Genomic DNA, 72,089 nt, shown 5'->3' with positions numbered 1-72,089 from the left:
TCACCAGTATGGGAAGGAATCACATCATGCATGGCTGACAGAGCAGACTTCCATAAATAAGAGGTCCTTTGCAGTCTGAAAGAGGGGACAGATGCTACTTTTCTACTCTTAGCCCACTCAGTGGTTATACAATTTAAAGTTTTAGCAGGATTGGATGAACTTCCTGAGTTTAGGAGATCACTACAGAAACAAAATCTAATTCTTGGATATATTTGAGTTTGAGGCAAAAATGCTATCTGTACTTAGCTGGTGGTTCTTCTGAACATAAGTGGCACTCATTTTTGCATAAATATCTGAAGGATTAGGATGAGCTCTTAACAAACCACCAAAAGGATGACATACATCACACAAAAGAGAATAAAAACATTAAAAATCCAAATATTAATTTGTATGGGTACATACAGATTTATTGCTGTAATTTTAATGTAAACACAATGCATCTCAGCATGGGTGGGGAGAGACTACCACTGGGTGATATGAGTGCTATTCAAATGCAAAACCAGGAGTGGGTATTGAGGAAGAGCAAAGTTGTCCCAGTTTTTGATCTCTCAGGGCCCTTCCACATAACCCACAAAATCTGCTTTGAACTGAAATGTATGGCAGTGTGGACTCAGATAACCCAGTTCAAAACAGATATTGTGGGATTTTTCTGCCTTGATATTCTGGGAAATAGGGCTGTATGGAAGGGTCCTAAGGTCCTTTCTACACTGCCATATAAAATCCAGATTATCTGATTTGAACTGGATTATATGGCAGTGTAGACTTCGGAAAAAATTGGGATTCAAATCCTTGCTAGGTCATGGAAACCTAATTGATGACCTTGGGCAAGTCACAATCATCCTCCTTTCTCAGATCATGTCAATGTCCAGTTCAAAGCAGATAATGAGGATTATCCGATTTGATAATCTAGAGTATATGGCAATGTAGAAAGGGCCTCAGACTCCTACAGGTCAAATCCAACTGTCTGGGATGTTCTTGGGCCTGTCCAGACAGCCCCTTTGTTGAGGCTATCCAGATGACATTCTGGGCAGTCCCACATTAATTCACTACAAACCAGGAAAACCCTAGCAAATTAATTTGTTAGATTAATTTGTTAGTGCACTTATTTCATGCCTTCTTGGAAGGCACGGGATAAATGCACTATTTCTGGTGTCTGGACTACATCCACTTTTAAAAAACATGGATGCTTTTGGGATAAAGGGGTGTCTAGATCTGCCCCTTGTCTATAATTTTGGTTTTGCCTCTTCCCAGGTCAAGGGATAGTGGTGGTAGCGAAGGAGCAATTAAATAGGGAATCAAACCGCCTTGTGACTTCTGTAGTGGTGATGTTCCATAAAAAAGTAGTGGGAGGTTCCTGAGTCTGGATCTACACTGCCATATAGTCCAGATTATCAGTTTTGAACTAGATTATATGAGTCTTCATTGCCATAGAATTCAGGTCAAAGCAAATAATCTGGATTTTACATGGCAGTGTAGATGGGGCCTGAGCTCTGGCCACGCAGCTTCCACCTCCATGCTAACCACATTGCAAAGTCTTTTTTCTTGCAAGAAATCTATAAGACTTTTCTAGGATTTGAGAAATGTTTCTGCTGACCTTTTCCTTCTCAATCTAGTCAATTTGCCATTTTTTGTTAAATCAACCAGTTTTATCAACCGTTTCTCCAAAGTAGGTAGTGCTAAATTCTTCCATCTTTGATCATACAACAGTCTTGCTACCATAGCAATATACTGAAGTAATTTTCCATTATTCTTTTCGAGCTACACAACCTTCAGTTTTATGGTTCCCAAGGGAGCATCCCTTCTTTATCCCTGCTTGGAGAAATGCTCACCAAGAATTTGATTTGCTGCACTCAGAGAATTAGATTGTTCAGGAATCATACATAAAATAAATAAACAAACAAATAAACACCATGGATAAGTAAAATATAAAATAATGTATGAGGGATTCTGAACACACTCTGAAGATCACCACACCCATTATATTAATGGTGGTCAAGTCTGAAAGACCATTTCCGCAAATCTCACTATTCCTCTTAGTCTACATATCCCATGCCAAAACTATAAGCTTGGGAACATTGGAGCTTGTCTCTTGAAAGCAACTTTTCCAAGTTCTGTAAAAAAGTATGTTGTTATTGGATTTGGAGTATTTCAACATGTTGCACAAATAATCAGTTGTTGTTAAGTGTTTTCCCTTGATACTTTTATGTATGGAGGAAATAATAATCATAATAATAATAATAATAATAATAATAATAATAATAATAATAACAACAACAACAACGTGCAGACAGACTACAAGCAGAGGCATAACTCCGTTGCTCAGATGATTCATTGGAACTTCTGCTACAAATACCATCTGCCTGTGACAAAGAACTGGTGGGACCACAAGCCAGAAAAAGTTACAGAAAATGAGCACGTCAAACTCCTCTGGAATTTCCAAATTCAGACAGAGAGAGTTCTGGAGCACAATACTCCTGATCTCACAATTGTGTTAAAAACAAAGTATGGATTGTTGATGTCACAATCCTGGGTGACAGCAGGATTGAAGAGAAACAACTGGAAAAACTGGCATGATATGAGGATTTAAAGATCGAATTGCAAAGACTCTGGCACAAGCCAGTAAAGGTGGTCCCAGTGGTGATCGGCACACTGGGTGCAGTGCCTAAAGACCTTGGCTTGCACTTAAACAAAATTGACGCTAACAAAATTACCATCTGCCAGCTGCACAAGGCCACCTTACTGGGATCTGCACACATCATTCGCGGATACATCACACGGTCCTAGACACTTGGGAAGTGTCCGACGTGTGATCCAATACAACAGCCAGCAGAGTGATCTGGTCTGCTGTGGACTCATCTTGTTGTGTTTCAAATAATAATATAGTTTTCTTTTTATACCCTGCCTCCATCTCCCTTAGGGGACTTGGAGCGGCTTGCAAAGGGACAAGCCCAAAACAAAACATATCACAATAAACCATAACATCATAAAAATAGTACCATGCTGAGCAATAAAGTACAGAGTTCAGAGGGCTCTGAGTTTGTGCAAAATTCCTAGATAGAGCTATGAGAAAGTGCAAAATTCAAAAAGGCAGGGCTGGGTGAATAATGTTCTTGGGCATTAAAATGTTAGAATTATAGACCGGAGGGCCATGCTAAAGTGCAGGAAACTTAGATAACATTGGCCAATTCATTGGAAATGCCTAATCAAAGGCACAGCGGAACATCCATGTTTTAAGTTCTTCATAAAATAGAGGGCATTTTTTTTGTTTGTGCATGCTGTTGTATCGGGTGGTAAGACCCTAAGGTAAGAGGCACAATGGCACCGTTAACAGAAGCAAATTTGTGAGGAAGCGGAGGCTGCATATGCACTAAGCACAGGAAAAATCATGCTGAGTTGGCAAAGGACACAATGGAGTAAAAAAAGGAGGGGGAGAATAGAGTGGGAGTATTCTGTGAGTAAGTCATTGAGATATTTTAATAATGAAACACAAGACAGTTCCAGGTTTGTGCTTCTTTGTAGTACGTGTGCTGTAGATGGGATATCTCTAGCATTTTTTTTTACAAAAAAAATGTTAACAAGAAGGTCTAACTGTAATAGTTTGCCTGGGTCTTTCTGATGTGACCTCAAAAGAGGTCAGTAGAGTCATGTTTGTGAAAGAACTATTGTTCTGGAGATAAAAACGTGACCAAATAATTAACCTCTAATGATTAAACCATTGTGCATTATTTGAACTTCTGTTTGACTTTGACCTGTGGGGCTGTTTTCATTGCTACTATAAATTTAAACAACCCTTTAGATTCTGGATATACTTTCTTCATGGTCAGCAAATTAAATGTCCGCCAATAATTTCAACACTTATCTCAATATCATAAAGAATCTATTAGTTTGGAATTAAAAATCAAACCTACAGATCATGGCAATTTGAGTTTGCAACAGAGTTTGGAAAACTATAACTCCTAGAATTCTACAGTACCAGGAGACCATGGTAGCTGAAGGAATTTGGGACTAAATTTCTAAAAATTCTAAAAGAAAGGATTTCTGCTTTGCAGTTGTTCAGTAGAAGATTAACTGGCTTTGAAAAGAAATTATCCACAGCAAAACTGAATGGGTTTATGAAGACATGGAAAGTATATGTATATACATATACACATATTAGGCCTGGGTAACAACGGAAAAATTTGTTTCTAAAATCGATTTGTATTTGGGTTTTTTTTTTGTTTCGATATTTAAAATAATTACAAAATTTTCCTTTTAAAAAGTTTGATATTTACGAAATTTCGTAAATGATAAAAATTTAACGAATCGATTTCCGAAACAATAACGAATCGATTCGTTAATGGCGGACGCGACCGCGAAATACGCTAAAAAACCTCCAAAACCTTCTGAAGCTTCCCTCTCCCTCTGTTGTTGACTGTTGGTGTGATATTATAATTTTTTTTCACTAATTAAACCATAAAACTGGCCCAGACATGCGGAAATAATAACGAAACGACCTCAAAACAATAACGAAACAAATACAATATTGAAATACCAAGCATTTACAAAAAGTTTTTGAAAATTCGTTTTTTTAATAATTGCTCCAGAATGGTTCGTTATCGTTTTGTAATTGAAAAAATTAACGAATTATTAACGAATTACAAATTAACGAAACGAAACCGCCCAGCCCTAACACATATATATGGTTTGGATTCAGAATCCCTCCTTGCCATGCACAAGAAAAATCACAATTCTTGAGTACATGGCAGTAAGAAAACTAAAACATTTTGGTCAAACCTCCCAGTAGTAGAAAGAACAGAATACAATGTGGGTCCTTCCAGACAGGCTCATATCCTGGGACCTGTCTCGGTTTTATCTGAGACATTCAAATGACACGTCAGGTAAAACTGAATTAATCTAGTGAAAATTGTGAATTCCCCATTTGTTTCAGGTTAATAAAACACCTGAAAGATCTGGACCTTAAGTTAAAGTCCAGATCTTTCCAGGTGAGGGCCCTTCCACAGTCCTGGGGGGTCAATCCCCACACCTATCCTGGTGCTTTGGGCTCCTGGAACCTGAAGAAGTGGGATGGGGCCCACCCCCCCATCCCCATTCCCCCCAAAAACCTTACCTGGAGGTCCTGCTGGCAGCACAGGCCCTTTTGCAGAATATTTTTGTCATGTGAAAATGATGCATCAGGAGGTTGGAGGACAAGGAGGGAATTCCCCCCCCCCCCACACACACACCTCCTGATGCAAAATTTTCATGCATTAAGAGTACTCTGTAGAGGGGCCTGCCAGCAGCACAGGCCCCTCTACAGAGTACTCCTAATACATTAAAATGATGCATCAATAGGTGGAGGGCTGGGTGGGATGGCATCTAGCCCTCCTCCCTTAGGAAAAGCTTGAGGTTTGGGTTGGAGTGGGGACAGAAACCCGGGAGGAACTGTGTTAAAATAATCCAGTTCCTCCAGGATTTCTGGCCTGTCTGGAAGGGCTCTGAGATGTCCAGAATTCTTCTAGGGTTGCCTGATAGAAAACTGGGGCATCTGCACTTTTAATGGTTATGATCTGAGAAGGTACTGTTTGTTACCTGGCTTCTTGAAAAGCAATAGTATCTACTGAAGCCCCCTCTTCAACACTATCATTAAAGGCATACAAGTCCCATCCAGTTTTCAGTCTGGCTAGAGTCCTCACTCAAGTTTCACCTTAGATTTTGAAATTGCTAGTTTCTGAAGCTTGTTTGCAAAGTAGATTCAATGTCTACTTAGATTCAATGTCTACTACTGAAATGCCTCTAGAACATGGCCATATAGCCCGAAAAAACCCACAAGAACTGGGTAGATTCAATGTATTAGAAATTGAATATCCATCTCTTTATCTATCTTGAGCACATACTCCAGCAGAGCTGTTCTGATTAGTAAAGAAACTTTTAGGACCAGGATTAGAATTATTGGTTGCCTACTGTGATGAATGTGCCAGGCATTTTAAGCAGAAAGTCATTTGTATTTGTTCAGAACATGATGCTACAGTTATTGCAGGTGTATAGTCTGATGGAGCAGGTGCATAGTCTGGGAACACTCCTAGATCCATCTTTGTCACTGGAGACCCAGATACTTGGTAACTCTCAAAACCTGCAGCCAGCCTTGACTGGTCCACCAGCTATGGCCTTTCCTGAATAGGGATAACTAGGGATGGACACTTCAGAATGAATTTAGTTTGACACCACTATAGACATGGACTCCAGGGACCTGTAGTTTGGTGAGGCTCTAACACTCTTTGGCAAAGAAGGCTAAAGAACTTGTAAGACTACAGCACACATGATTCTATAGAATTAAGTCATGACACTGAAAGTGGTGTTGATGCACCCTTAACCACAGTAATCTATCCACTGGTACCTTCCCAATTAGACTACTCTAATATTCAATATTATTTTAACAGTTTTTAAACTGTTAAACAAATAAACAGTTAAAAATAGAGAAACTATTTAATGTATTTTTAATCTTTTAAAACATTTGTAATTATGTATTGCTTTAAGTTGAATATACTGTAATCTGTCCTAAGATTGCAATAATAAAGACCAATATGTAACTATAAAATAATAAATAAACAAATAAATAAATATTCTAGTTCTAATGTTTTGTAAATCAGGGGAAGAGAACTGTGGCATCTTTATTCAGAACCTTACTTGGAATAGTCACTGGAGTATAACTGGAATTGGAAGTGTCAGATGTAGACAAGGAAGCAGACAAGGAACCTACAGCTTCTGGTAACAGTAGTCTCTCCAAATCCAAGGAGCTGGTAGCTGAGGCAGTAGAGGTCCTGCTCCTCTGCAGGGGATTGTAGACACTGTAGATATGTTGCCACTTTTTGTAGGGTTGTAGAGAAGGGACAAGGAGAGATTATGCCAATCCCAGCAGAAGGCGCAATCATAACAAGCACCCGGGTCATGAGGCAGCTGCCTATAAATCCCCCAGCAGGCTCTCTGGCAGCTTTGTTTCTCTTATTTCTTGAATACTCTTAAGCTCTTTTTTTTTTTTTTACCTTTATGGCTCTTGTTTTACACCTTGCCCATTGCTTTGTTTATCTGGACTACTGATTTGCTGTATGGTTTCTGGACAGGATGATGACCACACTCTTGCTTCTCTCTTCATCCTGTTGGATACCTTGTGACTGACATGGGATGAATAACTATTCAACAGCTCTTGCATTCCAACTACCTGCTTCCTAAAACAATTTCTGAGACTTGCATAGCACAGGGAGAGTAAGAGCAGCAGCAGATGTGACCGGGATGTAATCTACAGGACCCATAGGGGTGTGATTAGGACATGATCAATGGAGGACTTCCAAGATCCTGATGGCTGCTTGTTCCAATGTAACCAGAAAATAGCCAGACACATCTCGGTTGATCTTCTTTGTTGATTCTGCTGGAAGTTGACCTTAGAATTGCACTGGAGGAGCTAGAGGTTCCTAGAGAGGTGTTCTATTAGGCTGAAAAGCATTTTAGTTAGTTGTCCCACTTTTGTTGAAGTCCTGGGTCGCTAATCCCCATGAAAATGGAGTGCCTACTGTACAATAGATCAGAAGACAGGCCTCAATCTAATTGTTAATCTTAATTCATTTAATAAATGAGATTTATTTATTATGTATTTATTTCCAACATTTCTACCCTGTCCTTCTCAACCCCTGAAGGGGGACTCAGAGCGGCTTACAATGGCAGCAATTCAATGCCGACAACATACAAACACATTACAACAACATTATACAAGAGAAAAAGCATTAGATTAAACTACATTAAAATACATTGGATTAAAATATGTTAAAACATTATTATTCATCTTATAGCCGAGTCCAAATCTAATTTAGTGACTGACGACTCAGTATACAAATATATACAAATATTGAGATGTATACAAATATTGAGGTCTGCTTCTGGTACCTGAATTTAGGCCAACAGCTGATTTATATATGGGATGAAGACTAAATATGAGGAAGAGGCAGGGAGTAAGTAAACTCCAACGGGCAAAAATGAATGGGCTAGGGGTGGGAGCTATGTTTTATTTTATATGATAAGCACATAACCTATGAAATTATCTAGAGTCAGATTAGTACTGTATATTGCATTGTTGACAATTCTTCAAGGAAACAGGGGAACATAATCTTGATGGCTTTCCCGTTCTGAAATTGATGCCCTGTTCATTGCTTTCTAATATTTGAATCACCCAATTCTTTTGCAGACTTATTGCTGCCAAAATGTTTCTGAAATACTTATGGAAGGACTAATTGATTGCTTCTTTAGCTAAGATAGGACGATTTAACATGTTACAAGCATTTGCTCTGATACTTCTTCCTCTACAATATTCCCCCAGGGACTTCATGAGCAATGTGCAGACTAAACACATGCATGTCTTCCTTGCATAACAACAAGATAATTATGTATGGCTGGGAAATCTTTTAATTTCTTGAATTTCAACTCTAAACATTGTAATGGAGGTTTTGCACCAGCAAAAAAGAGAACTGAAGAAAATTACCATTTTAAATTATTAACAAAAATAATGAATTAATATTTAATGAATTTCTTGTGATAATCAAAAATTGTGAAGGTTGTAATTGCTTTTAATAAACAAGGTCTTTACATAAACATGATACAAAGGAAGCATTAATCCCATTTTCTCTCCAGTTTAGTCTTACGTGTTTGTGTAAAGAAGTACTGGTAGATGCATGGTGCTTTATGTGCAAAAACCTACAGCACTTCCGGTTGTTTTGATTTAAATCCAGTTGCTTCATGTTGATGAATATTTTAGTAATTCACTAAAACATACATAGAGAGGGAGGGAGGAAAGAAGAGAGAGGCAAAGAAAGAATGAGAGAGAAAGAGAAAGGGAGAGAACTAAGGGAAAAAGAACTGGTGTGTGTGTCACTATCAAATGCAGAAAGCTTTATATAGACCAAGAAATAAAATTGAAGAAAACTGTACCATAAGTATGAAACTATGCAGGTTTTTCATGACCGTATGCTTGGCGGATATGCGGATCAGTGATTTTTCCCTTCCCTGCCCCCTTCCTTAGTATAATATCTACAAACCACCTGCAATGGCAGCGTCTTCTGTGGGCTGAAAGTCTATCAGGTTGCTATGGCAATGTGGGAGCAGGGAAAAGCAAGAGTAAAATGGAATGAAAAGCACTGAATGCTTGAGCTTTACCAGTCACATAGCTCTTTGAAGGGAAGGGGGGCTTCATTTACATGCTTGTGCATAAATCAGCCCGCAATGCTTCCTCTGTCATTCTGGCTTCTCTGGATCATCACCTCCTTGGGTTTTATAAGTGTTCCCTGCCTGGTTTGCTTGTATATAAATTTTATGGGCCAAAGGAAGAAAGAAGACGAATGCAGAGACAAACAAAGAAATTAGCTACATCAAAACACACAAACCAGAGACCAAATAGAGGTTGTGTTTGTTTACTGCATTCTAGCAGATGGGCAGGTTTACGAAGATGTGTTTAGCTATGCAGTTCAAAATACATAATGATGGGAAGCGTCAATTAGGTGAACAAAGAGTTCCCCCACCTGCTTGGGTGCTTAAAAGAGAACCTTGAAGCAATGAAAAAGATATATTTCCATACTTTATTTTTTTTAATCAGGTTTAAATACACATATAATTAAACACACTCTGCATAATGCCATCACTAGGATTAACTGTTTGTTTGGGACTAACAACTGCATTTAAATAATCAAAGATACAATTCACCCAAGTGATGGCATGATGCAGACTGTGCTTAATTATATGTGTGCTTAAATCACATTTTTTTTTCAAAAAACAAATTTGGAAAGGAAACAGGACAGATTCACTGAATCAATGGGAATTTTGTTTGAAGTCAACATTTATGTAGCTTTCATTGATTCAATGGCCTCCTTTAATGAAGAATGAGCATTTGAGTTTGGCCATTATATTTGGTAACTCGATTACTTTTTTTAGCTTCTAACTTGAGCAGATTAATTGAATCAATGGAATTAATGGAATTAACCTGTATGTTGATTCACCATTCAACCCTCGATTCAGTGGATTCTGTTGTGGCTGAAATTACCAACAGAAATCAGGTCGTTATGTTTACATAACATATTGGCATATGGGACATTGCTTAATATTATCGATATTTGTGTGAGTCTGATAATATATATGCTAGTATATATTATTGGAAGTGTCTAGGCGTATGACAGCTATTTAGAGGCTTGTCTACACTGGCACCAAACCCCATACTGACTGCAAATGGAGCACTGGCAGTCTTCATAATGCATAGCATCTTCCAGTGAGTACTGAAGCTTTCCCCTCTTTATATTAACTCTGCTTTGGGCAAAGTTGGGGATTACTGTAGAGTTTGCTGGAAACTCTGATTTGGCTGAGCTGCTGTCCAGACAAACACTATTGCCATCATCCCTTCCCTGCACTGAGGGAGATGGATTCATCTGAGATCATGGCTGTGAGACCCCAAAACCCTACCAGCCAGACAGCTTGCTGTCACCTCCTCCATGTTGCCACTTCCACCACTCCTAGCCGGCCTCAGAGCTCTATACCAGTTCCTGACAACCACGGGCACCTTTGCTGATGACAGAACAGGGTACCCACACAACCAGCAACAGGGAGGAGGCAAGAAGAAGTGTGACAATACTGGGAAGTTTCTGCTAACCCTGATTACGGGACTGCCATGGGATAACAGCTTCATATGGTAAGGTCCTACATTCATGAATAGAAAAGTGGTATCAGGACTGTGGAAGGACAATTTCCCCTTGATAATTCACATAATAGGTCATGTCTTGAAAAGGGTAATGGTGACTGACCAGACAGCTTTTCAAATGCTGCATCTGATGGTTCTCTGTATTTTGCTAACATAGGTGCAAAGTACATGCTGCTTTAAGTTCGTTAGCTTCAGTAGCGGCTGAAGGTCACTTGCTACAGGTATTAGACAAAGATACACTTTGTCATACTTTAGCCTCAAGTCACAGCATAAGACCTTGCTTCCTACATTCTTTTAAATGTCAGGTTTTACCATATGATTTTCAGCAGTGCTATTTTTACTTTTTTGGAAAAAAGAAAAGAAATTAAAGAGCATTTCTTACTTGAGTGTTTATTACTTACAGAAAAGACAACTAATTTTTCTTCTTTCTTGATGGTGGGTGGTTGAAATTTTCCTACTTTTCTATCCTCTTCAAATTATTCCCCCTCTTTCGTTGTAGTTTTATGATATTTTAATAAAAAAATTATTTGCAAAAAAAAAAAAAAGACAACTAAGTTATACTATATAATTAATCTCAGAAATCAATTTCCCAACTTTACACCAAGAAAAAAACCACGAGATGGTGTAAAAATAATATGTTGTTCATTCGTTCAGTTGTCTCCGACTCTTCGTGACCTCATGGACCAGCCCACGCCAGAGCTCCCTGTCGGCCGTTACCACCCCCAGCTCCCTCAAGGTCAGTCCAGTCACTTCAAGGATGCCATCCATCCATCTTGCCCTTGGTCGGCCCCTCTTCCTTTTGCCTTCCACTTTCCCCAGCATAATTGTCTTCTCTAGGCTTTCCTGTCTCCTCATGATGTGGCCAAAGTACTTCAACTTTGTCTCTAGTATCTTTCCCTCCAGTGAGCAGTCGGGCTTTATTTCCTGGAGGATGGACTGGTTGGATCTTCTCGCAGTCCAAGGTACTCTCAGCACTTTCCTCCAACACCACAGCTCAAAAGCATCGATCTTCCTTCGCTCAGCCTTCCCTAAGGTCCAGCTCTCACATCCGTAGGTTACTACAGGGAATACCATGGCTTTGACTAGGCGGATCTTTGTTGCCAGTCTGATGTCTCTACTCTTCACTATTTTATCGAGACTGGACATTGCTCTCCTCCCAAGAAGTAAGCGTCTTCTGATTTCCTGGCTACAGTCTGCATCTGCAGTAATCTTTGCCCCTAGAAATACAAAGTCTGTCACAGCCTCCAAGGTTTCTCCCTCTATTTTCCAGTTGTCAATCATTCTTGTTGCCATAATCTTGGTTTTTTTGACGTTTAGCTGCAACCCGGCTTTTGCGCTTTCTTCTTTCACCTTGATTAGAAGGCTCCTCAGATCCTCCTCGCTTTCGGCCATCAGGGTGGTGTCATCTGCATATCTGAGGTTGTTAATGTTTCTTCCAGCAATTTTCACCCCAGCCCTGCATTCATCCAGCCCCGCACATCGCATGATGTGTTCTGCATACAAGTTAAAAAGGTTGGGTGAGAGGATGCAGCCTTGCCGTAAAATAATATAATGCCCAAAAATTATAAACAGAAAAAAATCTACATGATGCAAATGGCAATACTAAAAAACCACACAAACACCAAATGAAGCAGAAAAATGACTGCTCTTGTCCAAATGCTTTCTGAAACAGTTGTAGTTTTATGATATTTTAATAAAAAAATTATTTGCAAAAAAAAAAAGACAACTAAGTTATACTATTTAATTAATCTCAGAAATCAATTTCCCAACTTTACACCAAGAAAAAAACCACGAGATGGTGTAAAAATAATATAATGCCCAAAAATTATAAACAGAAAAAAATCTACATGATGCAAATGGCAATACTAAAAAACCACACAAACACCAAATGAAGCAGAAAAATGACTGCTCTTGTCCAAATGCTTTCTGAAACAGCATCCTAGCAATTTTCTGTCAATAACATGCCTATATTTAAGAAAAGACTGTGGTTTTTCTTATGATATCCAAGAATCAAAATGAAAAAAAAAAACATTTCATGCCATTCCTAGTTCAACTAACATATTTGGAGCCTTCAGAACTATCAATCCAAAATTGGGCACATATTAAAATCAAGATATGGGTAAAACTTGCTTGCCATTATTAAATGTAATGTGTAGAATTGAACATACATTATTATAAGTGCATGAATTTATGCTATGGCAACATATAGTTAGGGATATTAAAAAAGTTATGTCAGGAAAACAAAACATGAATGCATGGGTTCTCCTGCTTAAATTAATAGACCAAATCAAAACAATGTATTTCAAAATAATTTGAAACAAAATCCCAAAATAATTGCGGTTAATACAAACAATGCCCATAGAAAATTGTCCTCAACATAATCTTAAATTATGCCCTTGTGATCTATGCTGGGAATGCTGTGATTGTGTATTCCTGCATGTTAGATGGTTGGGTGGCCCTTGTGATCTCTTCCAACTCTACGATCATGGTCATCTTCCCAAATCTTCATTGTAGGCAAATACTTTCCAAAGTTGCTGGAGTTGGGAAATCAAAATAGAATAATAGGAAATTAATTTCTCATAGTTCTCAATATGCATAAGAGCCACTGGAAGGAAAACATCTTCAGAAGGTTCTACGGCTCAATATAAGACACTATAAGTTAATTTCTTTCTTCTGTCACTTTGGGACATAAATTGAACCGTTTAGGGAGTCATGTTTGTGGGAAAGGCTCAGAAAATAAAATCAAAACAAACCTAATATGAACCAGATTCAAACTTGTCGTAGGCTTAGGAATCAAATTCTCCAGACTCACATTTCAAAATCCCTCAAACAAAAATGCTGTCACTACAAATAACTATAACTATCTGACTGCTTTTATAGATGGCTTTAAAGGCTTATTAGACAATTTCATGGAGTATATATAGTTACCAATAGCATTTAGATACCATGTTTCTAAATATAAGTTGCTGGGGAATAATAATGGATAGAACGTTATCTGGTGGTACATTATGTGTTTTACAATTGAATGATGGCCCTGACACTTTCCTTCTTAATTATGTAGTTTAAAGATATGCATACATATATTGTGTCAGAGGCGACTTGAGAAACTGCAAGTCACTTCTGGTGTGAGAGAATTGGCTATCTGTAGAGATGTTGCCCAGAGGTTGTCTGGATATGTTACCATCCTGTGGGAGGCTTCTCTCAGGTCCCCACATGGGAAGCTGGAGCTGACAGACAGGAGCCCACCTCGTCTTGCAGATTCAAACCACCGACCTACAGGTCAGCAGTTCAGCTGGCACAAGGGTTTAACCCCTTGCATCACCTTAGCTCCATTTTAGTGTGTATAACTATGAAGATACATTGATAAAGTATGCAGTTTATGATTTTATAATAGTATAAGGTGTATATCCTTAGGGTCACTATATGTTGGAAATAACTTGAAGGTACATAACAACAACAATCCCTCCTATTTCCTGTGGTGAGGAGAATTCAAATGCACCTAACAATATTTCAGGTACAAACTGATGTATCTATGTGTATCTGGATATATATTACAAAACATTCATTTGCACAAAAAATGTTTTGATATAGAAAATGATGTATTTTTGTGCAAATTTATGCACAAGCTATACAGCTTTTTTTTTGCACAAAATTGAGTTTTATGCAAAATAATTTTTACACATTTTTCCTCAAATAAGTCCCAGTATGAGAAAATGCTTAAAAATGTAGAATCTTTGTCAGCATGGAGAAAAAAAATGAAATTGTTCACATTTATATGCAGGAATGAAAGAAGTGACAATTTATATCCCCAATATCTATAGTGACTGTGGAGGTAAATGTCTGATACAATATAATCACCCTCAAATAATTGTAATTTCAAATTATTAAAATAGTGTAAAAGAACAAGCATTGTGACCCTTTGGTTATTAAAAGAGTTAAGCTAGAGGATTTTAAAACAACAGAAATTCTGCTGTGAGGAAGTGAGATGGAGAATCTTTTTATCACACTAATAATTGGCATCTATACACATTGCAAAGGAGAAAACATATTAGTGGAGCCAGATGAGATGGCTCTTTAAAAAATAAACGAAAAAAAAAGAGAAAATTATTTTGTAAAAGGAGCTGTTAAACACACTGTATTGCCAAATGATCCCATGGCTTGCAATTTCTATGTTCTGTGCAAAATAACACCACTGCAATTAATTATATTAGTGGTTTTTGTGAAGTGATGGAACACTTGTGGTTTCACTCCACACTGCTGAGGTATAACATGATTCCATTTGAAAAGATGCTTGCAGTAGAACATTTCCATCAAGAAGCTGAAAACTCAGACAGGCAGACTGTTAGGCTGTAACGTTCTTTGCCTGGCATTGCTAAAGGGACACCAAAGGCTGGGTGGTCAAATAAATCAGACAAATAGCATTACAATAGATATTGCCAAGTTTGGTTGCCAATTGACAGGAAGGGGGTATCTTTTTGGCCTGACCAGATCAAATGTATCCATTTTATGAGTGTCTGTACTGTCTCTTGAAATAACTGATAAGTATGGGTCAGGCCCTATCAGAGGTATTCAGCTGAAGCTGCAGTTTCTGTGGGAAGGTTTTTATTGCCAAAACAACATAATGTCTATAGTCAGATAGATTAAACAAATTTGTGGAAATTAAAGGTATAGTGGGGCACTGTACGGTCACATTAATCAAAATGCTGAAAACACTAATTGTATCATTTTAATGCATTTATTTTATCATTCAATAGTCTTCCTTTGGTCGTTCATTCAGCTATGATTTAACATTAAGAAGTGTTGCCTACATATTCTGTTTCCTTCTTCTTTCTCTTATTGTCAAACCTAAGAGCAGGTCCTGTCTTTTATAGTTACCATATCTAAACCCTATGAGAGTCTTCAGCCAGAAAGCTCAAGAATCTTTTCAAGCTACAAATCCCAGGATTCCACAGGATCGTACCATGGCAGTTCAAGGGGAATCAAACTGCTTTAATTGTGTAGTGTGGAAAGGTCCTGAATCTCAGCTGATGGTGTTGGAGAGTATTCTGTGCAGCCTATTTACTGTAATATCCTGAGCTCATACAATCTTCGGACCAATTTGAAAGCCTGGACTTAAGATCTAAGACTACAAATAATTTTATAAGTTCATTTTTACATCTGGTAGATTCTGGATAAAAAGAATGGAAGCATATTGAATTCAGTAAAACTGACACCTGCGGAGACATTATAGCGTTTTGTCTAACAGCTTGGCTTGCTATTACTTTCATTGTCTTTTCTTTATCATAAGATGTTTGAGAGATGTGCACATCTTGGGCAGGATGAAAAAGTATTAATGAGTCAGCCCTTCAATGGGCAGAAATTGACAGACCTCCATTGACTCCTTAACCGCACAGCTACTCAAGGGGGATTACATCAGTCAAATGGAAGATTGCAGACACATATATGAGTATCTTATTGAGTACAAGCAAATCTCCCAGGTTTAAGCTTGCAGCTTTATTAATGGCTTACTTACATTATGAGAGATGGAACATTTTTGAGGAAAACACTTCAAAAGCAGATTTATTTGGGTACAACGTTTTATGTTTTATTTCATGATGAAGACAGTACAAATCAAGCCAGTGCCATTGGATTAGTGTCTTTCAAACTGCAGACTAAATGACACAAACACTACATACTCCTCTGATAAATGTCTATCATGCTGTCTGTTATTGCCATCTTTGCCTTGGTTGAGCTCCCATGCCTTTAACAAGTGCATCTGAAATAAAAATGCATTGTTAAGTATCTCCTTAGCATGGAGATGAATAGATGGAGAATGCATAGCCTATTGAATTTCTCTTTTTTGGCACTGAGATAAAATCTGCTGCACAGGGCCGCAGAGAAAACTGTCACTTTGTGCTCTACATTGGCCCCTTCCCCATCACAAGGGAAAGTCATTGCTGCCTGGTTTCTCCCCACACGGTCCCTAATCAGAACACCAACAGTCATCTATGTTCTGAATTCTTCCTGCCAGCACACTTTCAATACAGAGGCAGCATGGAGCTCTGCTGGAAGTAGCCTTACATCATGTGATGGGCTCCATGTTACATTCCAAATAACTTATCTCACATACATCACTTCTAGAGCCTCCTTCAGACATCTTGAATGTCTGCTCTTGGATGGCTAAGGTAGCCAGATTTTCCTCTGTGCTTTTGCCACACAGGAAGCTGAAAGTGAACTCAAGTTCTTATGTAGTGATAAAATTCATAGTGGAGAAAACATAAGGGATCCGATGCTCACTTGAAACAAATTAACTTTGTCATTTTCCTGATTTTTTCCAGTTCCGGTATAATTGTTAAAAAACAAACAGTTGATTCAGTGGGATCTCAGTGAGCAAAGAAAACTGCTCCGAAAAGTTGCCAGAGCACTGTATAGATCGAACCCCAGAAGGAACATACGCAAGTATCCGCATGTTGGCCAACTTGTAAACAGCCATTCCTCCATGGATATTAACCAAGCCTTATCAAAAACAGAAAACACAACTTCTTGTTACATGGCAACAAATCAGAACAAATCACAAATTGTTCAGGGCTCATTTGTGCTCCTTTCTTTTAGAAGGTGTGAAAAGTAATGATTTATATAACTAAGACATGAATAACATAAATAGCCTTAGGCAGGTCTTCAGTTGCCTCATGTGGTAGCTAAGAATGAAGATGGGCCATGCATATGCATGCAACAAAGTGCCCAGCCCTCAGTCCATGACTTTCTTCTGAACCTGACAGTCTGAAGAGAATTCTAAGCCTTTTCCAAAAGAGCAGAGTTCTCAATTTCTCAGACAAATTTGACATTCAAGTAAATTTGACTTTTGTTAGGTGTAGATAAATTAAACTGTGATACTGGTTCCACAGATACTAGAGCTGTCCTGTACTTACTTACACCCCATCCTGGGTTTTAGTATTTAACAAAGGTAAAAATAGTTTAGGTTATACTTTAGATGGAGTTAACTTTGTCTTTCCCACCAAAGGAGTGATAGGCAAATAATGCCATGGAAGATGTTGTTTCCATCAGTCCCTGCAACTGATAAAGAATGATGAGAGCTGAAGCTCAATAACATCTGAAAGCTTTTGTATTACATAATTATATCACTATTATTCCACTTAAACTATCATGGCGCCATTCTATAGAATAATAGAATTTATGATTTACGGAAGCGATTTAGGATTCTCAGCCAGAAAGTTGTAATGCATCCATAAAGTGGAAATCCTAGGATTGCCATAGATATTGCCATGGCAGTTAGGATGGAATAATAATGCTATAATTGTTTTAATGGATGTATGTTTTTTACCATGTTTTTATTTTTGTTTACACATTTTAACGGTTAGAATTTGTATGTTTTATGTTGTAAGCCGTATTGAGTCCGCATGTGGAGAAAGGCGGGGTACAAATATTCTAAATAAATAAATAGATAAATAGATAAATAGATAAATAGATAAATAGATAAATAGATAGATAGATAGATAGATAAATAAATAAATAAATAAATAAATAAATAAATAAATAAATAAATAAATAAATAAAATTGTGTTGTGTGAAATGGCCTCTGGAAGACAAAAAATGGCCTACACTATAAATAATGGCTCAGCTTGCTGGGCAAAAACAGGATTGTGAATTTGATTTAACACTTTAAGTTTGAGAATCTTGTCCTCAATGCAGAGATACCAGAGGTCTCTAGAGAAATGTGTTTGTTTTTTGCATATATTTTATCTAATGTCCATTTAAAAAAACCCTTGCATTTGATTGGTGGGGGAAAGCCTCTCCCAGGAATAAATTTATATACTAGTGCTCAGAAACATTAATGAATAAAGGACTTAGTGGCTGCTTGAAGTTATTATACAAGATAAAATGAATCCTAATAGGTATTCGGCTTGCTGCCATCCTGAATTGTGATTTAATCTGATTTATGTGGGTGGGATTTACCTGAGAGTCTTATTCTGAATGTATTGATCCTCACCACTTCAGAACTGGATTGCTGCAAGCTTTTGGAATTTAGATGTAATCCCAAAGGTACACGAGCAGTTTAATCTCTTGACAGGTTTGTAATGACAGCCTATTTACATTTTTTATGATATAGGCTCTGTGACCCATTATTTCAATACCCATCCAAAGTTAAGGCTGATGAATTAATCTGTGTCAGATCTATTCAAGCTTATATGGCAGAGATTCATTGCCCATGAATCACACAGTCCATATCAAGAAATCAATAAAGCAAGCGGCAGCTTGGCTCTCATTCAGTACAGTAAACCCACCTAAGTTTAAGAGACCCTTTGTCTGGTTGAACATTTCTTTGAGACAAATCATTTAATGAGTGAAATTACTTAAAGATGGGCATTTATTTTTCTAAAGTAATTAAACTTGCTATTTGGATGGAACTTTGTTTTAGAGACTATATTCCAAAGTATTCATGAAACTTGTACAAACTGGACAAGTGTGTTGTATACAAATATTTTCAGAGTGATTATCCATCTGATAGCAATTCAGTGAACATATATATTGGTTTAGCAGGAATGTACCAGTAATTGTTCTGGGTCAGTCCTTTGCGCCTGCTGGAGACTGAAATTTGAAACAAATTCATCTGTTGCTCCCTTTTCTCCCTCCTACAATTCTGGTATATTGCCTTACAATAAAACCAATTAGACATAGGCTGTGTAGTAGCACAGCATATTAAACTGCCAGCTGCAGGACACATTGCCAACCAGAAGGTTCAAAGCCCTGGGTCGGGGTGAGCTCCTACGGTTAGCCCTAGCTTCTGCTTACCTAGCAGTTCAAAAACAGTAATGTGAGGAGATCAATAGGTACCACTTTGATGGGGGGAGAAAAGGTGCCCAGGAAGACATGCCGGTAATTTGATCAGGAAGGTGTCCATGGACAACAGGCTTCTCAGTATGGAAAAAGGAACAACAGCACCTATCCATGGCCAGAGTTGAGCGCAGCCTCCAGATGCAAAAAGAGGGAAGCCTTTGCCTCTGCCTATGTAGTGTCTGTCTTTGTTATTAATTGTATAACAGCATTGAATGTTTGTTACATATGTGTTTTGTAATCTGCTCTAAGTCCCCTTGGGGAGATAGAGTGGAATATAAATCAAGTATATTATTATTATTATTTCAACAGATCTTGGGGGTAGATAGTTCTTCACAGAATGATCATTCATGGTAAATATCAACTTCTCATTCTCATGAAGCTCCGCAACCAGTGGGATATACCCAAGTTGTGTTACCTAAGGGTTGGAGTGAATGCCTGCATCTTGAACTACTGCTTGCAAAACAGTTTGTTGAAAAGCCTCCTGACCTGACTTAAATGTATCCACTTCATAAAGCCTTACAAATGTTGATGGCTCTTTCCATCCAATGCATCTTCCAAGGCAGATGTCACCCTGTATGTTACTATTGTTCTAGTCAAGTGCACCCACACTCAGAGCATGGACATAATTATAACACAAATGAATGCAACCTTTCTACCACTTTTAAATCGTTGACTTAGACATCTTATGTCCGAATGTCCTTGGATACAAAGAAGAGAACAATGCCTCTGTACACATAAAGGCTCTTGTTCTGTCAATATAGATTTGCTTTGGTAGATCAAACCGGGCAATTTAGAAGGAAAAACCGGAGAAATCAGCCATAGATACCTGTTTACTTGAAAAAAAAGCAACAGAAACTTTCTTTCCTTCTTTCTGCAAGTATTTGGTTCATAGTGTTTTTTCCCTTTCCAGTCTCTCCTCAGGTCATGGTCTAGTCCCTCCAGTATCCAAATCAATGAAAATGGAGAATATAAATTGGAAAATGGTCCCCAGTTCACTTTTAAGCACAACATTTAAAGGATGTAGAAGTTTCAAGAAGAATCTTTGGGGATGATAAATGTTATCTGGGAGACATACCTAGATAACAACAACATGGAAAGGAAAAAGCTTTGAACCACAGCATTGTTATCTACAATGTCTAGAGTGCTTAAAAATAAAAGATACAGGCTATGTTTCAGGCTTACAATCTAACAGAATAGACATTCAAGGGAAGAGGAGGAAGCAAAGGAGTATGTAAAAGATGGAAATCAGTTTGAGAATGCCAGAGGGAAAGGAAGTTCAGAGGTACTGTTGGCTATATGATAGAAGATCACTGCAGAGACCAATTGGCAGAATTTAAACAGTTGGTGTCAAAAAGACTAAGGACCTTCTTGGTTATAGAATGCTATTTTTCTGCATACTTTTTTTGTTTATTTTTGTGTAGAGTTCACTTTTGCAATTCTGTACTTGGGGAGGTAGGAAACTAGCATAAGATCTGTAATGACATTTGAATCAGGAGCATGTATATTGTTCTCATTTTTAGATACAGAACCCAAATGTTTTATGTTATGTTTTAATGAAGTGTTAATATTAATAACATCAATTGACAGGACAACATATAATTTGCAAATTTCCAGGATGAAGAGGAACCATTGGTGAGCACTCTTTGGGTTTGGTTGCTTAACCAATTACAGATCCACCTAACAGTAACATTGCCTAGTCCAGATTTGACTAGTTTGTTTGCAAGAATATCATGGAGGACCTTGTCAAAGGCCTTACTGAAATCAAGATATAATACATCCACAGCATTCACTGAAAGATGACATGTTGTTGTCATTTGCTTTCAAGTCATTTCTGACTTATGGTGACCCTAAAGCAAACCCATTACAGGGTATTCTTGACAAGATTGATTCAGAGAAGGTTTGCCTTTGCTTTCCTCTGAGGCTTTTTTTTTGTCGTGTCAGGAGCAACTTGAGAAACTGCAAGTCGCTTCTGGTATGAGAGAATTGGCCATCTGCAAGGACGTTGCCCAGGGGACGCCCAGATGATTTGATGTCCTCTGAGGCTGAGAAAAGGGATTTCCAGGAAGGATAAAAAAACCTGCTCCCCAGTTTGTTCTTCAGTCTTCTAAATAATAATTTGCAGGGGTTGACAAGCATTTGGACCAGCCAGGTATGTGTCCAAGTAGTCTGGCAGTGCAATGAAGACATCTTACACACAATTTGCTGTTAGGCATCTCTTTTTCTTACTGTTATTCCAAGGTCCTAAAGAGGGAATGACCCAGATCTGGGAGCTTTGTAGCAAATACTGGTATGGTATGGGCTCTGAGATTAGCTGGCCTCTGGGGCTGTGAAGATTCCTTGATGGTCCTGGACCAGACTGCCTCTAGTTCACTTTTCAAAGCAGTAATGCCATCCTTTCTTTAATAATTGTGCTGGTGAAGGAATCTGGAAACTAATGGCAGGACTCTGGGTTCAAGTCCTATTGACAATATGAACTAAAGTTCTGAAGTAATTTCAGTAGATCCAAGAAGATTGCAGAATTTTACAGAAACCCGTTATTTCTCCCTTGTGAGAAAAGATGAAATGCTTGAGTTTACAGTGCAAAAGGGCAGACTTCTCATTAATAGCTTATTATTATGTCTTTTACAGAAATAGAATTACTAATTTAATCTCATTAGTGATGGACATATTTAGATGGAGATTTGGTGAAAGCATGAACATTCATTTTACTGTGTGTTAGCATTATTAACAGAGTTTCCCCTTTGCTGGAAATTGTGAACATCTTAATTTGAGAATATCAGATTATCAATTTGGTGTTTCCACTCAACAGAGCAAAATCCATCAACCAATTAAGTGGATGAATTGAATTTAACAGTCCATTTCAATACAAGAGAACATGTCTTTATTTTCTGAATAGGACACAGAATATAAACACCTTAATTATGCATTTCTCCAGCAAAGGATCACCGCCTTGTTGTGGCGCTGGAGCTTGAGCACCTCAATGATGTCATGAGCGAAACCGTGAAGGGCCACCCAAGACGGGACGGTTGTGGCAGAGAGGTCAGACCAAGCGTGATCCCTGGGGAAGGCAACGGCAAACCACCCCAGTATCCTTGCCAAGAAAACTAAATGGACCAGTACAACCAGAGATATGTCGGTATGCCATTGGAAGATGGGACTCCCAAGTCAGAAGATGGCCAAAATGCTACTGGGGAGGAGCAGAGGATAAGTTCAACTAGCCCCAGATGTGATGACGCAGCTAGCTCAAAGCCGAAAGGAAGGCTAGCGGCCAACGGTACTGGAGGTGAACGACGAATCCGATGCTCTAAAGATCAACACACCATAGGAACCTGGAATGTAAGATCTATGAGCCAGGGCAAATTGGATGTTGTTATTGGTGAGATGTCAAGACTAAAAATAGACATTCTGGGAGTCAGCGAACTGAAATGGACTGGAATGGGCCACTTCACATCAGATGACCACCAGATCTACTACTGCGGACAAGAGGAACATCGAAGAAATGGAGTAGCCTTCATAATTAATAAGAAATTCGCTAAAGCAGTGCTTGGATACAACCCAAAAAATGACAGAATGATCTCAATTCGAGTGCAAGGAAAGCCTTTCAACATCACAGTGATCCAAATACACGCCCCAACCACAGCTGCTGAAGAAGCAGAAGTAGATCAGTTCTATGAGGATCTGCAGGACCTATTGGATAATACACCAAAAAGAGACATTATTTTCATTACAGGAGACTGGAATGCCAAGGTGGGAAGTCAAATGACAACTGGGATCACAGGCAAGCATGGTCTGGGAGAACAAAATGAAGCGGGATGCAGGCTGATAGAATTTTGCCAGGAAAACTCGCTGTGTATAACAAACACTCTCTTCCAACAACCTAAAAGATGGCTTTACACATGGACTTCACCAGATGGTCAACACCGAAATCAAATTGACTACATCCTTTGTAGCCAAAGGTGGCGGACATCCATCCAGTCGGTGAAAACAAGACCTGGGGCTGACTGTAGCTCAGATCACGAACTTCTTATTGCTCAATCTATATCTATATCTATCTATCTATACATATAATAAAAGTCAAAACTTGTATGTGGCGGATGTGTGGCGGTGTGGCGGGAGGAGTATGTGCCAGCGTTTTGATTGGCCAGCCTGAAAGTTCCAACATTCGGATTGGCTGCCGCAGTGGTGCTATTTGCATATGGTCTCTGATTGGCCAGCTTCAAGAGGAGCCCCTGGTGGAGAAAAGAGTTCATGGAAGAAACGGGGACATGAGAAGGAAATTTGCATATGGTCTCTGATTGGCCAGCCTCAAACCCAACATTCCGAGATGACAAAGAGAGGAAAGGAAAGGCCGGGGGCTGGGTCAGAACAGTCCCAATACAGACCGAAATAGGCACACAGAGCCCCCATCACCCACTCTACATCCTACTGCAGTTTGGAGGAGGATGAACCATGGATGATGGGACTTGCGGTACCATCACTCACATTCTGAGACCGCTGTTAACCTCATCCAATGACTGATCAGGACCAAACTTGGCACATAGACCTCTCATGACCCACTTTACGTCCTGGTGTGGTTGGGGATGGACCATGGATTATGGGACTTGCAGTACCTTTGCTCAATTATTGAGACCATTGCAACCCTCATCCAATTAGCGATAAAGATCAAACTTGGCACACTGAGTCTCCATGATGCACTCTACATACTGGTGCAGTTTGGAGGAGGATGCACCATGGACGATGGGGCTTGCAATACCTGCACTCCCTTCCTACGACCATTACAACTGCCAACAATGATGGATCAGGACCACAATTTACACAGAGAGCCTGCATGACCCATTCAACATCCTGGTGCGGTTTGGAAGAATTTGTCAATGCATGATGGGACTTGCAGTCACTGCACTCACTTCCTGGGACCACTGAGACCCTCGCCAATGACTGATCAAGACCAAACTTGGCACACAGAGTCTCCATGACCCCACTCTACATCCTGGTGCACTTTCTAGGAGGACAGACCATGGATGATGGGACATCAAGTACCTCCACTCCCTTCCCAAGATTGTTGCAACCCTCATTAATGACCAATCTAGACCAAACTTGGCACACAGAGCCCCCCATGACCCACTCTACATCCTGCTGCAGTTTTGGAGGAGGATTGACCATGGATTATGGGACTTGTAATACGTTTACTCACTTACTGAAACCACTTCCCTAATCCAATGACTGATCAAGACCAAACTTAGCACACAGAGCCCCCATGACCCACTCTACATCTTGGTGCAGTTTGGAGGAGGACAGACTGTGGATGATGGGACTTCAAGTACCTCCACTCCCTTCCCAAGATTGCTGCAACCCTCATCCAATGACCAATCTAGACCAAACTTAGCACACAGAGCCCCCATGACCCACTCTACATCCTGCTGCAGTTTGAAGGAGGATGGACTTTGGATGATGGGACTTGCATTACCTTCACTCACTTACTGAAACCACTACCACCCTCATCCAATGGCTGATAAAGACCAAACTTGGCACACAGAGCCCCCATGACCCACTCTATATCCTGCTGCTGTTTGGAGAAGGGTGGACCATGGATGATGGCACTTCAAGTACCTTCACTCACTTCCTGAAAACAATGCAGCCGTTATCCAATGACCAATAAAGACCAAACTTGGCATACAGAACCGCCATTACCCACTTTCTCTAATAACCCGGGCAGCGCCGGGTCCCCAAGCTAGTATATAATAAAGAAGAGTGTTTGTATCGGACAGAGGAATTGTGGAGGGCGGAAGGGCGGTGTATGTGCCAGCGTTCTGATTGGCCAGCCTGAAAGTTCCAACATTCGGATTGGCTGCCGCAGTGGTGCTATTTGCATATGGTCTCTGATTGGCCAGCTTCAATAGGAGCCCCTGGTGGAGAAAACAGTTCATGGCAGAAACGGGGACATGAGAAGGAAATTTGCATATGGTCTCTGATTGACCAGCTTCAATAGGAGCCCCTGGTGGAGAAAACAGTTCATGGCAGAAAGGGGGACATGAGAAGGAAATTTGCATATGGGCTCTGATTGGCCAGCTTCAGTAGGAGCCCCTGGTGGAGAAAACAGTTCATGGCAGAAACAGGGACATGAGAAGGAAATTTGCATATGGTCTCTGATTGGCCAGCCTCAATTCCAACATTCCGAGATGACAAAGAGAGGAAAGGAAAAGGCCAGAGGGGGATGCGTCAGACAATTACCAATACAGACCAGACTTGGCATACAGAGCACCCATGACCCACTTGACATCCTACTGCAGTTTGGAGGAGGATGAACCATGGATGATGGGACTTGCAGTACCATCACTCACATTCTGAGACCGCTGATAACCTCATTCAATGACTGATCATGACCAAACTTGGCACATAGACCTCTCATGACCCACTTTACGTCCTGGTGTGGTTTGGCCGGGGATGGACCATGGATTATGGGACTTGCAGTACCTTCACTCAATTCTTGAGACCACTGCAATCCTAATCCAATTACCAATAAAGACCAAACTTGGCACACTGAGTCTCCATGACACACTCTACATCCTGGTGCAGTTTGGAGGAGGATGCACCATGGACGATGGAACTTGCAATACCTGCACTCCCTTCCTATGAACATTACAACTGCCAACAATGATGGATCAGGACCACAATTTACACAGTGAGCCCACATGACCCACTCTACATCCTGGTGCGGATTGGAAGAATTTGTCAATGGATGATGGGACTTGCAGTCACTTCATTCACTTCCTGAGACCACTGAGACCCTCACCAATGACTGATCAAGAGCAAACTTGGCACACAGGGTCCCCATGACCCACTCTACATCCTGGTGCACTTTCGAGGAGGACAGACCATGGATGATGGGACTTCAAGTACCTCCACTCCCTTCCCAAGACTGCTGCATCCCTTACTAATGTCCGATCAAGACCAAACTTGGCACACAGAGCCACCTTGACCCACTCTACATCCCGATGCTGTTTGGAGAAGGACGGACGATGGATGATGGGACTTCCAGTGCAGTTCAGGGCAGGATGGGCCACTAATGATGGGATTTGCAGTACCTTCACCCGATTCACTTCCCACAGAACATTGTAGCCCCTACAAATCACAGACCAGGCCCAAACTTGGCACACAAAGTACTCATGGCCCACTCTACATCCTGATACAGTTCTAAGGGGGATGGACCATGGATGATGGGATTTGCAGTATCTTTACTCACTTACTGAAACCACTGCGACCCTCACCCAATGACCAATCCAGGCCAAATTGGCACACAAAGCCTCCATAACCCACTCTACATCCTGGTGCACTTTTGAGGAGGATGGACCATGGATGATGGGACTTCAAGTACCTCCACTCACTTCCCAAGACTGCTGCAACCCTCATCTAATGACCAATCAAGACCAAACTTGGCACACAGAGCCCCCATGACCTACTCTACATATTGCTGCAGTTTTGGAGGAGGGTGGACCATGGATGATGGGACATCAAGTTCCTTCACTCACTTCCTGAAAACAATCCAGCCGTTATCCAATGACCAATAAAGACCAAACTTGCATGATGGGACTTGCAGTCACTGCACTCACTTCCTGGGACCACTGAGACCCTTGCCAATGACTGATCAAGACCAAACTTGGCACACAGAGTCTCCATGACCCCACTCTACATCCTGGTGCACTTTCTAGGAGGACAGACCATGGATGATGGGACATCAAGTACCTCCACTCCCTTCCCAAGATTGTTGCAACCCTCATTAATGACCAATCTAGACCAAACTTGGCACACAGAGCCCCCCATGACCCACTCTACATCCTGCTGCAGTTTTGGAGGAGGATTGACCATGGATTGTGGGACTTGTAGTACTCACTTCCCAAGACTGCTGCAACCCTCATCTAATGACCAATCAAGACCACACTTGGCACACAGAGCCCCCATGACCTACTCTACATATTGCTGCAGTTTTGGAGGAGGGTGGACCATGGATGATGGGACTTCAAGTTCCTTCACTTACTTCCTGAAAACAATCCAGCCGTTATCCAATGACCAATAAAGAACAAACTTGGCATACAGAACCGCCATTAGCCACTTTCTCTAATAACCCGTGCAGCGCCGGGTCCCCAAGCTAGTTTAAAATAAAACTAAAGAGATCGGGGAAAATACACAGACCAGTTAGATATGATCTCACTAACATTCCTAGCGAATATACAGTGGAAGTGAAGAACAGATTTGAAGGGCTAGATTTAGTAAACAGAGTCCCAGAAGAACTATGGACAGAAGTCCGCAACATTGTTCAGGAGGCGGCAACAAAGTACGTCCCAAAGAAAAAGAAAACCAAGAAGGCAAAATGGTTGTCTGCTGAGACACTGGAGGTAGCCCAAGAAAGGAGGAAAGCAAAAGGAAACAGTGATAAGGGGAGATATGCCCAGTTAAATACGCAATTCCAGAGGTTAGCCAGAAGAGATAAGGAACTATTTTTAAATAAGCAATGCATGGAAGCGGAAGAAGACAACAGAATAGGAAGGACAAGAGACCTCTTCCAGAAAATTAGAAACATTGGAGGTAAATTTCAGGCAAAAATTGGTATGATAAGAAACAAAGATGGCAGGGACCTAACAGAAGCTGAAGAGATCAAAAGAAGGTGGCGAGACTATACAGAACATCTGTATAGGAAGGATAATAATATCGAGGATAGTTTTGACAGTGTGGTGAATGAATTAGAACCAGACATCCTGAGGAGTGAGGTTGAATGGGCCTTAAGAAGCATTGCTAACAACAAGGCAGCAGGAGACGACGGGATCCCAGCTGAACTGTTTAAAATCTTAAAAGATGATGCTGTCAAAGTGATGGATGCCATATGCCAGCAAATATGGAAAACACAAGAATGGCCATCAGACTGGAAAAAATCAACTTATATCCCCATACCAAAAAAGGGAAATGCGAAAGACTGCGCCAACTTCCGTACAGTGGCCCTTATTTCTCATGCCAGTAAGGTAATGCTCAAGATCCTGCAAGGAAGACTCCAGCAATACATGGAGTGAGAGTTGCCAGATGTTCAAGCTGGGTTTAGAAAAGGCAGAGGAACGAGAGACCAGATTGCCAATATCCGCTGGATAATGGAGAAAGGCAGGGAGTTTCAGAAAAACATCTACTTCTGCTTCATTGACTATTCTAAAGCCTTTGACTGTGTGGATCATAATAAATTGTGGCAAGTTCTTGGTGGGATGGGCATCCCAAGCCACCTTGTCTCTCTCCTGAGGAATCTGTACAAGGACCAAGAAGCAACAGTCAGAACTAACCACGGAACAACAGACTGGTTCAAGATTGGGAAAGGCGTACGGCAGGGTTGTCTACTCTCACCCAACCTTTTTAACTTGTATGCAGAACACATCATGCGATGTGCGGGGCTTGATGAATGCAAGACTGGGGTGAAAATTGCTGGAAGAAACATTAACAACCTCAGATATGCAGATGACACCACTCTGATGGCCGAAAGCGAGGAGGAGCTGAGGAGCCTTCTAATCAAGGTGAAAGAAGAAAGTGCAAAAGCCGGGTTGCAGCTAAACATAAAAAAAACCAAGATTATGGCAACAAGAATGACTGACAACGGGAAAATAGAGGGAGAAAATGTGGAGGCCGTGACAGACTTTGTATTTCTAGGCACAAAGATTACTGCAGATGCAGACTGTAGCCAGGAAATCAGAAGACGCTTACTTCTTGGGAGGAGAGCAATGTCCAGTCTCGATAAAATAGTAAAGAGTAGAGACATCAGACTGGCAACAAAGATCCGCCTAGTCAAAGCCATGGTATTCCCTGTAGTAACCTACGGATGTGAGAGCTGGACCTTAGGGAAGGCTGAGCGAAGGAAGATAGATGCCTTTGAACTGTGGTGCTGGAGGAAAGTGCTGAGAGTGCCTTGGACTGCGAGGAGATCCAACCAGTCCATCCTCCAGGAAATAAAGCCCGACTGCTCATTGGAGGGAAGGATACTAGAGACAAAGTTGAAGTACTTTGGCCACATCATGAGGAGACAGCAAAGCCTAGAGAAGACAATGATGCTGGGGAAAGTGGAAGGCAAAAGGAAGAGGGGCCGACCAAGGGCAAGATGGATGGATGGCATCCTTGAAGTGACTGGACTGACCTTGAAGGAGCTGGGGGTGGTGACGGCCGACAGGGAGCTCTGGCGTGGGCTGGTCCATGAGGTCACGAAGAGTCAGAGACGACTGAACGAATGAACAACAACAAAATTATGCATTTACATTCTACGGAGTTGCTTCTAGTGCATTTAATAACATGTTTGAAAAGTGGGAGGATGTTTATATAATAACTTGAATTCATAGTTTCTTATGAATTAGATAAGAACAATTGCTATGTTAGAGATAGCAACTTCAATAAGCCTATAAAGGTTGATGATCCATTCTTCAAAATGCTTGGAGACCAGAAGTGTTTTGGATTTTGGAATACCTATATTTGCGTATATGTACATAATTAGATATTTTGGAAATGGGATCCAAGTTTAAACACAAAGTTCATTTGAGTTTCATGCACATCTTATACCCTGGAGGCAATTTTCTACAATATTTTAATATTTTTGTGCCTGAAACAAAAGATGTCATCAGACGGAGCTGGGGAAAGTGGAGGAAATCATCTTCTTTGTCTGTAAAATAATATTCTTTGTGTGGGACTCCATCCTTTAAAAAGATGGAGAATTTACTTACCCCTATCACACAGGATCACCTCCTATCGCTTCTAACTCAACAATCCATAGAGAAGACAGGATACATAGTTCTATATCATTTCTCTTCATGAGCTCCTCTACTTCCCCCTCCAATCCCCTGACTATTGAGGAGACAGAAGGTATCAGTCTTAAGGCAGACCCCCCTTCTCTGGGCTCTTTTCATTTCCCTACCAATTATTCTCAGTCATGGAAGTCCAAACCCTGCTAGTCCCTAGAACGTATTGTAGTTGGCCAAAAAGGTGGTGGAGGAGGAGTGGGAGGGGGAGGAGAAGAAGGAGAAGAAGGGAAAACAAAGTTAAAAAGCTACAAGTAGCACATTTTCAAAAGCCAAGATTACTACGAAGGAGGAATGACAGGAAAAACAAAGTGGTGATATATTGAAATTTTGGCACTTCTAATGATTACATTAACTAAAAAGTGTTACTATACTAGGCTCATGAAGCAAGATTTTGGGATAGAAATGCCCATGTTTGGTAGGATACCACCCATAAGAATGCCCATTACACCATGCCATTGAAGCAATTCAACATGGGCATCATGGAGGACAGGTAGAAGTCTGTCTGTGACGTGTGATGGGCTCTGTGATGATTTGTTAGGGAAATGTTTTAGAAGTGTTGCCAAAGGCTTTCAAGGCCAGAATCACTGACTTTGCAGCTGCAAGGCTACTCAATGCTAGTCAAGCTTGCTAATTGCATCATTCACACTTGCTACAAACAGACAAGGGTTATTTCTCCCACCCTTGACATTCCACATACACACTTCATTTGCCTTATCTCCAACAGACCTCTGAACAAACCTCTGAAGATGCAGGCGAAATGTCAGGAGAGAATGCTACTGGAACATTGCCATACAGCCTGAAAAACTCACAGCAATCCTGTTTCAGAAGTGTTTAGAAATGAGGGGAGGGGTGATTGCATAAGATTGCATGCAATGCGTTACTGAACCAAGAGAATGATAAGATGTCACTATCACTGTTATCCATGTGGATAATTTTGGATTTTGGAATATTTCAGGTTTTAGAATTCTAGATAAGGAATGTTCAATCTGTACTCAGAAGCAGCTAGTTTGCATGTTTCTCTGAGAGTTTAGTCAAAAGATTATGATCTTTTTCTGCATCTATTAGTCTGCAGATAATTTGAATTTATTTGTCCTCCATTTTGAAGCCTACACCTGTCTATCTCTCCACCACATTTAATTGTACATTTTACAGGGCCTGACATCAGAAACCTGTAGCAGTTGTAACCAAAGCATCTTTCCCCAGAGTTTTTACCACAGAAGATGAATCCTGTTTTATTTCTCTGCAAAAGACCTCATGGATATTCAGTTGTTAGTCTTGAACTACCTGTTGCACACCATAAAACTGAATATTAATTAATCTGATTGTGAGACACTACTGCTATCTCACACATTCTCTGGTAGGTTGGGAGCTGGAATTTCCATAAGAAGAACTCCAGTGATGAGTGTTCTTATTTGATAAATAAGAATATTACTTTTCCTTTCCCTTGGACTCCTATGAAAGATCTTCTACGTATTGTTAGGGTATCCTTTGTCAAAATATAGTTGATATGGTGTGTGTGTGTGTGTGGGGGGGGGGGGGGCTATGGGAAACGGGGAGAATAACTAAATATCACCGCTTCCTCTTTTCATAGTGCTTTCTTCCAAAATACTACAATATTATTTTAGTTATCTTGGTTTTCAGGGAGAGCTCAGATCTAATTTACCGTATATTCCGGTATATAAGACGACTGGGTGTATAAGATGACCCCCAACTTTTCCAGTTAAAATATAGAGTTAAGACGACTCCCATGCATAAGACTACACCCGCGTATAAGACGATCCCTGACTTTTGAGAGGATTTTCTTGGGTTAAAAAGTAGTCTTATACGCCAGAATATACTGTACTCTAGTACCAATTTATTAGTTCTTTTGATAGTTCAGGGAATCTCAGAACATTTTTCCAGTACCACATCTCAAATGAGTTGATTTTCTTCCTATTAGCTTTCTTCACTGTCCAGCTTTCACAACCATACATAGAAATCTGATAAACCTGACTTTGGTATTCAGTTATATATATGTACACTTGAGGATCCTGTCTAATTCCTTTATAGCTGTCATTCCAAGTTCTAGTATCCTTCTGATTTATTGACTGCAATCTTCATTCTGATTAATGAGTGAGACAAACTATAAGAAAATAATAATAGTAATAATAATAATAATAATAATAATAATAATAATCTTTATCTGTATCCCACCTTTCTCCCCCATAGGGACTCAGTGTCTCCACTGTCTACTTTAAAGTCATTATTTTCTTAGTGTTCAATTATAAACCTGTCTTTACATTTTCTTTCTTGACTTTACTCATTCCAAGTCTTTGTTATTGTCAGTTAGTAATATGGTTTTATTTGCATATCTTATATTATTGTGGTTCCTTTCTCCAATTTTCACATCTCCTTTACACAGCCTAATTCAGTTTTGTATATAATATGTTCAATGTACAAGTTAAACAAATGAGGGCTTAGAGTTGCTCAATATGTAAAAACAAAGACAAACATTAGAAGTTACTGGAAGTCAACTTGTTTTTTGGGTTTTTGTTTTGAAAAATTGTATATCCTAAAGATATCAGATCCTGTCTGTTCTTGGAGCAGGATTAAGATCGGTCATTACTTGAACAGGAGACTGCAAATAAAGGATAGGTGCTTTAGGCTATATTTCAGAGTAAGGAATTGGCAAGGGCATCTTGGAGTATTCTTCACCTAAGAAAACCCTATGGAATCCCTGGGGTTGCCACGAGTTGACAGGTGACTTGGAGGCACAGACAAATATTTTAATGTTAATCAGTGAAGTGCATCCTCTGATGAAATGAAAACATGAGCTGTCACTCCTAGAAGCTTACAGAGGAGGTAATTCACACTTTTCTTTCATCAGAAAAAAAGCACAGATTGTGAAACTGTGGAAGCCACAAAATCAACTTTGGAGGCTCAATTTTTTTTATCACCGCCACTGTAATGTGCATATATAACTTTTGCATAAAAAGATTTATCATACCATTTGATTTTTATGCTATTTTGAATCTGTACTTTCAAGTGCCACTGAATTAGAAAAAAAGGTGCTACTTTCAGACCTGCTCTAGGAAAAAGGTGGCATATAATTCTGTGCTGGGAGAAAAGCAGGATATAAATAAAATATAAATAAATAAATAACATATTTGGGCTGGAATCCTGTATATTAATCCCAACTGGAGAAGGCCCATTGAAATAATAACTGGTGAGTCAATATATAGGTCAGTTCTATCAATTCAATGAACTTACTCCAACCAGACCTAAGAACCAGAACTAAGATTTCTGCCAAGATAAATAAATAATAATGCTCACACCTAACATGAATTTAATCCAGTAATGATATCATCTTCTGCGACCTCTGGTTAGACCTCAGCCTGTACGGGGCCCAGGAGGCTGCCTCTTAACTGTATGCTCAGATGCAGAAACACAGCTGGATGCTTTTGCACCTTTCTAAGGAAGGGGTGGCCATAGTACAGCCTGTGGTATCGCATGAGTCCCTGAAAGTGGACCACAAAGGTTATGAAGATTCTGTGTTGGTCTTGGGCCAACTTGTTTCCAGCTTCCTTCTCATTTTTTTAAAATGTGACTGTCACAGCACTATGAGAAATATCACAGCATTGAAATATTTTTTTTAAAAAATGCAGAATTTTAAAATGATTTTACTCAAATTTAGCATGCATTTGCATGTTCATTTGAAAAATGTGGTGACATTTTAAGGTTTTTCCTTAAATATTTGAATACACCAACATAAATGTTCAGTGCTAAGTGAAGCACTTCCTTAAATATATTTGTTTCACATTTTCTCATGCATGATGATTTACATGGATGAGAAAAATCAAGGTCTCCAATGCAAATGGAAACAAATGAAGAATAGATGGGGAAAAAGCTGCTAGGCTAAATAGAAACATTGTGAGTTAATTACTGGGTGATTACACAGAATTTTTTATTTTCATATTTGGATGGGGAATACCACTGTTTCATCACTCTCTTGGCAAGAAACCATATACATATATGTACTTGGTGTAATGTGACTAGCATAAAGGCATGCATTCTGTACTGGATGGGAAATGGCACGTACAAAGTGTGCTGTTGAGAATTCTTTGTAAATATTTGCATCCAGAATTTCATGTTTATTTATTTAACTCATTTATAACATGTTCTCCCAAGATAGGATTAATCTTGACCTTCCAAATGTGCTTATGGTTCCCAACACTATCTGGGAAAATGCATATAAGGACTGAGGGGGGCTCTTTCAAAAGCTCTTTCCTATCTATCTACCTCCCCATTTACTCATGATATTTATTTATTTATTTATTTATTTACAGTATTTATATTTCACCCTTCTCACCCCGAAGGGGACTCAGGGCGGATCACAATGTACATATATACGGCAAGCATTCAATGCTGTTTTTTGACATACAAGACATACAGACAGATAGAGGCCATTCAGCAGTTCTTCCACTTTGGATCCTCCTGGAGGTTGCTCGATTCGGCCACAGTGGGAGCTGTCGCTTCGTCCACTATGACATCGAGCCTTCTTGATCGTAGTATTTCCTGCTTGCTCTCTGGCATTTTTATGGTGTCATAAGTTAGCCTCCCCGCTTTAAGTGGCCCCTAATTTCTCTAATCATAGCTCACAGCTGTTTTTGTACGACAGTGAGCTGAGCATTTTTTAACATTTCCTCATTATGTTTCTTCCCACAAATTGATATTTGCGTGTATGGGAAATATTACAAGAAGATGAGAAATAGGTTAGCAGAGAGACAGAAGATGGCACAAGGAGAAATCATGATCCTCCCAGTCAGTTAAGGAGAAACTCAAACTTGGATCTATTAGAATAGATGTTCCTACAACTTATGCTGGAAATGATTGTAGGTTTCAAGAACATGATTTTGCCCTTAAATTAGACTTAGACTGCATTATATACAGCACACTCTCCGCTTTTGCAAGAATTGGGGTGCAGAACTCCTGCAAAAGGGTGGGGGCGGGGAAACCACTTTTATTTTACCTTGAAGAACATCTCTCTTGGAATCTCAAGGCCTTCTGGGGCAATGCTTTGGTCAACGTCCAATAGGAGAGCTGCCTTGTAGGACCTAGAGATTACTAAGGAGAACATATTAATAAAATTCACAAATAATCAAATCCTCACATGTTAAACCAGCAAATGTGGAGGACTGGCTATACTTTGTTTACAAAACAGCAGAATTAAATAAAGCAATGTTTATCTATTTCTTAGGTTCAGCTATTTCTGAAGTCCATATAAAGGTGAGGTGGTCAAGGACCAAACCAACTTGAAGTCAGATGTTTGATCAGGAAAATATGAAACAAAAGTCTAGTGGCAAGTGCAAATCAGAAACAGGTAGATAGTTGGATTAAAATGCAGCAATAGAATTAGGAAAGGGCAAGAAGGATAAGTAAAGGTTGTAATCTGAGGAAGCAGAAAGAGAGAGGTTCATGCTGAAGACAAATGGTTTGGATTTATAAGTCTGGCTGCATGTGCTTTACAGGGTGTGACGTGTCCCAACTGACTTGGAGAATCAACAGACAATAGTCAATACATATTCCAATTTGTGAGCCAACTGACTTGGGCTGGAATTCCAGCCTGGGGAAAAAGATACATTCTTACAAATATGGAAAGATGTCTGTTTCTAATTGCACACAGCTTTCTTTGTCATTGTATCTTCTTTTTGTTTAATGATAGATTGCAGGAAACTTAATCTGAACAATGTGGTTGCACTGCAATAACCAGTAGTACTCACCATTAAGGATAATGGGAGTTACAATCCAGTAAATCTGGTAGGTTGCATGATTTCTGTATTTAAAATAAAGAAGTAGAATATGTTGGAGGAGACGTACCCTACAATGTAGGGGATGCAGGTGAATGAGTACTTGATATAATTGGTTTGCCTTGAAAAAAGTTGCTCATACTGACACAGTAACATTTCTGGATTTTATGTACCATTTTAGACATTTCCACCAGGCTGATTTACTTCTGAGTCTGACAGATGAGCCTCCAAGTGTCAGATTTACTGTGTTTTTAAAATCTCACCCCTGTGCCATAAAAATCTGTAATATGTGGTTTAACTGTCCAATAAAAGTCAGGAATCTATTTCTCACTCCTACTGATCTTGGCTTAGTAAAAAAATGAACGGTTGAATCTGAGACAAAATTAACAATTGGTTTTATTGATTGCCTCCTGTGTCATGGGCTGCTGATAGGCTACACATATTGGCAGCTTAGGACTGCAACTGCTGTTGATTGACAACCTTATATGTTCAGATTCCAGCACCTTAAAGCTTATTTGCTTTACTACTTTTACCAAACAAAAGGAGAAAAGGTACATTTGGAAAGCAAGGTATAATGACAGAGTGTTTTTGCCTTGCACATAAATGGGTGAACACTTAAACTGTCATACAGCCAAATCAATGCAGAAAATGGCATGTATAATCAAACAGTAGGAAACCTCAATTATTGTACTCTGTGGAAGCCATTAGTTCTCAGTTTGTGTCAATGAATGCTGTTTTCCCTTTTCTTTGTTGTCTCCACTCTCCATTTGTTTATTTAACAACGATGTACTTTAGCAGGGGTTGCCCTGTCATTAGACACAGCAAGGCACCTGTCTAAAGAGTCAGAAGTGAAGATATGGAGATCAGAGTAAGGCATTCCAGGCCAGAGCTGTGCAGCAGAAGCAAGTGGCTTTCATGTCAAGGGCTCAGTGACTCTACTCTAGATATTTACCTGAGATATGCAGATGATGTTCAACTCTATCACTCCTTCCCACCTGCTACTAAGGAGGCAGTTCAGGTCCTGAACTGGTGCTTAACACCTTTGATGGTCTGGATGAGGGCAAACAAATTAAAATTGAATCCAGACAAGACAGAGGAACTCCTGGTCAGTCGTAAGGCTGAACAGGGCATAGGGTTACATCCAGGGCCGTAGCCAGAATTTTTTTTGGGGAGGGTTGAAAATTTGGGGGGGGGGTTTGAAAATTGGGGGGGGGGTTAGGGTCACGCTGAAGCAAAGAGCACAGCAGGGAGCAGAGTAGCCTTCAATAGCCTGCAGCTCCACCCCTGTCAACCAACTCCACCAAGTCTGGCCTCCTTAATGAGAGCATTCAATACCCCCCCCCCCCAAACATGGTCGCTGTGCTACATCGGCTATTGCTACAAGTAATGACAGTGTGAATAAATTGTCAATATTTGCTTGAGATAGTGCTTGAGTTCTGGAGGAACTCTTAATTTTTTGCATCTCATAGACTTAGCATGGGGATTTGGTTAACCAGTTAAAATTCAAGAGTAAACCAGGTTTTTTTTTAACCCCCGGCTACAGGCCTGCTTACAGCCAGTGTTGGACAGGGTTACAGTCCTCCTGAAGATGTAGGTTCGCAGCTTGGAAGTTCTCCTGGACTTATTGCTGAGCCTGGAACCCCAAGTTTTGGCAGTGGCCAGGGGAGCATTCATACAATTAAAACTTGTGCACCAGCTGCGCCTGTAACTTGGGAAGTCAGACTTGGTCATGGCAGTCCACACTCTGGTTACATCCCATACAGACTACAGCAACATACTCTATGTGGGGTTGTCTTTGAAGACTGTTCAGAAGCTTCAAATAGCCCAACGAGAGGCAACCGGATGGCTCACCGGAGCAACTTTTAGGGAGCATAAAAACCCCCTGTTATGCCAGCTCCACTGGCTGCAGGTCTGCAACAAGCACAATTCAAAGTGCTGGTTTTAGCCTGTAAAGCCCTAAATGGTTCTGGCCCAGCTTGCCTGTCTGAACATATCTCTCCCTATGAACCATCTAGGAGTTTAAGATCAGCTTGGAGGGGGGCTGCTCTTGGTCCCACCTTCTTCACAGGCATGACTTGGGGATGAGACAGGTCCTTCTCAGTGGTGGGCCCTCAACTGTGGAATTCCCTCCCTAGGGATATTAGATCAGCCCCCTCCCTCGTGACCTTCCATAAAAAAGTGAAAATGTGACCTTTTGAGCAAGCCTTCAGAAAGCTAGTGCAATAGATAAACACAAAATTAGGTGCAATATAATATAGGAATGGCTCAGATGACTTTGGGTAATGAAGCTAACAGTGAAGATATTGGTTTTATATGTTTTTTAAAGGTCTAATGTATGTATTTTATAACTCTATTTTAAATATTGTTTTAGTTCCATATTGTCAAAGGCATCAAATGACTGCCTGGCTGTAAAGCCACCTTGAGTTGCCTCAGGGTTGGAGAAAGGTGGGGTAGAAATGTCGTAAATAAACAAATAAAATAAATATTTGGGAATATTTTTTTTGGACCTTTGACCTCACCTCTAAACTTCACTGAAGCCATTGGAGATTTATGTGCATGCCAGGCAATTCTAACATGCCCAATATATGAACCTCTTGTCCTCAGGAACAACGAAAGATGCCTTTCCCAGTACCAGAGTTGCTTAAGATTCAGTTATTGTTCCAGTTGGGTTTTATACATGGGGTAGGGGTTGTGAGCAGAAGCATCTTCTTGCCTTCACCTGAGTAGTAAAATATTTTGTGAGAGTCCTGTTTACATACTGTATTATTGGTGATGGACACAGTTAGACTGAGGACTAAAATCTGAAATACGTGACAAGAGAGGGGTTCTCTGTGTCACAAGTTTCTTTTTCTAGTGAGATAGTCTTTCTTATATATTTTTTGGTCAAAATGCCACTGGAGGCTTAGGTTTATTGCTGTGGTGAGGATAGATACAGAGACTCAGTTAAGTATTGTTGTTCTAGTATGCCTTCATGTAGTTTCAAACGTATGGTGACCCTAAGGTGAACCTTTAATAGGCTTTTCTGGGCAAGATTTATTCAGAGGTGATTTATCTTTGCCTTCCTCTGAGGACTGAGAGCCCTTCCACACAGCCATATAACCCAGAATATCAAGGCAGGAAATCCCACCATATCTGCTTTGAACTGTGTTATCCGAGTCCACACTGTCATATGTTCCAGTTCAAAGCAGATATTGTGGGATTTCCTGCCTTGATATTCTGGTTTATATGGTTGTGTGGAAGGGTTGTGTGAAAGTGTGTGACTTACCCAAAGTTACCCAATGCTTTTTCATGGCCAATCCTGGCCTCCAAAATCATAGTCCGATGTTCAAATCACTACACCACACTACATCAAAAACAATGAATGTAAGAGTAAGCAAAATTGATAGATCTCCCTCTTTCCCCATTTTAACGAAGGATACACAAAACACAGTCTAATGAGAATCTTTTCTCCATTTGTCCTTACATTTGTCATATTCTTTAAAATATGTTCCACTGTCTCCAACTTCCACTCCCATTTGCTAGCCTTATGCAAATGATTTATTCTGCTTTCTCATGTGTACATGCTGAGTGGAAGTAAAATATGAGGATGCCCCACCGACGGCTGTTTATTCTCAGCACTGATCATTTACAGCTGTTTTGATGATCATTTCCAGTTCAAACCCTTGCCTGGACCAGGTGTCGGAATGTACCAAAATGGAAGCCATAGATCAAAGAGTCTTCATGCAGTTACGAACATTGTGTTCCCAGAAGGGAGCATACATTTACTGTACCCCCTGAGAGAAACCTTATATTTGGCAGGCCGCTTGAAAGAGGCAGCATCATATTAGTGCATCGTGCTCTTAACCTTCTGAACAATGAATCATACCTCTTGTGAAATGATCAAAAGGCACCAGCCATGAGTGGACACCATACTCTAATTATCATTGAAATATTTCATGTATCAGATGATGCTGAGAGATGATTCACTGGATTTTTGAAAGAAGCATAAAAGTCACCTTAAGGTGACTTTTCCTTTGAGTTAAAACTGAGAAATTTTAGCATTTTATTGCACAGTCCCATACAGATCCACCCAGATTATGTTCAGTAGAAATTAGGTTGTGATCATTTATTGTGTCAAAAAGAATGTAACCAATTCATTGATTACTATAATTAAGTTTGGTAAAGGATTCAAAAATTGCTTGTCTCGTTTTCCTATGTGATATTGAGAAATTACACACTTTTTCCTTGCTTGGTTCCTGCTCTTTTTGATAGCTGTTCTTGCATTTGTAAGAACAAATTTTACACACATTACCAAACAGCATAAAACTGGGGGAGGTATGCAAAACTACAGTGTTGCATGAGGTTTTAAAAATTAGAAGCATTGGATGGATTGTTTGCTTCTTTTCTATTTGACATGTAATTCTTCAATGTGTGCTTTTGTGGCACAATTGGCACGTGTGCATAAGCACTTTGCTTCACCAAATGAAAGGAAAGTAGTATTGTGGAGACATTTTAGTGGAGATTTCAAGGATCCTCCACAAAAAAGTATGTTCTTTGTCTAGTTCACACTGGAGGCCAAAACTCATGGGAATCCTTGTGACTTCTCATTGGGATGTCTTGACATTTTGAGACAATCTGGTTGAGAATAACGAATTTTTGTTGAACATTTTTCTCTGTTTTTTGCAAACAGTCACATTTTATTTAGACAATTTGGAACTATACCTCTACCACATCGCCTTTTGAGTTAATTAGAACATAATGATACCCCCTCCACACACAAACAAACATTTTAAATAGTAACATGTAACATTCAACCTCATCATATGTGGCAAATTTTGGCTGTAACTCCAGTTGTCTCACAGCTTTGCCACAGAGCCCACCAGCCCCTACTACACATGGAAGAAGTACTTCTGGGGCAGCTTCAGGGCAAAATTGTGGCAGTTATTGGAGTTACTGCCAAAAAAAAAAAAGCCACCAGCGGCAACATGGGAGGCTTCCTGTGTTGCATTGCCCTCAGTGGGACAAGCCAGCCAGCAGACACTTCCTCCTATGCAACGAGGGAGGAAGAAAGCCAGAACAATGTGAGGTGCAGGGCGATGGGTCCCCATGCCTCCTGGACGGGCACTGCAGGGATCACTACAATGTGCAGTGATTCCAGCGGCATGTGTGATGAGGTAGTTAGTCACTTTACTGTCATACAATGAACACACTTTATTACATGTTCCTCTTTGTATTTTAAAGAATAAAAATGCTTTGGGGATCATTTTGAAAGCATTTCTTTATAAATAATAGCACATTTTATAGTTTTCAAAAATAAGATGAAGTGAAAATGAAAAAGTATCAAGTAGTATGATTTGCTGTTATCATGTTAACAGTAATCTTTGGATTGTGGTTTGCAATAAGTTAGATAAAGTATTAATTTTTAAAAAGTAACTTTTCAAATGCACATACATATAATATTTCTCTTTGTTCCATTGCAGTTATCGAATGGAAAACCCTGAAGATGAAAACCCGATATAAAACTTCTTGATTTCAGAAGATGTTTTATAGTCCATTTTCATCTTCACGAAGTGCTGTAGAAACTATGCAGCTTTAATGGACTTAACTAATCATAACCTGGCAGATCATTAACTTACCTGGTTCACTCTGTTGTACAGATGATGGAAATTTCAGGAAACTCACAACACACATCTAGAGAAGTCTAACTGTAAATACTATTTAACTAACAGTGCAGGGAAATAACATGCATGGAACAATTAATCATAAAGGGTTGCAGTGAACTGGTGGCAGTGTTCATATTTCATCTGTAACAGTGATTTGGTTGGAATATGTCCAAAGACAAGAGAGTTTGTTTCAAAACACATTGGAGATGCCATGGCCACTATTTATCTGCCCTGATGGGTTGTATGCTCTGTTTTCTGGAACATATTACACAAATTGTACACTTTTTCATCACCATATGGAAATGGTTTAGTGCTTTGCCACATTCCAGGGCAACAGCTATCTGTACTGAAAGAATTTCTGCAATATTTTCAATGCAAACACATATTCCTTCAATAACAGGACTCTCATAATCATCACCATCACCTTCACCATCTATCCATCTATCTAGCATCTATTTAGTTATCACCTATCTAGCGTATTTTTCTCTCTTTACAAACACAAGAACATTGTTTTGAATAATGATTTTTGTCATTTGCCATTTTAAATCTCCTAAATGAATAATGCATTCATGCTGCCCTGGTTCTTGTTAGGCCCATGATTTAGTTACTGTTTTCATTAGAAGATACTTCAGAGAGATATCCTTATCAGTGTCAGGTTAGGGAAGTTGGCTGGTGCAAATAAAAGTAAGTCTGTCTAGGGAAAAGGGAAGAAGCAGGGATTAACTGGCAATTTGGAAAACTTCCTGAGTGAAAAGCAGATATTGCTATCATACACAACACCAGGTATTACAACCTATGCAGAAACCATATAGTTTCCCCAGCATCCCCCTTTCTCTCTTTCACTTACTCATTCACACACATACCCTAGCCAAAATCACATTGTTGCTCCAGACTAGAGTAAACTAATCAAATCAATAGAATTTACCTATGTGTCGACTCACAATATAATAAATAATTAAGTGGGTCTATACTAGCTGGGACTAACTTGATAGGACTCAAGAGGTTCCTTCTGGTAGCTGCCCCCAGGTTTTGAAACTGCCTTCCCAGAGAAGTTAGGCTGGCATCCTCCCTATTATTATTATTATTATTATTATTATTATTATTATTATTATTATAACTTTATTTGTACCCCGCTAGCATCTCCCAAAGGACTCGATGCGGCTTACATAGGCCAAGGCCTCAAAACACAACAATGCAACACCTAAAGCAAAATTAAAAACAGATTAAGCAATATAAACAACAAACAATAAACAATAACATCGAGACACTATAAAACTGGGCCAAGCCAGAGTAATGGGTACAAGATTAAAAGTGCTGATATGGCAGGAGGTATGTAGGATTATAAAGTAAGTGCAGTGTGCGGTGTGCAGCAGTCTTAGTTCTACTAAAGTGCTTCTGGGACTTGGTATTGGAGATTCCTAATCTGGGAAGGCACATCGGACTTTTCTGTTTCAACAATGTTTGATGATTGACTATATATGGCCCATCTTACCAGATAATATGCAGGATCTTGCTAAATGTTGTGTTGGTGTTCATGCACATTTTAATGACATATTTTAATTTTTTCTGATTTTTTAATCTTAATCTATCTAGTAGATTTTAATGATATGCTTTTTAATTTGCTGTAAGTCACTTTCAGTGCTGAACTAGGAATAAAGGTGGGATAGAAATGATGATGATACTACTACCACAACTACTACTATTATTAATAATATTCCACCCAATCTTCCTTTTTCATACATTAATCCGCCTCCTCAGATGTAAAAATACCTGTAATATGTATTTTTACATAGAAGAAAGCTCCATTGAACTCTGTTGGATTTACATATGAGGAGGAAAATATAAGCTTGTACTACATAGGATCTTCAGATCCATGTGTGAAGTATGCATCTAGATGCATGTGCACAAATGTACACAGTGTACAAATGTGCACAATGTTCAAATTACTGCTTAAATGTAGCTAGCAACTAATTTTTGAAAACTGAAAGCACAGGGGACCAATGTACCTTGGGATTCAAGTGTGATGGGCAATGAAATAGTAAAGATCTATTGTTGCAGAGAATGGTACTATATGAAGCTAGTAACTGCATCATTGTGTGTCTGTGAGAGATTGAATTTAAATAATTTTGGTTTCCTTAGGCCACCAGAAACAAAGGGCACATTCATGGTGATGAACAAGGAAACGTGAGGGAGGGCCTTCTTCCCATTCTTCCCAAACAAAATATAGCAGGTATTCACCCTACATTTGATACTTGAGTCTTTATGGGCAGCAACCTCCAAAGGCTTTTGTTTTGTTAGTCTGTTGCTGAAAACCACAATAATGGTAAAGAGTCTCAAGACACCATCAGAACTGATAGGTTTATTGTCACATTGATTTCTAGTCTGTGAAAATATATGCTATGGTAAATCCCTTCATATGTCAGAGAACTCTTCATTGTTTAGTTCTCTATAATTCACTTGCCAACAGAAAGTTTGATTTCTCTGAGGTGCAAAAAAATAATAATAAAGAAAACAGGAGGCAAAAGCCAGTCAAACTGAAACCCTTTTCAATCTAATTGGATTCTCTGTGAAGGAGTGCCTTGCATGCTTCAAGGCCAGTCAATGATTTGGAAGTCAATGGCAATTTAGTGTGCTTCTCTTTGGCTGGGTTTTGCCAATGATTCTTTAAAAAGGGGAAGAAAGATGTATTTTCCAGAATCTTTATGACCCCCCCCCCCCAATGTTTTTGAAAAGCAGTAGCAGAATTGAAGGGACAAAAAGCTACTCTGATGAAGAGGAACTGGTCTTTGTGACTGGCCCAATGGGGGAAAGGAGATATTTTGAACAAGGATAATGCTTTGCTATACTGATATAATTATCTGCTATATTTCACATGGAACAGGCTTCAAATTAGGACTGGAATGTTGTAGAGTGGTTGCAAATGTGTTATCAAGCTCCCACACTTCAGACAGCTATGAATTCACAATTGTTATCTAGAGCCTGGAAGATATAAGAAACTTGAAGATCCTCCAATCCCCAGTTGCAGGGCAGAAGCAGCTGCAGTCGGTGGGGTCTGTTCCCCTATTGATCAGGAAGTAGAAGACTGACATTTCCTTCTTCTTTTGTGACAGACCTCAAGCATGAGAGCAAATTGAAAAGAGGGCCTGATTCTGTCTTTTGCACTGAAGGTAGCTCACAGGGGTGGAAATGTTCAGTTGCTTCTTGGGCTATAGGCGAACAGTCTCAGCAGCTGCTTCCCCATAAATGGAGATTAGGGGGATCATGAAAGGAGTCACTGTGTAATACCATAATTATACAAGTTATCCATTTGTAACTCCTCATCAGGATTGTGTTAATTGTGATTTTGTATTGGCCTTCCTAATCATGACATGATGTCTAGATACAGTTTGGAACCTTCCTTAAAGATTTATGCATTCATCAATGCATAAATCAAATATAATCTGCCTAAGTGCTTTTCAACATGTCAAGTATTCTCAGCTGCTCCATCATCTGCAAAGCAGGTTTCTGAGACCCTTTCCCCTTTCAAATGCATTTTCTTCTCATCTAATGCAACACATAATATGGTTTTATTTATACACATTTGTAAATATAAATATATTTACATTTTTATAAATGTGTTACTTAATTTTCTCCCTTCTGTTGTATATATATTTCTTTCCACATCCTATGGAGCAGTTTGAGTGCAACCCCTTGAGATTAGCTGACAATCCAGTCAGCAGGGCCCCAAAGATTATCCACCCATGTCTTAAACAGGACTACTTCTGCTTTTGTCTGTGACAGACCTTTGGGTAATTCCATAAAAGAGCAGCTCCAATATGCCTGGTTATTTTATATTGCAAAACATGACTGAATTGCTTCATTTTCTTAACTGTGGGGACTAAATAATTAACTTTTAGCACCATATTTTGAGGCTATAATTTGTTTTCTAAAATTCCATGCTGTCTTTCACACCAGTTAAATTGCTAAATTGATTTCTTTTAAAAAATTAGTATGTCACTGACTGACCTTTGTAAAAAAAGAGAGAAATATTTATTTTTCTTGTTCTTTTTCCTATTTAGAAACAAAGTCAAGTAAAAAATTCTAACAATTGTAATTCTTTTGAGGAAAAATACAGAATTTCCACAGTTCTTGGGTTGAGACTTGCATATCCTATTAAGAGAGGGGATCTTGTATCAACAACAGCACTGTGCAGATGTGCCTGAATAAATATTTTTCTCTCAGCAAACAATGGACTTCTCTTGCTTCAAAATGAGTAGCACATGATTTCTGTACCTAGACTTTAAAGTAACACAATTATGGTACCCACAAGACTCATGATAACATCAAAATGTTTGTTACAAAGTTTACAATCCATACAGGGGTGCTTTGGAAATAATATCCTTAAGCTGGATTCTTCATCTTTGTTTTCATAACATGTAGAAATACTCATTTCTATTATAACATCAGTGGGTATTATATTTCATCAAGTTCAGTATACTCTAGATGTGATATGTGGATTGAGAGTTTGCAAGACCTTAGCAGGGCTGTTAATATCAGAATTTACTAAAGCAGTTTTCTTCTTTTGTTGGATTTTCTTAGTGGGTGTGTAGATAGATTGTATGTTGTGTTTCCTCATCAGCTTCCCTATACCGTCAGTGATTCCCTTGATGTATGGCAAGAACACTTTTCCTCTGGGTGGATCTTTGTTTTTACTCTCGTGGCTTGTTTTCGGTCTTGCAGCTCTTCTGATGTCTGAGGTGGAGTATCCATTGGCCTGTAAAACCCAGTTTAGTTTTCTTCTTCCCCTTCTTCTTTCCCCTACCCCTACTTTTATTCTTCTATTAAAATAAAATTAAACTAATTCCATTATTAAAACCAATTAAAATGAAATTATAAAATCTATTTTAGAAAGATGTTAAAAAACAATTTGACAGCCCATTTCTGTTTCAAAAGCTTGTCTGAAGAAATTGGTTTTAGCCTATTGCCAGAAGGACAACATATAAGGGGCATTCTGCCCTTTCTGAGAAGGGAGTTTGTTGCATCCCAGATTAGGAAATGAGCCCATAAGATTAAATCCACCACATTGGAATGTAGGAAAAACAATCCTTTTTTATCGATGAAAAATTGGTTACAAAAGAAAGGTAAATGCTAAGTCAAAAAGCCACAATAGAAACACAGCAGTCAGGAAAATCTCTGAACTTGAGCAAAATTCCAAAAACCACAATACAAAAACCAAGAACCTGTTAGCATCTCACTAACCCTGGACTTGAAAACTAGAAGCCTCTGGGATTACCGGCCATGGAACACAGGAATTCTGCCAAGGTACAGCCGCAGTCCAAAACGTTGCTTGATCTAACGAGACAACCGGGGGAAGGCCCCTTAAACCAAAGAAACTATTCCTTGAAACGCCCCTTGACTTTGAAGCCTGGGCCTGTCTCTCCTGTAATCTATTTGACCTTCATAGAAACTGTGAATCACTTCTGTTTCTAGCTATCTGTTCCCTTCGGTCCTCATTAAAAATCCCAGGTGTGATTTCCTCTGGAGAGCTATCATGGCTGGATTCCAAAACATTTTCATCCGGCTGTTTAGTTTCACTTTCCTTGCCACTGACCTCAGCATCAACATCAGTTTCAACACTATCAGGGAGAGATACATGTTCAGTAACTTGCTCAGTTGGAAATACAATCAGAGAATCAGGTTCACACAGAGATTGGGGCTCAGGTTCACACAGAGGCTGAACCCCAACAGAGTTCCAGAGTCCAGGGGTAGCTAATGAGAAGGCTCTCTCTCATATCCCTACCAGCTGTACTTGTGATAGGCCTCTCCTGATGATTTCAGAGTAAGTGTGATGGAAATCAAGTTTTTAACCATGCATCCTCAGCCTTCATAGCAGCTGTTGACTGGCAACATTAATTGATAATGGCAATTTGTTAAAAGGTGACAAAATATGTGCAGCAGAATCCAGATACCCTGGATGTGCATGATCAGTAGGCCAAACCAAGACGATGCTACTGGAAAAATCAGTTTAACAGGAAGACTCTGGTGATTATATGTTTTAATGGTTTTTTTGGATGGATTTTTATAATGTGCTAAATGTTTTGTAATTGTATTTTATGGCTGTTGTGGCATCAAATTGCTGCCAAGTTGTAAGCTGCCTTGAGTTGCCTTTGGGCTGAGAAAGACAAGATAGAAATACCATAAATAAATAAGTTAGTAAGTAAGTAAGTAAATAAATAAAAGTGCTTATGAAGAGTGTTCACTTGCTTTGCAGTAAGGCCAATGAACATGCAATGTGGCTCAAGCAACAAAATCAAAACAAAGAAACAGAAGCCCCCCTTCAATATTGTTGTGTATTTGAAAATGTTCAGCATTTCCATCCAGAGGTACATATGAAATAAGCAAACACAGAGATTTTTTTAAAAGTGCAATGAGTGCCTGTCTGACTCGTGTACAGAGAAATATTTCATAAAAACAACAACAGAAACTGTGCTACAGGGAAAACATTATCTTGGTTTGTAGAAAGGAGATGGCAGCCAGTGTCATTCCAGGTCCCCAGTCTTGGGTGATTTTTCATGCACTGGTTTCCCGATTATTCATCTACTTAGCCACATATAGAAGTACTATTGATGGGGGCAGATGGGTCATATTCCTTGGGGATGGCATGCACGCAAAGACTGAACTCTCTGAGACAGTGTTAAACTGAACAGGAGGAAATAAGACCCCAAGATTATAATAAGATTTTATCTTGTCCACTGAGGTTTTACCCGGCTAACTCTTGTGTCTTATGTTGATTCCCTCTTCTATTTAGTGTGCATGAAAAGTCAACACCCATTTTATACTTATGTGCAACAGTGTCCTTGGCTTGCGGCTGCTGTTAATGTTCTTAATTGTCCTGTGTGTCAAAATCTGTATTTTTTACTTTCAAGATAAAAGGGTTATTGTGTCATTTTTTTCAGAATTGTTTATAAATTTTGAATGAATTATTGTTTAAAAGATGTGGAGGCAGTGTTCATCAGTGTATCTAATTGTGTGACTCATTTCCTACCTTTCTTGTAGAAAGTTGCATCCAAGATTTAAAAACAGAGACAATAAAAACCATACAAAGTATATTTCACCATTGATGGGGAGTATTCTTTGTACTCTACCAGTGCAATGTATAATAATGACATAAATCAGAATTTGTGTTTCTATTTGTGTTTCTTTGAAGATGGTTTGGAAACTTCAGCTAGTTTAATGGGCTGCAGCCAGATTACTAACTGGGGAGGCATACAGGGAGCATACCACCCCCCTGCTATGCCATCTCCACTGGCTGCTGGTCCATCTCCGAGCCCAATTCAAAGTGCTGGTTTTGACCTATAAAGCTCTATATGGTTCTGGCCCAGCTTACTTGTCCAAACGCATCCACCCTTATGTCCCACCTCGTAATCTAAAATCATCTGGGGAGGTCCTACTCTCGCTCCCGTCAACAGCACAGATGCGCCTGGTGGGGATGAGAGACAGGGCCTTCTCGGCTGTGGCCCTCCGCCTATGAAACACACTCCCAAATGAGATAAGATCCGCTCCCTCCCTCCTGGCTTTTAGAAAAAAAAAATTAAAATCATGGTTTTGGGACTAGGCCTTCAGGCAGTAGAAATAAATGTATGCAGCATTTCAGAAAATGACTGGAATAGCAATTCGACAGACGAGACTGTTTTGTTGTTTTAATGATTGTTTTATTGCTCATGGATGCATTTTTTAATTTGATTTATGTCTAATTGTAGTGTATAATTGTAATTGTTTGTACTACATTGAATTTTTGCTATTACTTATGTGTAAACCGCTTTGAGTCCCCCTCGAGGTGAGAAAAGCGGTATACAAATACTGCAAATAATAAATAAGGTAGCATTTCCAAAATTATGAAAATAAAATATTTCAATTTTTATGGTGTTCTAAAACACCACATGTTTTAGAAATTGTGTGAAATTAAAGTTTGCATTTGGGTTTATTTTTCCCCAAGTCTTGGATGGCTGAATCTGTAGATACAAAATCTGTGGATACAGAGTAGTCCAAAATATCTCCAAAGAATCCCCACCCATACACCAATGCAAGAGAATGGAAGAATATTTTCATCAATTTCCTGATACCCTGTAGTCTTCCTGTGCAAGTTTCCATCTTGCAGCAGATTTATAGTGAATGCTTTGGAAAACAGCACCAATTGTCCCCTCTCCTTTTTCATTAATTACACTCTTCACTAAATCAAACCTATTGTAAGTATTCAGGATCATTGATTTTGAATGTATTTTTAAATGACAAGGGAGGATTTGATATCATTGGCTGTCTGACTGAAAGTTTCAAATTCCCTAAAAAGATGGGGATGCATTAAAGGTTGATGAAATAATTGTTTGACTCTGTGTTTTGCTTATCAGCTGTCATCTCCATTGACATGTAGGATATACATCCTCTCTTATTCCACAAAATACACATTTCTTAGAAGACTTGGAGTTTTGGAGGAAATGTCCAGAAATTCCAGTAGGAAAACAGAACAGAGCTTTCTACTATGTTTTACATCTTTATTTACATAAAATACCAGTGAGTTTTGCTGAATTCTACAGTTGTACACATTTGTAATAGATAATCAATATTGACTGAACTGACAATATTGGGCTTTTTTGGGGAGGGGAAAGCCCAATTGTCCTCTCTCTCCTCCCTTCCACTTAGAACAGCCATGGGCAAAGTGTGGTCCATGAGCTGCATGGGCCCTGTGGATGCTTTTGTGGTCCTCAGAACTACTTTTTTATATATTTACCCAACTGCCTTCTAGGGTGTGCATGGAAGGGTGTGCATGGATTTCCTGTCACAATGGAGAGTGCTCTGGAGAGAAGGTGGAAATGGCAATCAGTGGAACAAATCCTTGCAACGACTGCTTCATGGTAAGTGGGGATGGGGTGGAGGGTTGGGCAGGGATACACGCAAAATTGAGACATGAAAATGACATAATGATTTACTGTCTTCTGGAACATCCAAAATCTGCTCATCATGCCTTTTCCTGCATGGTATTGATAACTCTGTGCTCACCTCTCTGTACGCCTTACTCTTTGCTTCAGGTGGCAACATGCAAATGAATGACAAGTAATCTGGAGTAATTTTTTTGTGCTGTGATCAAGTTAAGGGTAAGATTGCAAAATAACTTTTCTGTCTTCAGGAAACGGGGATTTGTTGGGCCTACATGGTGTTATTGAACCAATTATTGTAGTTAACAACACATTGAATTACAAAGTCAATTGATTAATAAAGCTGATGAGCCCACTGGGGGATGAAACTCAGGTTGAAAAAAATCAGCCTATTGGCCAGAAAACAATGTGATAGAGAAGGCAAGCCGGAATTCTTGCCCTCAGTACACAAAGGCACTGACAATGGCGCATTGCTGGGGGATTGGAAGGCAGCAGTATGTTGGATCTGGGAGGTGATGGGAGTTGCACTTGAAGTGAGAGAGCCATTGTAGTAATAGATACAGATCCCAGCTGTATGCAGGATCAAATGAAAGATAAATGAGCTCCTGATAAGCTTAACCCATTTTTTTTTGTAGAAAGCACACTCCACTCCAGTTTGACCTGCTCCATTTGATGAAAAGGCGGCTGTGTTTCATCATTGCAGTATGCCAGTACACACCATATGTCTGCCTCAGACTCTCAAGGAGAGGAAAACATCCAATGCAATTTTGCTAGGCAAGCCAGACGGTGGAGTTTCCCTCCCCCCACATCCCTGGGGGATTTGCAATGTATTAGCTTTGCACTTTCTGACAGCAGTCTAATGTGTTCTATAAATATGCTTTATATGGGCATGTATAAACAGCCAGGGTGATGTTAACATTTAAGACCTTGTTAAAAAAAATCCAATATTTCAGTGGACCAAAGCTGAGTAATTGTTAATTTCCTAATTAAGCTCAAACACACTATCTAAATTTGATCCTGTCCTGAGAGTCAGAAGGAGAATGTTAGTGAACAACATGAATAAAATATGCTCTTAGAAACAAGATCTTCTTTCCTTGACAGTAGTCCTCTACCCAGTTTAAATAGTCACATGCCAACTATGCAATTAAATCCTTAAATATCATGAAAATAGAAATAGAAAATGTGGGACAATGCATGTTTACTATTCTTTTTGTTCCAGCATTATTGTTTGCAGGAAGACTTCTCTCTCTCTCTCTCTCTCTCTCTTCCCTCCCCCCTCACACACACACATACATACCATTACTGCCTAATGAAGAGTGAATCGTTTTCTTTATGAATTGCATTAATCTATTCAAAATGGACATTCTTCATCAGTGGGGGGAAGGGGATCCCAGCTTTAATCATCTGGAAAAATGCTTGAAATAGAGGTCATACTGTTGTACTATTGTGGCTGTTAGGCCAACACAAATGCACAACACGTCTGGTGCTAGCTTTTACAGCCAAAATTCCTTATCAGGTGAAAAAACATGCAGAGGAAAAATGGAGATAAATGACAGCGTTGAAATGCCACGTAGTCCACTTCTTGGCTTCAGATGATATGAGTGGAAGGCAGGGTGGACCACGGCCCTGGGCTCATCAAGAACAAAATTAATAAAAATAGACCCCTATTTTTTGTTTCTCTACTTCATAACATAAAAGTTCTTAAAATTTCAAAAAATGATTCATTTATTTGTTTATAACATTTGACCATTGATTCTCACCCCCTCTAAGACCCCCAGGATGAGGTGCAAAAGGGAACAGCATTTAAAACATTGAATACATAAAAAGTGCCGGATGGATGAAAAAAGGGACTCCCCACCAAGGAATCATAGATGCAGTAAAATACTTCCGAATTCAGAATATTTGTATGCAACATTCATTTGTGGTCAATCTTGGGGAGTTTGTGTAGAACACAATATTCCCTGTGCAGAAAACATGGAGTTTTGTATGCAAAACTTTTGGATTCTCTATGCAGTTAACCCTGTATTTGCAAAGAAAAAAAGTTTCCTTGACAGAGACGCCCCAGTTCAGCATATATATGCAACATTCTATTTAAGCCCTGACCTATGAATAGTTCTCAAATATTGCTCATTTTTTAGCGCTACCTCAGCAAGCAAGAGTCCAAAAGTGGCAGGCTCAAACCCAGCACCTCAATCCGTGGGTGATACCAGATGAAAGACTCCCCCCTGGGCACACAGAAGACTGGGCGACTTGGAAGGCGCTGAACAGACTACGCTCTGGCACCACGAGATGCAGAGCCAATCTTAAGAAATGGGGCTACAAAGTTGAATTCACGACATGCAAGTGCGGAGAAGAGCAAACCACTGACCACCTGCTGCAATGCAACCTGAGCCTTGCCACATGCACCATGGAGGACCTCCTTGCGGCAACACCAGAGGCACTCCAAGTGGCCAGATACTGGTCAAAGGACATTTAATCAACTACCAAGTTTGCAAAATCTGTGTTTTTTTTAATCTGTTTGTTTGTTTTGTTCTGTTTGAAATGTAATACAATGGTATGGTTGCTGATGACACGATAAATAAATAAATAAATGATTTAGCGCTACCTTGTGGCGTGAAGATTTTTTTTAAAAAAATGCTTTGTATGCATGAAGGAAATAAAAGAAATGAGGCCCTTAATTAGTAACCATCATGCAGCCATTATGATAATTTCAACACATTTGTACAGCTTGATGTTCCATTGGGCAACCCAGCTGCTCTATCTGTTTTAGAAGCTTTATGATCAGGCATATGGAAAGTGCCACATAGAGCACATTACAGCCGTCTAGCTAGGAGCTTACTAATCCATGAATCAGTTGCAAGGTTATTCTTATCTAGGAGGGGACATATATAATTCATGCACCAGCTGATAATGGGTACTTTGGATTGCTGAAATCACTGTAGAACATCTCAAGTTTATATACCTGTTCTTTCAGGGCACTGTGGGTTTTTTTTTAAATACAGATCTCCTTTTAAAATCTGGCGAGAGCTATGGACAACTCCCCCATGAAAATGCATGTAAGTATATTTGGCTTCCAGTGAATCGTACCACATTGGAAATTGATTTCTTCCACACTAACTAGTCTTGAATGATAAAAAAATACAATGAACATTCAAAAGACTGAATCTGACATCCTGTTCAGTATCTAAACTATCATGAACTAGATTTATGACTTTATAAATGTTGTTATTGATATTAATGGTCATGGCACTGTTGTCATAACAACAAATGTGCCCCAAACCAACATTTATAAGCTAGGCAGCAGCACCAATTGAGGAATTTATGTGGTGCTGGTGAGCAAGGTGCAGAATGGCTCACTAGTTGGAAGGGACTGCACACATCTACCCCTAGGAACCCATTTCCCTATGCCAAAGAAGTCCAGATACTCCTAACATTACAATGATTGTGATTTAAAGGAACAGATATTATCAAAAAATGTTGACTATATCATATATGTTCAGAATTCTGTATTATCCTGGTTGCATTGGGCTGCATCACAGATGATTTAGTGGAAAACTCAATTAATAAATTTTACAGGGAACCTATAACTGAAAGTATATAGAATTATCCTTAATGGAATAAGGTCTATTTGCAAATGATAATAAATCTTTAAGTGCATGCCATGCTCTTATATTTTACAGGTCCTTCAGAAATAGAAAGCTGAATAGTTTTATAGCCAATGTACTGTGCTAATGGATCTTTGTGACTTAATCATCTCCTATTCATTTTAGTTACACAGAGGAAAGAAAGGGAGATATTAACCACTCGCCATCTAACTAATAAATTGGTTAGCTGAGACAATACATGCTCTGAAATGATACCTTGATGCATGTGCAAGATAGATAAAGACTAGGGCTGTCCAACCACAGAAAAATTTGTTTCTAAATTCGATTCGTTTTTAGGGGTTTTTTGCGTTTCGTTATTTAAAAGAATTCTGAAATTTTTCTTTTAAAAAGTTAGATATTTACGAAATTTCAGAAATTACAAAACAATTTCGAAACAATAACGAATCGATTAGTTAATGGTGGACGCGATTGCACAATACACTAAAAAACCCTCCAAATGTGACAGGGGGAACTTCTGAAGCTTCCCTCTCCCTCTGTTGTTGACTGTTGGTGTAATAATTTTTTTATCACTGATAAAACAAACGACTATAAAACTTGCACCAGACATACGGAAATAATAACGAAATAATAACGAAACAATTTCGAAACAATTACGAAACAAATTGGAAAAATTCGTTTCGTTTTTTAGTTGCTCCTGAATGGTTCAATATCACTTCGTTATATAAAAAAATAACGAATTAATAACGAATTACGAAATTAACAAACGAAACCGCCCAGCCCTAATAAAGACCTGGTAAGAAAGAGATTCTGAGATTTTGTGGTTCCCATGCTTGGCTGTATCCCCTGAAGAAAGGATTCTTGATGAAAGTCCCGTAAACTTCAGTCACTGTGACTGATGATCCTAAACTAAGAACTGTGTAGAGATTGTGCATACGTAGTAGTTGTGAATGTGTGACTGTAGGTTATGTATTCACAATAGTCAGTGGGATTTTGGCGCTTCTGCTGCTGATGTTCAGTAAGAGCCCATCTTTCTCTCACCATTGAGACCAATAACATGTCTACATAGGCAGTTAAGTCAGACTGAACAAGAATTGTCTCTGTAGTAAGCACATGGGGCTTTCTTGCCCCCAATGTAGGTCAAGGCAGGATAACACAGTTTTGCCCCATGTTAGGCGAAGTCAGGGAATGCTTTCTTTTACAAAGTAATTTCCTTATGCTTATATCATATCATCATATTTAACTAACGGTTCAACTAACGGTTATCCTGCTTCTTGCTGCATTTCTTCCCCTAACTTAAATTGGAGTTTGTATGTCTTTCTTGATGATCCAATCCACCTTTCTCGCAGTTTGAAGTGCTTTATGAAAGCATAAGATAACAATGAAACTGTGTAATCCTACAAAGGCTGGAGCATTTTTTTGAAAGGAACAAAGCTAAACGGAGATAGTAACAACATACATAAATACAATAGATATGGGGAATCAGGAATAATGATTTACATAATTTAAAGCTTTCTGGATAACTATGTGACAGTTAAGGTATGTTTAAATAAAAAATGCAGAAGATGTTACAAAAATGCCTTTTCTTTCAAAGCACTTTAAATTCTAATACAGCATATGTGTTAGTTGCTGAAGTATTTATAGACAGAATTACACTCACCCAGATCTACATGTTAGGTGATAATTCTATCAGACAGATTCTGGAAAAGCTACAATTCTGGAATTTGGAAAGGAAACTATTTATTTATTTAATTTACTTACTTACTATATTTATATCCAACTCTTCTCAACCCCGAAGGGGACTCTGAGCAGCTTTACAATTAGCAGCAATGCAATGCCATCAACAGACAATGGAAATTAAACATGTACATTAAAACAAAATGAAAAAAACAATATAAACATTAAAAACACATTTTTAAAACCATGTAATCCGAGGACATAGTCAAAGGTTGTTCCGGTCATTATTGCACATAATTTTACTTCATTTATTGTACAGCATGAAAGGCTTGGTCCCAGTTGTTTCCTGAAAGTCTGGAGAGAGGGGGCTAACCTGATTTCATTGGGTAGGGAGTTCCATAGCCAAGGAGCCACCACTAAGAAGGTCCTGTCCCTTGTCTCTACCAACTGCACCTGGGAAGGAGGTGGGACCAAGAGCAGGGTTACTCCAGACAATCTTAATATCTGAGATGGTTCATAGAAGGAGATACGTTTGGACAGATAAGCTGGGCCAGAACTGTTTAGGGCTTTATAGGCTAAAGCCAGCACTTTGAATAGTGCTCGGTAGCAGATGGACACCCAGTGGAGCTGATGTAACGGGGGGGGGGGGGGGGTGCTGTATATATTTTAAAATGACTTCAACTTGTTACATTACTGAATAGGAAACAGTCTTGCTTATACAGTACTTCAGGTATGCTGCAATGTGGGGTCACAAAAATGAAACTTGTATTTCAATCCTCCACACACACACATTTTTTTAAAAACCTTTCACATGTTGCATCTGCTTGATGCTGAGAATCAGCAGTTCTTTTTAACTGTCAATAATTGCTTATAATTTCTTCTTAACTGATTTCGTTTTTGGTTTATATTTACATTACAGCTTGCCTTCTCACGCACAGCTACCATGACAACAGAAAACTGTACTGTGGAGACGGAAGCTGATTAACGGATAGAGACAGTTGCGGCTCTAGTCAATATGCCACTTGTTTCATTACATCATTTTCCTCATTAAAGCAAACAGAAATAAAGGGAGGGTCCTTCCCTGTTGAATTGTTCTTTTATCTTCTCTTTTGGGAGCAGCTGTGAGCCATCATGGTTCTCTATAAAGAAGCGTGGACCTTGTTATTTCCATGGCATAACTGTATGGATGTTGGAAACACCTGTCTGGGTAATAAGAGACCTTTAATTGGTTGCTGTTTCTTCATTTTTGATGCAGTAAAGCTGCTCAGTAGTACAAGAATATTACACCCCACTTATGTACACCAGTGATTTTTTCAGCTTTACACAACATACAAGGCAATCAACAGACTTCCTAGTGATATCAGTGTTGCATTATACAGTATGAACCCATCAAAACAACAACAACACAATTTGGAGACATTCTTGGGGGAAATGTAGAATAAATACAGAGTCCATAGTAACATTGATGTTTCTACTGGGGTTAGGCATGCCCCATCAAACTAGAGAATGAATCCACTTTAAATCTAGTTTCTGCATCTTGCAGAATTCTGTGGTTTGTAGTTTAGTGAGGCTAAACTACAAACCCCAAAATTCTGTAGGAGTCTGCAACTGGATTTAAAGTGGATTCAATTTCTAGTGTGACAAGGTCCTCAGACTCCAATCTGGTTCAGCTCTGTGCCAACCTGAAGCCCAGATGTGATTCAAAATTTGGACATTTCAGTTGTTAGCCCTTCCAGTCTCTTGCATCAAGAAACCTAAATGGCTATATGTTGTAGTATTTTTTACACATCTACATGGAACATGGAGATATGATAGACCACAAGGAAAGGATATGGCCAAATTTCAGACATAGGGATATTTGGGGGGGGGGGGGGGCTGTGACAGCCAATTTAAACATTTACTTTTCTCAAAAATATTTTTGAAAGACTTATTAACTGTTCAGTCTTGTCAGTTCAAGTAAGTTTTGTCCTTTCTGGGTATACAACATCCAGAGTAGGAATGGGCAAACCAGAGGGTACCTCTCTGAGGCTTTCACCCTTCCCAACATTCCTACTATATTCGTGAAGCCCTTTGAACTCCCAACATCTCCCCTCTCATATTTTCAAGAGTGGCAAACACTTTTGAAACACTGCCCCCTCCCTTCAAGAAAGACAATAATTTCAAAATGGCTGAAAGTGACTTCTATTGTTTGTAGCAGATATTGGATACTTTTTGAGATTGGTAGCCAGTGTCTATCATGGGGGTACTGGGTAGAAAACCTTCCATGGTGCCCTCCATACTTCCCCATTTCAACTCAAAGTATTTCCATGATTTACACTGGAAGAATGTACTAAAATAGCAAAGGCAGCATGGTTGGCAGTGGTCATGGGAACAAAGAGGAAAATAAACGTTATCCAGCTAAATGTGACTGGATTCTTCATCACTTCACAAATATGATAATGAATAAAATAAATAAAACAACAGCACAAACAATAACAAGGAAGGTCCTTTCAGATTCAGCATTTAAAAACAACCAACTGAAAAAGTAAATGAAATTTGCGTACTCATTATATAGAGAAAGAGAGTCATTAACTGAAATGAAATGCAGCCACCAAAAGGCAAAATGAATCATCAAGAGGAAAAGAATGAAAAGTTAAGCCCCAAAAAATAATATTTAGCTTTAAAAACAGTTAAATTGACATCAAACATACATGCTGAGTTCACAAACTTGTTCACTGCATGATTTGTTAACTAGTGCTATATGTGACACTAATCAAAATAAGCTACTCTGGGAAGGAAGGGTCCAAAGGAAAATATAATGTCCCTTCCATAAGTAATTGTGATTGAAACATCCTGGCAAGTTTCTTCAATGTGCATGGACAAGAAATCTCAGTAAAGTTCATCTCCACTTGGAAGTTCCAAACAGGTAGATTGTGTGACAAATGGATTGAATACTTCCTTTACTGATTCAAATTTCAATTTAATGTTTAGCATCTGGACCATGAGATAATTTTGAGACAAGGGTTCCATTTCTTGATCCTGAACCACATAATAGGACCTAATTAGCCCAAAGTAGTCCAATATACTCCAGGATTCAGAATTCTACTGGCTTAGCCTCTAAAACAAATATCACTCTAGTCTTTAAGACAAATAAGATGGAGTTTCAGAGTTCCACAATATTTTGAAATAATTTTATTGGATATTTTATATGCAATAAAATAGTAAAAGATACATATCATTTTGCATATGTTTTGAATCCCTTTGTTCCCTCACCATTTATGTATTTTTAGGATTTCCATTTGCCCCTAAGTGCTATTTTAGGTATTTTCTTTCATTACATCTGAAAAATGCAGGAACAAGACAGAAGGTTGTTGTGTTTTCTCTCTCTTTCTCTTATTCTCTCTCTCTCTTAAGATCCTAGCCAATGTTTTGAAATTTCATATGAGATCAATATGGCTGGCTCTTTTAAAAAATCTTCCAAAGAATCAAAGAAACAGAATTTATTGTCTAGAGCAAAGACTATCCTATTAATGTGTTGTTGGAGGCTTTCATGGCTGGAATCACTAGGTTGCTGTGAGCTTTCCAGGCTGTATGACCATGTTCTAGAAGCATTCTCTCCTGACGTTTTGCCCACATCTATGAAGGCATCCTCAGAGGTTGAGGAGTTTGTTGGCAACTGTGCAAGTGAGGTTTTATATCTGTGGAATGTCCAGGGTGGGAGAAAGTACTCTTGTCTGGTTGAGGCAAGTGTGAATGTTGCAAATGGCCACCTTGATTAGCATTTAATGGTCTTGCAGCTTCAAAGCCTGGCTGGTTGCTGTCTGGAGAAATCCTTTGTTGGGAGGTGTTAACTGACCCTGATTGATTCCCCTGGAATTCCCCTGCTTTTTGAGTGTTACTCTTTATTTACTGTCCTGATTTTAGAGATTTTTAATACTGGTAGTGGATTTCAATGGCTTCTCTGTGTAGCCTGACATCGTAGTTGTTAGAGTGGTCCAGCATTTCTGTGTTTTTAAAATAATATGCTGTGTCCAGGTTGGTTCATCAAGTGCTCTGCTATGACTGACTTCTCTGGTTGAAGTAGATTAGAATAACATTGAAGAAGGTTAGAATAATGGTTTAATCAGAGTTGGCCAGTCTTATCTTAAATTATAGTTTTATGTAAATATTCAAAAAAATTGAACCTACTGATGTTAATGTAATTTTATGGGTATCTATTTTTATTTTTAAATTTACCAGTGGCTGCTGCATTCCCCACTCTTGGCTTATACTTAAGTCAATACATTTTCCCAGAATTTTTGTGGTAAAATTAGGTGCCTTGGCTTATATTCGGGTTGGTTTATACTTGAGTATATATGGCAGTTTAAAAGTTTAATGATGCAGTATAACTCTTAATGAGACATTGTTTTAGGAGTAGACTTTTGGCTTTATGCCTTGATTGAGCATTTGAGGTTATTCAAGGGAAACAAAGCATCACATGAAAAAACCTACTGTACTCAGCAGAAAGTTACACTAAATATGCTGTGGTTTTTAATAGTGAGAATATACCAGTAAGTGTCATATTCTTCTCACTAATAATAACAAGCATGCCTAGATATATTTTCCTAACTATGCATGATACACAAGTAGATTTGCTTTACAGCAGCATACAAGTGGATTTGCTTTACTATCAAAATGCATTCCTACTATGTATTTTCCCCATTTCTTTTAACATTGCTATGTAAGTTCATAACTCCAAACCTCAGATCTACATTCTTGTGGCAATTGTATGTGGCAACGTAACCTGAATTTATGCCAGAAGATGGAAAATGATATGTGGGCATTCTTAGTTTTCAACTATTTTGGTTCATAACTACTTTTGTTAAAGTGATCTTTATTTGTAGGAAGACATAAAATCATCTTTTTGAAAACAGGAATATGTGAGGAATCTAATTTTAGACTCAGTTGGACTGCAGTAAGAAATCCTGAATTTTGGACTGTCTTTAGATGACATGCAATTTATATCCTGCAATATTCTGCAATCCTGATATTGATTGAAAAGTATACATAAAATGGGAGGGTTTTAAATATGCGCAAAACACTGCATAAACAACGTGTTGCTGTAAGTTTTCCAGGCTGTATGGCCATGTTCAGGAGAGAATGCTTGTGGAACATGGCCATACAACCTGGAAAACTCACAAGAACCCACTGTATAAACATTTACTTATTGGGGTTAATACACTCAGTGCATAGATTTTCAAACATGTACACAATATGTTCAGTAGGGCTGTCCAACCACGGAAAAAATTGTTTCTAAATTTGATTCGTTTTTAGGGGTTTTTGCATTTCGTTATTTAAAAGAATTCCGAATTTTTTCTTTTAAAAAGTTCTATATTTACGAAATTTCGGAAATTACGAAACAATTTCAAAACAATAACGAATCGATTCGTTAATGGCGGATGCAATTGTGCAATACGCTAAAAAACCCTCCAAATGGGACAGGGGGAACTTCTGAAGCTTCCCTCTCCCTCTGTTGTTGACTGTTGGTGTGATAATATTTTTTTATCACTGATAAAACAAACAACGACTATAAAACTTGCACCAGACATACGGAAATAATAACGAAATAATAACGAAACAATTTCGAAACAATTACGAAACAAATTGGAAAAATTCGTTTCGTTTTTTAGTTGCTCCTGAATGGTTCAATATCGCTTCGTTATAAAAAAAAATAACGAATTAATAACGAATTATGAAATTAACGAACGAAACCGCCCAGCCCTAATGTTCAGTAGTAAAGAGATGGATAAAAAGCAGAGATAAGCAAAGAAAGGAATGTGATCTTACATGATAAGGAGAGAAATAGGATACCGCCTCCAGACCTGGGTGTGGACTGTATTGTGCCCCATGAAGACCCTCACTCTTTACCCCCAGTTAAGCCCTTTTTAGTTAGAGGGATTAATATTTTATGTACAGTCTGGACAGCCTCTTTGCATTTGAAGCTTCTGTCACCCTGCCCTTTAAGAATCCCCTCAGGGGCAGTGCCTCAGTACTTGGAAGAATCAGCCTTTTCATGACTGGAAAGTGAAGAGAGAGGAATCCCGGAAGGTCTACCAAATAGCATGCCCAGTCAGAGCTGGATTCTAGTCCAGTTGGAATTGTATTCAAGTCCAGTCGGAGCTGTATTCAAGTTTAATAATAGTTAAATTCTGAGACCATCTTAGAGACAGTTGAATATCATACAAAAAAGAGACAATAAGAAGAAATAAAGATTCAATACTCAGTTCTGCCAGAATTGTGTCTATCTCTCAAAGAGTTTACCTCTCCACACAAAGACTTTGTAGTGAGACTCAGAAGGAGACAAAGTCTAAAATTCTTGTCAGTTAATAAATTCTTGTTTGATTCAACTATATAGTCTCTGATCTGTTCACCTTCCAAGTAGTTAAGATAGCATGGGGACAGAACAGACTGGAAGTGGGAAATTGGAGTGAGGAGAAATCCATGGATGTGGTCTACAAAGGTGTGCACTTCTCTATTATGTGGGAACTTTTCATGAATCGAGTAGTAAATCTTTCAACACATGGGAAAGTGGTATGTTTGCTGCAGAATGGGCAGGCTTAACTTCCCACAAGTCTCAATATTTTATGGGTGAGGGCACAGAGAACTTCAGAATGGGATATCAATGATCACCATCTCTCTATTTGGAGTGGGGATTCTTAACATCTCATCAAAATGCATTTGTCATGATTTCTGTAAGGAAGTCAAGTCAATTAATGTGGTATAACACTGACTAGTGAAAAAAACAAGCAGTTTTTCTCAGCCTTGACAAGAACAGGTATCTCAACTCATCGGGAAAACAGTCAAGATCTAAGAGATGTTTCACTTTCAGGGTCTTTTTTTGGCAAAAAAAATGTTGGTGAAAAAACCCTTTAAGGCTAAAAAGAGAAAAACTACCATGTACAGTTAAAAGAAGTAAAAAACAAACAAACAACCAAACAAAACTCCAAGTATCTTATACAAATACTTTTTTTTTTGCAAAGAACTCCTAAAAGGTAAAAATTATGGAAAAATCTGTAATCTCATCCAGCAAATTTAAAATGATCAAAATTATTAATTCATGCAAAAATGAAATAAGGGAAGATTTAAATATTTAATATGACACCTTTCATTCATATGTAGTATGCCTTCAGTAAATCTGATGCATGATAATCACTAAAACCTTTGAGTGTCTTCCACTAAGAACTCACACTGGGGGCAAGATGAAGAACTGTTGATTAGGTCTCTGTACAAAGCAACTGCTAAGCCCTCTCTGGCTTATGTCTTCCCCTTTGGCCTTTGGCCTTTCCTCTTTATCCCTGAAATAGGAACTTCTCTCACACTGTGCTAAGCTGAAACACTCAGGATATCTACTGTGAAAAGCTAGACATGATACTTTCTCCAGATGCATTTTATAATGGCAGAATGGGGAATGAGAGAACAAGGGGCTAGAATTTCAGCAAAGCAGGCACTTTATCAGAGCTGATTTAATTAGGTGGCTTTTTATAGATTCCAGTGTCAACTCTGAGGTGTAAACAAATCCAATATTTTTTATTTATTCCATTTGTAAATTATTGTTATAATACTATAAAATGTGAGACATGAGGACTATGCTTTTAGTTGCTGGATCTAGAGATAATGCACATTATTGGACTGAGTTTAATGGATTTCTTTTTTAAAAAAAATCTTTATTATTGTTTCATTACGCATCATTAAAATTTTAAAAAAGAAAGAAATATAGAAAGAAAGAAAAATATAGAAAGAAATATAAAAAGAAAGAAAAGAGAAAAAAGGATTAGAGAAAGAAAAGAAAAAAGAGAAAGAAAGAAAAAAGAGAAAGAAAAAATAACAATAAAAAATTTAAAAAACGAGTAGGTTTATTTGACTTCCGGTTGTCTTCGATGTGGCTTATTCTTTCTATTCTTCCTTCTTTACACTTTCCTCCCCTCCTTTCCATTCCACCTCTGGCATATATCTCCTTTTCATTCTCTTTTTCTTCTTATTTATTTCGTTTTCACTTTTTCTTCTCCTCTTCCATATATTTCTGTATTAAGCTCAAATCTGTTTCTTTTTGTGCAATTCCTTGTTGTTTCGTCATTAAGTATATCAATCTGTCCATGTTTTTTATTTCCAAAACCTTAATCAGCCATTGTTTTGTAGTGGGAATTTTGTTCTGTCTCCATACTTTGGCGTATATAATCTTCGCTGCTATTACCAGAAAATTTAGTACTTTTTTAGTATTTTTTCCCAGTTTTCCATCTGTCGTGTCCAGCAGGTATGTTTCCGGTTTCATCTGAAACTTTAGGTTCAATATTTTTTGCATCCTTTCATGTATTTTTTCCAGTAATATTTTGCTTCCTTGCATATCCACCACATGTGCTAAAAGGTCCCTTCATGTTTTCTGCATTTCCAACATTTTGTGTTTAAATTTTTGTAACTTTTTCCTAAATTGTGCAGTGTTATATAATTGTGCATCATCTTGAGCCAATTTTCCTTTAAATCAAATACATAAGTATATTTCAGTTTCCTATTCCACATTTCTTCCCACTCCTCTAATTGTGTTGTTCTTCCTATGTTTTGGGCCCATTTTATCATGTAATCATTGATCAGCTCGGTTTCCATGTTACATTCTAATAAATTTTGGTATATTTTGTTTATTACTTTCCTCTCTATATGCATTATTTTGTCCCAAAATGTTTCTTTTTTTTAAAACCCTATTTGTTTATCTGTGTTAAAGTATTTGTCTGTGTTGGAACCAAGATATGTTTATATATGTCTGATTTAATTCTTGTGATTTGATAATGAATTCTCCTTATTGTTTTTCTAATACCTCTTTATATTTTGGCCAATTTTCCCATCCTAATAGTCTCCTTTGTGATGGTTTAATGGATTTCTACCTAAGCCATCCTTTCCAACATTCTTTAAAAATAAGTATACAGCTCAATATAATGGAAACAGATGAGCCTTTTAAATTCAATTTTTTATTCTCAAATTGTAACTTTTAAAAAGAAAAACTAATTGAATTAGCATTGTGTATAGGTTATACAGAATTTTTTGGGTTTTTAAAAATGTATTCTATGTTTCTATGATTTTAAGTTTATATCCCAGTTGTTTTCAGGCACGGGACTCAAAGCTGACAATAAAATGGTATGAAGATGTAATGATTTGAGCCATTGGACTATGACTCTGGAGACTAGGTTTTGAATCTCTGCTCAGCCATAGAAATCCACTGGGTGACCTCAGCCTCAGATGAAGGCAAAAGCACTCTTCCCCTCTCAACATATGTTGCCAAGAAAACCCCACAATAGAGTTGACCTAGAAAAGACCTGACAGCACACAACAAGAACAATACACAAAATGAATAAAGTAATAAAGTAATAATCCTTTTAGCTGTCTTGTTCACAGTCATATTCACCCCTCAAAACAAAAATTAAAGATTTTATTTATTATGTTCAATATTTTTATTTACTATATTTATATACCGTCTTTCTCAGTCCGCAGGTGACTCAAGGCAGTTTTTCATAGTTAGCCTATTAATAGTAGTTAGTCTATTAATAATTTCATAGTTTGTCTATTAACAAACTGTGGTGCAGCTAGCTGGGTGTCAGCTGCATTAAGATCACTACTGACTGAAAGGTCATGAGTTTGAAGCCAGCCCGGGTCGGAGTGAGCTTCTGACCAAAATTGTATAGCTTGTTGTCGACTTTTGCAGCCCGAAAGACAGTTGCGTCTGTCGAGTAGGAAATTTAGGTACCACTTTGTGGGGAAGCTAATTGAACTAATTTACAAGGCCATAAAGATCAGTGAGCATGCGGGGAATGCGGAAGTACTTCATCAGTGTCACAGATGGATGGTGAAGCAACAGTTCCCCTGGTGGCCAGAAAAAGTTGGAATGTTAAATAGCCTCTGACTGTCTGTCTATATGTGTTGTGTGTCTAAGGCATTGAATGTTTGCCTGTATATGTACATTGTAATCCGCCCTGAGTCCCCTGCGGGGTGAGAAGGGCAGAATATAAATACTGTAAATAATAATAAATAATATATTTGATTTATTGACAAAATCTAAACAATAGACCGTGATTATTTATATGTTAATTCTAAAGGGAAAAAATCCCATCTGATCTTAGAAACTAAGCAGGGTCAGTCTTGGTTAATACTTGTTTGCCAGACTGCCAATGAATACCAGATGCTGTAGGCTATATTTCAGAGGAAGGACCAGGGAACACCCTCATCTGAATATGCCATGATTAAGAAAAGCCTATGAAATTCATGGGGTTGCTATAAATTGACAGGTGATTTGAAGTCACATGTATACATACTTCTGAATGAGTTGGTCACTGTCAGATGTGCAGATGAATAACAACAACCTATCTTACAGAAGACTGGACAGTTTAGTCCAGTGAAAATATATCCCAGAGTAGGCTTGGATCTGGCATATTCATGATAAATCCAGGACTGTAGCTGAGGAGTGTAGCTGCTGGATTATGGTAGCATGCATCTTGTGCCATGTCACTGCTGCTGCTACTCCTAGCTAACTATGAAGCTTCATGTGAGTTCCTGGCAGTTCCAGGCACCTCTGGTGACATCGGAATGGATCACCCAAGTAACTAGCATGAAGGAATGGGGTGGTCTTCTCTCTTTCTTCCAGATTGTGCTGGCACCCCTTTCTGACATTGGCAGAGACAACCATGCAATGAGGAAGAAGGAGGAGGAATTGCCTGGTTGTGTGGTCTTTTCTCCGATGTCAGAACAGGGAGAAAATCAGGAGAGGGGGTCACCCTTTTCTTCATTCTGATGTTAGCAGAGGCCCCATATCTGCACCACTGCCACACAGTTCCATTGTGAGCTAGGAGTAGCAGTGGTGGCAATATGAGCAGGATTGATCACCTTCCCCTGCACGGATGGTCACAGCGAAAGGACGATGTTGCCAGTGATGCATCTGGTTTGAATTGTACCCCATCCTGCTGTCCAGATTGCCCTGAAGCCCAGCAAACTCCAGAGTATCCCCTGACTTTATATAAAATGGGACAAAGCCAGTTTAAACCCTAAACCTCCAGGATACTCACTGGAAATAGCCATGAATTGTGCAGGCTACTAGTCTTCCATTTGAGCTTTAGGACTAGTGTAGATAACCCCTAAGAAAATTAGTTCAACCCCTAAATGACCCACACAATTTATTCTGATAAACATAGCAAGTTTCCCATGTTTCTTTTTTTAAAAAACTGCATACCATCTTTGACTGACGTACATTCCATGCTTTTCAATTTTGAGTTTTCCATTCTGTATTCACCTTTGGCTGGGATAGTTATATAATGCAACGCATCTACTGCTAGAACTTTACCAGCGACTGCCACCTTCATAGTCTTATCTATTCAGACCATTTCTCTTCAGAATTCCTCCTCATCCAGAATAAATCTTTATTTAAACAATGTGCTCAGTTCAGTTTTAAAATCTGTTACACAGCTGCCGTCATTACTGGTCCTTAAAGTGTCAATCTTTAAAGTGAGATATTGGAACCAGTAATGAACAACTGCCATTTTAATGCTTCCGATCCCCCCCCCCCCCACTTCTTGTTGGCCACAGGCAATGGAAGAGTCAAAGTAAGGTCATACCTTTAATTGGATCAGCTTTTGTTGGTTGACTGCACAAGGTTTTGAGCTTTCTTTAAAAAAACAAAACAAAAGGTAGAAGCAAAATGCTTAAAGATAAACCTGAGTGTAGTTAAAATTAGAACCCATCTGGGGAAGTATAAGCCTGCAGTTTTGGCCTTTTGTTAAGGGTGAGCAGGATGAATCATATTCTGCCGTTATAGCCAGAAATCTAAGAGGTGACTTAGATTCAGAAATAGATTGATCGTATATTTAACCACGTAGGAAGGGTAGATGTATTGGGTATGCCAGTTCTGAGGGAGAAAGATAAGAAATGACTTCTTTTTTAGAAGTTTAAAGTGACTTCCAACAGTTTGATAGGCCTTGTCTGATGGGGAAAGAAAGGATGAGAATAATAATAATAATAATAATAATAATAATAATAATAATAATAATGTTAAAATAACAAAAAGTCTTCCACTTAAACAGAATGCTTGGAAAATAACAAATTATATCTTACCTTTCTCCCAAAATTGAAGATCATAGTGGATTGTAATTAAAAAAATACAATATAACCACAAACATACAAAACTGAACATTAAAATAGAACCAAATTATTCATAATATGAAAACAATTTAAATCTACACTTACAAAGGAAAGGAGAAAATGGGCACATTCTAGAAAATGTGCCCATTTTCTAGAATAAGCCTGATCCCATATCCTAGGTTGCAAAGCTAACAACATTTAAATCCTACTGATATCAGTCATAAAGGCATAGGATCCAGAAAGGTGGATTCGATCCTTCATTGCTCATTTTCCAGCAGGCAGTAAGGCCATTTCTGTTCTATGGAATATTTGATAGTTTGTAATTATGGGCTGAACCTGGATTTATGTATTTGGACATTTTGCTGTTTTGCATCTAATTTTGGTTTTCCTATTTAACATTCTTTCCATATTTGTTTTGTACACCACCTCGAGGCCTCATGGTTGAAAGGCAGCCTATCATTATTTTAATAATAAACAAATACATAAATGTGTGCACCATAAGTCTCCTATTAGGAATAAATTACTTCTAAGGAAACAGGAAATTGAAATGCAGCCCAGCCAAGAATTCTACTTTCAGGCCAAACTGAAACCAAAAATTGTTTTCTGGAAAGGCCAAGTGAGGAAGGAGGGAGAGTGGAATTGCCTTGCCTGCCAGTCCCAAATCTGTTCTTGGCCAACATAATATTTTTAGTTTCTGCCGAACAGAAATCTAGTCTCATCAGGAACAATTTTGCCAGCAATTGTGCATAATTCAATAGTCAAATTACCTTGCTGGAGCTAGGGGAGGATAGCCGTTAACACAATGAAAGCCATATTTCGTTTTGAAAAGAGTGAGTTACCTAAGAGACAGAACAGCAGGTGTTACCTATTCCAAGTTAAAATTATTTATTTATCCCCCTTGGAGCTCTGGTTTTCATTACTCATACACCTCCATATCTTAGCCAAAACTTGTACAATGTTTCATAAAACAAAGGGATGTTAAGATAGTAGACATAATTCAAAATAAGTCTTAAAAACTGGCAGATCTTGTTGGCTAACATTTTGGAGGCTGATAGCCAAGAATGATAAATTTTGGATCTGTCCCCTTAAATACAGACCATCTTGGATGAAAATGCAGTTAATCGGATTTGACATATTTGTAAAAGGATGCCTAGAAGTACTCATGCCAAGCACCAAATAAATACATCATAGCTGGAGGTGAATATGCTGTTGTCTAATTTGGAGCATGGTTTACTTCCATGAAATTCCAATTATTTTGTATGGCTTTTGTTGTTCTGTATGGTCAGTTGATTTTAGAATAGAAAATTAAAATGTACAATAGCACTATATGTACAACTCTACTTATGTAATTTGAACCAAATGCTGACATTTCAAATCAGGCAAAAATACCCAATTGAGTATATAGTGACACATATGTAAGACCCCAGTAGGCCACAGTTTATAATTAATTTTTAGTTTTTTTATTTTAAGAAACACAATTACATAGATAAAAATCATAGGAGTTTGGGGAAAGATTTATGACCTCGTCACAAGTGAAAAAATAAGTGTCCTAGGATGCTTCTGCCCCATTTCACTCACAGAACCCCATGCTGCCCTTCAGACAATGTATGATGACTTCCATCAGGGCTCTATGGGTGAACTGGGTTGGCAGCATGGTAGGACATTGTACCACCAACATGGTAACCTCTCTGTGTTCCATTAGGGATTAAGCCATGCTGGGATTACCCTATTGCCGCACCAATTCACCACAGAGGCTGGCGAATCACAACACTGGACCTCATTCATGTGATGAAGTCTCTATTCTCAGAAGGTTTGCCATTGCCTTCCTCTTAGATTTAGGGTTTATGATTCGACCAGTGGGTTTCCATGGCTGAGAAGGGATTTGAACCTTAGTCTGTCAGTGAACCAAAGCATAGATCAAATGTGAAGTAGGAAAGGATGTAGACTTCATGAATATCTAGTTCACTACTTCTTACACACTTGGGCAGCTTCCACACAGCTGAATAAAATCCCACATTATCTGCTTTGAACTGGGATATATGGCAGTGTGGAATCAGATAACCCAGTTCAAAGCAGATATTGTGGGTTATTCTGCCTTGATATTCTGGGTTATATGGCTGTGTGGAGAGGCCCTTGGAAGCACTCATCAGATTTTCACACTGAAAAGCAGAAATGAATTCTTTCAATTCTTTCATTTCCCCTATTTTGCAATGCAGTGCTTTACATGTCCTCTTACGCCCCATCTACACTGCCATATTAAATCTTGATTGTCTGCTTTAAACTGGATTATATTAGTCTACATTGCTATATAATCCAGTTCAAAGTAGATAATCCAGATTTTATATGGCAATGTAGATGAGGCTTAGAAGGAAGGATCACTGGTGTTCTTGTCAGGTATGGGTGTACATAATTTCAGACTCCCCCACTCACGCCAGCCAGGTTGCTGTTAGTCTTAGCAAATACCACTGAGACTCCACATTTGTGGGGGTTAGGGTGCAAGACCCCCAGAAGGTAGAAAAGCTGCAGATATCTTAAACTATCCAACCACATTTAACACAGAGACAAAGGCAAAGTACAATTCAACCCATCTTTTCCCACAGGGCAGAAGTGGGAAGCTTTCCACTTCCTCCATTGCTGACCTACACCATTTTTAATGGGGACTTGCAAATCTCATCTTGCATGCCCAGTCTCTCTCAGTCTTGCAAAAATTGCAGAGAGACTGAGAATGTGAATAAAAAATATTAAAAACTGCAGAGTGGAGGCAGCAGCAAATAATCCATGAATAACCAAACCTTAAAGTTATGCCCACAACTGTCGAGGACCCATTGTACAGGCATTTCTGTTGTGGATGTATCCCCCTTAATGGGAGGCCATGGAAGGATGGGTCTTCGTGCCATTGCTTCAGTTGAAATCACAGCCATTGTAGCTGTGTTGGAGTGAAAAAAAATCAACCCCTATGAATTCCCCAGTTCATGTCCATTCTGGTCTACAATGAATGGTAGTGTATTTGATATGATTTTATGGGCAGGATAAAAACCTGTATCATGTATCAACTGTAACACTTTCATAATATTGGTTGCATTAAAATATTGTAGATGTTCCCATCAGCTTTATACATATACCCAACAAGGACTTACTGATGGTACTGATTAGGCATGCTATGTATTTTCTTTGGGGTCTTTTTTTGGTTAAACACATATGCATAACTTTATTCTTCAACCAACTTTATGAAAGTCAGCAAAGCATACTTTTCTCATTGGTGACTAATCATGTGCCAAGCTGGAATGTTTAAAACAAAACCATATTGGAGTCATCTGAGAACTAAGAAAGAGCTAGGAAGTGGGGGTAGAACCTGAAACATGCAAAACAATTCTGGCTTATACTGCCTCTTAAAGGATAAAGCTTGAATGCTTGACTATATATATATATATATATATATATATATATATATATATATATAGGGTTAAAGGGGAAAATTATTTCTATTAAACCTCTAATGCCACTATGGTGACATTTCATTTGCTATTTCAATAAATGTTGTTTTCATTTTTCTTGATTAGGCATGGAACCAATATTGAACTAGCCCTGATTCCACAGGGTTTTATGCATACATTTCATTATGTATTCATTTCTTTTTGTAAGTTGTCTTTCCACAAGGCCTGAAGTCACGATAGATTTGGGTATTTTCCTGAAATTTTGAAGGTGAAACCCTGAGTTAGTCATACTCTTGCTACTTTTGGATTTTGTTTGCAGAACGAAGGGGCCAGGCCAAGAGAGGAAATGGGACACTTCTTTTCTTATCTAGCCTTCTGAAACTGTTCATTATGCTGTAGAACTCTAATAACATCTGGTTTTGGAATGGATGGTATAGAATGGATGAGGAATGAGGGAAAAGATTACATGCTAGCAGGAAACAAAAAAGTACTCTTTTCCCTTCCCATCCCTGAAAGTAAGGTTGCACTGTCACATGCTTGATCAACTCCCAAATTA

Source organism: Anolis sagrei, chromosome 1 (genome assembly GCF_037176765.1).
Source record: "Anolis sagrei isolate rAnoSag1 chromosome 1, rAnoSag1.mat, whole genome shotgun sequence".
Classification (NCBI taxonomy): domain Eukaryota; kingdom Metazoa; phylum Chordata; class Lepidosauria; order Squamata; family Dactyloidae; genus Anolis; species Anolis sagrei.
The sequence above is the reverse complement of the archived record's forward strand: the minus strand, read 5'-3'. Positions refer to the sequence as shown.